The sequence below is a fragment of the Macrotis lagotis genome, chromosome X, assembly GCF_037893015.1.
Source record: "Macrotis lagotis isolate mMagLag1 chromosome X, bilby.v1.9.chrom.fasta, whole genome shotgun sequence".
NCBI lineage: Eukaryota > Metazoa > Chordata > Mammalia > Peramelemorphia > Peramelidae > Macrotis > Macrotis lagotis.
The window spans coordinates 586,572,080-586,644,168 of record NC_133666.1 but is presented as its reverse complement, the minus strand read 5'-3'; the positions used below and the strand labels follow the sequence as shown (position 1 = coordinate 586,644,168).

Here is a 72,089-nt window from a genome sequence, read left to right as displayed (position 1 = left end):
TGGGAGGTCGCTGACCTTGAGATGACTTGATAATACCCCACCCTAGTCCTGTTGAAATCATCTCAATTCAACTTTGTCTCTCATTAGCTGCTTTAGGATCTTTAAGATAGTCGATTTATGGACCCAAGCTTCATTTTCTTATCTGTAAAATAGGAGTAATATGCTTGCAACACCTTGCTCCCAATAGTTGTTAACAAGATTCAAATGAGATACTATTCAAAAGACTTTGTAAACCTTGTTATGGATATTAGCTAGAATGGGGCATTCCCAATGAAAATTGAATGTGAGTGTTAGTTGCAAATGTAGTAGTAACTAGAAAGTAATATAAAAAATAGAAAGAGGGTTTGGTCCAAGCTTAATTTCTAGCGATCAAAAAATAATAATAGGGTTAAACTTTCAAGGTCACATCTTAAATCTATAAAGATAACTGACTCTGGGGACTCAGTGGGAGAATATCGTTTGATTCCAGGAGCAACAAGTGATAAAATTAATAGGGGTCTGTTAACTTTATGTACTCTCTCTGAAGATATCATAGTCTTGAGCTTGGACCATTTCAAATATGTCCTGGCCAGCAAGAAAACTGGAGAACCTTCCTAAGAGTATCCCCTAATCCTGGCTTTCCTTATACCTGTATAAATTGGACAAATCATTTAGCCTTTAAAGGAGAGAGTCAAACTATACAAGGATCAACAAACTATGGTCCATGGGCTAAATCTAGTCCACCATCAGTTTTTGTGTGGCCTGCAAGCTAAGACTGGCTTAAGACATAAATCATTCTTAGCTCACAGGTCATTTAAAAGCAGGCAGAGGATAGATTTAACCAACAGATCATAATTTGTCAATCCTTGGACTTGAAAAACCCCAAAACTCTTGCAATTCAAGATGATGGATTATTGGAGCAATAAGAGACTCTAAGTCACACTTGACCAAAAGACTTCTTTGTAGTAAGTGATTGAGGGAGAGGCAGATAGATACATGAGTAGTAGGAATTTGGGGGAGATATCACTGCCCAGATAAAGTAGCCTTTCAGACTTGTATTTTATTTCTCTCCTAATTAGTGACATCAGAATGAATAAGAACTCAAATTTAAAAGGGTCCTGTATAATTTTTGAGATTTCTTTCCAACAGTGGGAATTCTGATAAGACTAACCACAGAGGAGAAATCTTTTTTAAAGGAAGATACCTATCATTTTTGCAACTCCTATGACCTTAAGGCTTACACATTTCTCTCATTTCTTTTTTTACTGAGAAATGCCTCTTATTGACTGTGTACTCTAAAAAGAACCTAAAAATCTTTAAAAATCCAATCTGTCCTATAAAAAACTGAAATTGTTACCAGCTCAAGCAGACTTCCTTAGTGTGCTAATAAATTTCTTTTCCTTTCAATTTGACTACTCAGTTGACTGCCATTCTTCAATCAATCAGTAAACATTTATTAACCATTGACTATGTACCAGCACTGTGAATGAGAATTACAAAATATGTAGGAGGGGAAAAAAACAGGCAGGCAAAAGAAAAATCTGGCCCTCAAGGAGCTTGTAATTGGATAGTTTTGTACTCCACATGGTAGGTGAAATTTTCCCTGGATTCTCAAGAGATTCAGATTAGGAAACTCCCATGAGACAAGTCATCCAAACTTCTATTACCTCTGAAGGCATTTCTTTCTCTTTTGATGAAGAAAGTACCACTAAATACCAGACACAGAAAGTCTTCTCTCATACCACTATAGTACTGTGAGCTATTTCTCAAACTGCTCAACTAATTTCCTCCTTCTCCTAGGTGGTCTTTAATAACCCTCCAAAAATAATTATCTTTTTCTTTTCTTCCTTCATTGATATCACTCAAATTATGTCATAATTACTCCCCTTAGTTCATGAATTTCCTTATGTATATATATATCTTCTTAATATATCTTAGTTCATCACTCCTTTTGAAGTACCAGACTCTTTATTGAGCCATGGGTCCCATCCCATTATAGTTCCATCAAAGCTAGGTAATGCAGTCAGGTTCATGTCTAGGCAGTTAGTGGCCCAGTGGATAGAGTGCTAGAACTGAAGTCAAGAAGTAATGATCCTATCTCATACATGGTATTAGTTATGTGATCCAGGGCAAGTCACTTAACCTCTTTCTGCCTCTGTTTTCCTCATCAGTGAAATGGAAATAATCATAGTGCCTGTCTGCTAGAGGTGTAAGGAAGATCAAATGAGAAAATATTTGTAAAGGATTAGAAAACCAGAAAGCATTATTTATTGTATAAATACTAGCTAGTAATAGCAATAATACAGTAGTAATAGCTATGTCAAACCATTCACTAAGCTAAATGCTGGGCCAGGGGCAAATAGAAATAAGTCACAATAGGACCATAGGATTTGAAGCCAGAAGGGACCATGGAGATTAACTAGTACAAACCCCTCATTTTTTCAGAAGAAATTCCTGAAACATCTGAATGAATTATTATCCTAGGCTGACCCTTAAGTGATTCTGTGAATAGCATTAATTCCTTGATAGCACTAAAACACTATTCATTATGTTTTTCAACGAACCAAATAGTGCCTTAATGGTCTAGAAGAGTTATAAAGTCCTTTTAAATGTGTCAGTCAAATACCCAGGAACCATTTATATACTGATTATCTGACTGACCAGGAAATATAATTATATTCAACTATATATTCAATATTCAATTATATTCAAGCACTCACTTTGAAGGAGGCAGGGAATCTAATGAAAATAATTGACGTTTAGTGGATTTTCAAAGCCTGTAATGAAGGAAGCTCATTCCCTAGTGAAAGACACTCCTCTCTTCACTAGAAAAATCTATGCAGTCATTAAAAACCCATTAAAACAATACCACAAAACATACAAATCAACAGAGGTCTACAAGAATCATGAAAAGACAGATCTTCCTAAGAATTATAAAGGAAATGTCCTTAAGTGAAAATATGTTTAGAATTTGTGATTTTTTAAAAAAAAAAGAGTCATGATCTAGTGTCACTTGGAAACCCACTTTATTTCTTTGTCTTCCTCAGGAATGAAGACTAACAATAAGAAGCAAGTACCAGTTATGGATCAGACACTATGCTAAATGCTGAAAATAAGAAAGGCAAGGCAGGGGCAGCTAGGTGGCACAGGGGATAACACAAAGAACCTGGAGTCAGGAGGACCTGAGTCTAAATCCAGTCTCAGACACATACAAGTTGTGTAAATCACTTAATCTCAATTGTTTCTAAAAGGAAGGAAAGAAAGAAAGGCAAAATAGTTTCTATGCTCAAGGAGCTCACAGTCTAAGGATTAGGATTAATTGGAGACGACAAATGGCCTTAAGAGAGGTCAGGAAAGGCTACTTCTAGAAGCTGGTATTGTAGATTTGGAGGAAGCTAAGGAAACTAAAAGGCAGAGATGAAGATGAGCTAGTGAAAACAGACCAAAGTTGGGAAATATCCTGTTCAAGGAATTGCAAGGAGGCCAGTGTCACTGGATCTCAGAGTATATGAGACTGAGTAAATTGTAAGAAGGTTGGAAAGGGAGGAAGGGATCAAATTAGAAAGGACTTTTGAATCCAAATGGAAGGTGTTATGGGAAGTTACAGGAGAGAGGTGACATGATCAGATCTGAACTTTAGGAAGATCAATCTGAATGAAAGACAGACTAGAATGGGAAGAAATTTGGGAAACCATTAAGTAGGCTATAAAATAGCCCAGGCATGACTTAAGGACCTACATCAGAATGGTGGAAATGGCCAAGAAGAGAAGTGGACTTTTACAAAAGATGTAGGAAGGTAGAAACAAAAGAATTTGGCAACAGATTGGAAGTGAGGGGATGAGAAATAGTGAGGAGATGAGGATGATAATCTAGGTTTCAAGCCCTGGGTAACTAGGAAGTATCCTTAAACAGTAACAGGGAAATTCAGAAGAGGAGAGGGTTTGTAGTAAATATGATTTCAGTTTTAGACATACTGAGCTTAAGATCCCCCCAGGACTTCTAGTTCAAGATGTCCAAAACTCAGATGGAAATTTGAGAATGGACATCTGGAGAAAGTTTGGGGCTGAATAAGTAGATCTGAGAATCATCTGCAAAGAAATTATTATTGAATCTATGGGAGCTGATGATTTCAAACAAAGTGAAAGAGCATAGAAGGAAAAAAAAAGAAGAGACTCTCATAACAATCTTGTAAAACACCCACAATTAGCAGGTGATGTTTGCACTTCATTCTCAAAGATGTTGATGCCAGGAAAATGATACCATGACACGCAAGTGAATTGGATTTGAGATGGGGGTTACTATAATAGATCATCGGCCTCATTTCTCCTCCAAAGTTATCTGGGTCTAGTAGCCACATATAAATCAAGACAGCTGGAAATGAACCCTGGATTAGAAGTAATCAGGGTTAAGTGACTTCCCTAAGGTCATACAGTGTCTGAGTGTCTGAGGTTGGATTTGAATTCAAGTCCTCCTGACTCCAGAGCTGGTACTCTATCCTGCACTACTTAGCTGCCCTAGGTGAACAATTAGCAGGTATGACTTAAATAAAGATCCAGTCAAAAAGACTGAGATGTATAGATAGGAGAAGAACCCGAAGAAACTAGAGTTATGAAAATCTAATAAAAATTATCAAGGAAAAGAGTATGACTGGCAATGTCAAAATTATAGAGTTAGAAAGTATAGAAAACTGATTGGATTCAGGGAGTGAGGGAGAGAGAACAGTTAAAGATTGGGCCAGGGTGACAAATCCAGAAGAATGGTAGTACCATTCTAAAACAGAAACAGAAAAGTTAGAGAGAGGATCAAATTATATTGGAAAAATGAATGATTCAATTTTATACATATTAAGTTTGAGGTATAAACATCTGAATTGAGATATCTAACACAATTGGAAAAATCACATTGGAGCTCAGAGGAAAGGATAAATAAATAAAGAGGAATGGCTTTACTAGTCTTCTGGATAAAATTGTTAATTTAAGGTTTATGCATGTACAATCTCATCAAGGAAGACAGTATAAAAAGATAAGATCTAAGAAAGAACCTTGAAGATACATACAAATATTTATGTAGTTCAATCATTTTCAGTCAAGATCATCTCTTCATGACCCCATTTGAGGTTTTCTTGGCAAAGATACTGGAGAGATTTGCTATTTCCTTTGCCATCTCATTTTACACATGAGGAAACTGTGGCAAACAGGGTGAAGTAACTTGTCTAAAATGACACAACTAGTAAGTGCCTGAGGTCAGATTTGAACTTGTGAAGACATCTCCATGTTCCAACTCACCATCTCCATGCTTCCTAATTATTGCCCCCATAAAGCTTAGTGGTATAATTAACATACCTGAATGAACAACATCCCTCTATTCCTCAAAAAAAAAGACAAATGAGACAGATGTGGATAATAGTTATAACTAATTTTTATATGACTCTACAAAGTTTACAAAGCACTTCAGTTACATTTCATTTGTTCTTCTCAACAACTTTATGAGATAGGTCCCCCACACAGTAAGTTTCCTACACTAAAAAAATCACAAGTCTAGATTTTTTTTTTTTTACAAGTGGGATATATTGGATGTGGTTACATTATGGAAGCCTTCAATGCCAAACTCAGGAGTTTGGACGTTATCTTGTAGGCTGATTCAAAACATGACAAGCTTTTGATAAGAAAGTAGGATGGAAGTACCCTTTTAGGAAAGGCAGATTCCTGAAGGCAACATGGCATTGTAAAAATAATGACCTTGGAATCAGAAAGACCTGGGTTTAACTCCTGCCCTTAATACTTTCCAAGTCTGCAACCTGAGGCAACTCTCTTAGTTTCTCTGTTCTCAATTTCCTGATCTGAAAAAATGAGAATAAATACTTATCTCACAGGTTTGTTGTAAACTCAAATTAGATTATATCTGTAAAGTGCTTTGCAAAACTTTAAAGCACTATATAAAAGTCAGTAATTACCCCAAACTGAAAGGAATTTCATAAAGATAGACTAGAATAGAACAGAAAAGAATCTAGTTCAATCCTCATTTTATAAATAAAGAAACTGAATCCTGAATAGGTGAATTGGCTTGCTTAACTCATATAGGTAGTGAGAAGTTGAAATTTAGGATGACGTTCTCTGACCTGTAGCCTGATATTGCTTTATTTCTAGAAATAGTGTAGCCATGAGGTATTGATGGTCTTAATTAAGCTAGCTGTTGTAGGAAGGGAAAGGAGAGAAACAATATGAGAGAGGATACCTGGAGAGAACCATTATTACTTTAATACTTAATACTTTAAGTGCAGAACAAGTTGAGATAAGCCTACCCTGCTTCAAGTTACCCTAGCAAAAGGGAGACATGAAGACATTGTTTTTATCCTGATTGAGTCATTAATTGACTCACAGTAAATTAAGCACTGTTATTCCTTTTCAGTAAATTGATACCTGCTCCCTTACTCTCATCAGTTCTCTCCAACCACACAAAAACCATTTAATGCTATTTGTCAGCCCACCTCCATCCTCTAGGCTTCCTCTGTTCAATACCCTCTGCCCACTCACCCTCAACTCTTGGGAATTCCAGAGCACATTAGCCACTTCCTTTCATGTGTAATTAGTCCCATGTGTATACTCATACTAAATTGCCAAAAGACTTTCTTAGACAACATCAGAAAGAAATGGATTATTATTTCCTAAACTAAGTAGTAGTACTTCCTTCATAACACTAATGGACATAGTTACTTTCACTGGTAAAGGGAAAAAAAATTCTTTCCCCATTCCCCTACCTCTATCCAAAGTCAGTTTTGCTGATGAGAAGAAGCAGTGATTGGTTACTTGGCTATCAAACACTCTTCTGAGATCTTTAAACTCCCAATTCAATCTGAGCTGCCCAGTAGAGCAGACATTCATTTGTCATGAGCTGTAGAATCTTGTTTCTCTGCAATTAATGTTGCTTCCCTGAAACTAAGCTCTCAAAAAAACCTCCCTCAGAACACAAAATTTAAATACCCCTAGGAATGAGGAAATTGAGAAATATTACAGAAATTGATCTAGATTGGAACTGATACCTTTCATGAGGCATACTCCAAACAAAGAAGTAGGTGATGACAGGTCTCTTACTTCCTTGTAATGATCTCATATCATTCTTTTTCCTGTTACAATTCAGACCTATATTCCAGGTGTTTTAGTAATTAGGGGAATACTATATGATCTGCTAGTGATCCTCTCTTGAGTAATTACAGCACATCATGTTTTCTAGTCTCTTTAGTTCTGATGAATTTGTTTTGTAGCTCTTACTTATGGATCATATATTACAAATTGACTGGACTTCTTCATTCTATTGTCAAGAGAAATGATTGAAGAGCAGCTGAGGATTCCTCTCCTCCCTATCCCCTCCTGTCACTATTCCCCCATGGCAAAATGTGGATCTATCTACTCACCCAGTCTAACTGTTGCATTTCTTTGCAACAAGGCTCAATTCAGGTATCACTTCCTTGTGAAGTCAGGCACACTAACACACACATACACACACACACACACACACACACACACACACACACACACACACACTCTCTCTCTCTCTCTCTCTCTCTCTCTCTCTCTCACACACACACACACACACACACACACTCTTAAGTAAGTGGTACCTCTCTCTTCAGATTCCCCAAAGTGCTTTATCTGGACACATTCCTTCTACTTTACTCTCTCTTGTACATAACTCACTCATTCACTGTCCTTGTTATTTCTTTCTCTCACACAAGATTGTAAGGAAATTTCTCTCTTCTGAAATCCCTCATTCACTTCCTATGAGGTTTCAAAACTCTCTGAAGTATAGTGATTTCTATGGCTCTGGTGCAGCTATTGATGTAGAGTACTTTCATATCCAAGGGTCACAACTAGAGATTTGAAGGATGGCCATTCTATGAACCAAGGGTGGGGAAGTAAGTTGCTTGGGTTTGGGCCATAAGACCAAACCACTGAATCCCTGTTTCTTGGCAAGAGAAGAGTGTGACCTGTATTAGTAAAGAGAGACAATTAAAGGAATCCAAGAGAAACAAGTTCAATTGAAAAAGAGGGTTTGGGTCAGATTATGAGCCAAGAGAGTAGAATTCTCTATCTGGCTGTTCCAACATTCTTGTAATAGCAAAGTCCACTGGGATAGGTGGGAGATGAAGGAAAAATTTTGTCTTAAAAGTGGTTCCTACTATAACAAGAGGGTAGTAGCTATGGAAGGCAGCTAGGTGGCTCAACGGATAGAGCACCAGGTCTGGAGTCAGGAAGACCTGAGTTCCAATTTGGCTTCAGACAGTTAACTGTGAGTCCCTGGGGCAAGTCACTTCACCTCTGCTTCAGTTTCCTTAACTGTAAAATGGGGACAATAATAGTGCCTACCTTTCAGGATTATTGGAGGATCAAAATTAGATATTTGTAAAGTAGGAGGCATTATAAAAATGCCAATTGTTATATGCCAAGAGCTAAGCCAGGTATCAAGAACATTAAAGACAAAAGTGAAACAACTCCTATCCTAGTGGAGCTTACTACCTAGCCAAAAGGAGAAAACAGAAATAATGAGCACATGAACCCAAGTGTAATAAATAGGTGCCTAACCTTGCAAAAATGTGCACTGAAATGCTAAGGATATGAATAATGGGAAAGAAGAAAGTGGGATTTCCTGGAGTGATAAGGCCAAGCATTACCTAGTTTATACCTTGCCTAGTCTATATTTTTTGCTACTAAACTTTGGCCTAGTCCATATTTTCCCACTGATTCTAGATGAGAAATTGCATAAGAAAAAGATTTCTTCTTTGGCTTTTGCTACCTGTAATACAGTCTCTGAGGCAAGAAACGTTTGAAGAAATATTAATAATAATTTCTAAACTACATTTGGGGTAGTCCCATACCTCCAAACTTTCTATCCTTCTAGGCATGAGCCAAGTCTAAGTTTTACTAAGTCTTTATCCATCAACTCCTTGATGTGTTCCATTGTTTTGGGTACTTTCTAAGTACCCAACCTAAGACAGAAAAGCTTATGGAATTAGAACCTTGCTTATGGAAGACTGCCTGTAATTCAAATGACATAAGATAATGGGAGGTAGTGTGATTAAACTCAAGGTGACAGAATTTGATATAGAAAATATTGAGTCATTTCAATAGCATTCAACTCTTTGTGAACCTGTCTGAGATTTTCTTGGAAGAAGAGTGGTTCACCATTTCCTTCTGCAACTCATCTTTTACAGGAAAGGAACTGAGGCAATCATGTTTAGAAATGGTTCCTACTATAAAAGAAGGGTAATAGCTGTAGAAGGCAGTTTGATGACTTAGTGGAGTTTAAGTTACTTGTCCTTGGTCACACAGTTCTGAAGATGAGTTTTCTTAATTCCATGCTCAGTGCTAGCTGCCCATAGTAATACATGCCCTTCCTCAAATAATCCAGACAGATAATGAAGGTTGAAAATAAATCTTGATTTTTAGTAACATCTGTGCCAGTTTCCAAATGTCACTTTCTGGAGCTTGTCTGTGGGGCACTCTGGGCCAATCTGTTCCCTAAAGTCTCACAGTACTCAAAGAAGTAGTCTTTTTTGCTTATCTAAATAACTGCAGCATTCATTTCAACTATTGGTGCTTGATAAATGTCCATTGGGTTGAATATGCATATTTCTGTAACTAGTGTACTATGTACTGTCAGTACTGACACGAATGGAAAAACCACAAGCAATTTATAGACTACAAAAGATCCCAGCATTGAATAGACTACTATAGAAGTATAGAAGCATAACCATTTGAGGAGAGAGAGCATACCCTCACATATATGTTTGTGCATGTATGTGTATGTTTACATTTGTACTTCAGACTTTGGGGAAAAAAACTTCATTTAAACTATTTCCAGTCTTATCTGACTCTTCAAGATCCCAGTTGTGGTTTTCTTGATTGGAATGCTTTGCCATTTCCTTCTCCAGATCATTTTTACAAATGAGGAAACTGAGGCAAATAGGGTTAAATGACTTGCCCAAAGTCACACATGTAGGAAGAGTCTGAGACCTGATTTGAAGTCCCAAAGATGAGTCTTCCTGACTCCAGGTTTGGTGCTCTATTCACTGAGTCACCTGAGACTACATTTACATTGTAGAACAGAAAAAAGTGACCTATAGGATATTATAGTATCCCAAAGAGTCATCCTTTCAAAGGGTAGGCCAAGCAAAATCTGAAGACTCTAAATCAGTTGAGTTTTCTGGAACAGCCAACCAGGTCACATACCCTGACCCTATATCACCCTCTTCTGGAAAAATTTGGAACATATACAAAGTATACATTAATATGTAACCTGGCTCTTTTGATCAGTTCAACTCAAACAGAGTCCATGAAAATAGTAAGCTGTCAAAAAAGAATCATTATGGTACAGAAGAAAGTAAGAAGACTTAGGATGAAATTATGCTGATTTTTTAACTTCAATTTATTTTATTTTTATATTTATTGATAGCCTTTGGTTTAAAATATGTCCCTTCTCCTGCCCTCCCATTTCTTTATAAAAAATATTTTAAAGGAAAAATATCAACAAAACAAATCAATTCATTAAATTGTTTTGATAGCATATGCAATATCCTGCCAGCAAGCATTTATTATGCACTTGCTGTTTGCCAAATGTTGTACTAAATGTTGAGGATACAAAGAAAGGTAAACTCAATCTATTGGGGGGGGGAGATAAGTAAACAATTATGCACAAACAATGTGTAAGTGTAAATGGGATAAACTAAAGATAATCTTGTAGGGAAAGTAGTAATATTCATATCCAGCATGCCCCAGTTTTACAAAGAAAGTCAATTTTTCACATCTCATTTTCAGGGTTTGGGCATGGTCATTATAATTTACAGTTAGGCAGTTAGGTGGTGCAGTGGATAGAACACTGGCCTTGGAGTAGGAGGATGGGAGTTCAGATTCAGTCTCAGACACATGACTCAAGCTGTGTGACCCTGGGAAAATCAATTAACCCTGATTACCTCACATCCAGGGCCACCTCCAGTCATTCTGATTCATATCTTACCACTGGTCCCAGATGGCTCCGGAGGACTGAGTGAGGCTGAAGTTAGCACAGCATTCCCTCACTCAAATCCAATTCATGTGCTTGTCATGGCATCTCTTTCCTGATGTCATGATCTTCTTTGAGAATGAAGGTCAAACACTTTCATCATAATAATAATAGTAATTCAATCATGTCCTATTTTTTGTGATTTGGGGTTTTCTTAATAGAGATACTGGAGGGAGGCTAGGTGGTGGATAAAGCACCAACCTTGGAGTCAGGAGTACCTGGGTTCAAATCTGGTCTCAGGCACTTAATAATTACCTAGCTGTGTGGCCTTGGGCAAGCCACTTAACCCCATTGCCTTGCAAAAATAAAAAAAAAAATAGAGATACAGGAGTGGTTTACCATTTCCTTCTCCAGTTAATTTTATAAATGAGGAACCTGAGGAAGACAAGGATAAGAGACTTATCCAAAGTCACACAGCTGGTAAATGTTTGAGATTACATTTGAACTCAGGTCTTCCTGCCTCTACTGTCAGTACTCTATCCATTGTACCTGCTATAATTACACAGTGGATTGTTTGGGTTTTTTGTGGGTTGTTTGTTTTGTTTTGCTACTATTTGTCCCACTTGGTTAATCATGTATACCGTTTAGTTGGTTCCACTTCACTCTGCAACAATTTATTTATCTTCCACTCTTGTCTGAATTCTTCATATTTACTGTTGCATATAACTACTGCCTGATAGATGGGCCTCTTCTTTGTTTCTGGTTCTTTAATTTTTTAAACCAACCTCAAACACTTACTAGCTGTATAATCTTGGGCAAATCACTTAACCTCCATTTGCCTCAGCTTCTTTATCTGCAAAATGAGTATAATAATAGCATTTACTTCCCAGGGTTATTGTGAGGATCACATGAGATAATTACTGTAAAGAGTTTAGCATATAGTAGGTACTATATAGCTATTAGCTGTTATTAAATTGGATCCATAATTTCATCTATGTAGGGAGCTCCTTGGGGAGGAACTTCCTCTAACAATGCAAATCAGCCCTTATCTGCAACTCAAATCTTATAGAAGTTTTCTGGGGCACTGAGAGGTTGCAACTTGCCTAGGATGTTTCAAAAACAGAACTTGAACCCAGGTCTTCCTGGTTCCAAGGCTAGCTCTCTATCCACTGGGCAATGATGCTTCTTTATTATTACAAAAAATTCTACAATGACTATTTTGGTGTAGTTGAGGCCTTTCTATCTTTGACCTCCTCTGGAGATATTCTGGCTCTGATTTTATACATATATACATATACATATACGTATACGTATACGTATACATATGTATGTCCATATACATATAAATACATATATAGTTATATTTATGTGATCTTGGGAAAGATACTGTGCCGCTGGATCTCAGTGTCCTTCTATAGAAAATAAAAGGTTGGGCAAGCTGACTTCTGAGGTCCTCCTGAGGTCCATATTCTATAATCTAGAACCTTTAACACTTAGTCACAGGCATCCAAAATAACTCAGAAGAAGAATTCAATTTAATTTACATGATAGATTTTCCAATTTTTATTTGCTCAGAAACCATTCCTGAATTAGCATTGTTTTTACTGTCTAAACCTACTGACTCTTTCATCCCACTTTCATGCAAACCCTATTCCCCAAACAATTCTATAAAAACTGCATCTCTAGGATTAGATGGTACACGAGAGAGGATCTTCCTGTAATGCTCTGCTGCCATCCATTTACTGGGGATTTCCCAGAAATTAACTGGGGTTGACTAATTTGGCTGGGACTTCTGCTATACATAATGAACCAACCATTGGGAATAGGACATGGATGTTCATTACATTGGTGCTGTTTCCCCTCCACTGCTGACATGGTGGATTACATGATACTTCCACAGCAAGCAGTCTTTTCATTTGGATATTTTCACTACTTCATAGAAATCCAATTCAATCTCATTTTCTTCCAATTCATATACTCAATTCAACAAACATTCATAAAGTTCTTGCTAAGGTCTAGGCAATAGTTTCATGACCTAGGAATTAAAAAAAAAAAAATCAAAGTCCTTGCCCTCAAGAATTCTACTGAGGAAGATTCAACCTGTACACCAACAGGCAGTACAGAGAATGACCAAAGTGAATCAAAGTAATTTTAAGGAGAAAGCAGTGACTCAGTGAAAGGAATCAGGAAGGACTTGTGGAGAAGGTGATATATAAGCTATCATGGAAACTAGAAATTCTATGGGGCAGAGGGACAGTACATTCCAAACATGAGGGACCATATATGCAAAGACATGGAGGCAAGAGGTAGAATATCATGTATAGTGATCAGCTATCAAATTAATTTGTCTGGAATAGAGGGTAGATGAAGGAAATTACTTTAAGGAAAACATTGAAAAGGTAAATCAGAACCCCATCTCTAGAATTAATTAAGTGACAGTGGAATCAGGAAGACCTGAATTCAAATTCATTGTCAGACACCTGTAAGTTATGTCACTTAGCCTCTATCTCCTCAGTTTCCCCATCTGTAAATAGAAATAATAATAGCACTTAGCTCCCAGGATTGCTGTGAAGATCAAATGAGATAAAATTTATAAAGTGTTTTTGGAAACCACTGTTGATTTCTGAGTGAAGTAAAATGGTCAAATTCATATTTTAGACATATCAATTTGACAACCAAAGCTAGAAATAATAATTTAATTATTCCTATGACTGGAGAAATAATAGAAGTCTGTATAAGCGACCTGTTAAGAAAAATACATAGTGATTCCATACAGAAGGCAATACAAGGGCATAGATTATAAGAGCGCGGCATAGGAAAGCCCAAGAAAGCCTTGGAATTAGGAAAACCCAGGATTGGAATCTGCCTCTAATACATATTGATGGTGTGGCCTGAACAAGTTATAGGGCTGCAGATTGTAGATTAAGAGCTGGGAGGAGCTTGCCAAATCATCAAATTCAATCCACCCTTCATTGTTTAGATGAGGAAACAGAGAACAGAATGATTTAGTGACTTTCTCAAGGTCCCATAGCTAATAAGTATCTAAGGCAGGATTTAAACCCAGTTATTCCTGATTCCAAGTCCAACTTGGACTCTATTCACTACTCTTCATGGGTGCCTCAGTACTCCTTAAGGCAAATTTCTAAGCTAATGATTTCCTTACAATCATGAAACCACAGGTATGAAGCTCTTCCAAAATAATCCCATACTAGGAGAGCATTGTCTATTTTAATTCATACCTCGTAAAATGTGGTTTATAATAAAATTTTGCTTGTCTCATAAGAGTTGCAAGAAATTTTACTGTCAGTATAATCATAGATATCTATACCACCTCTATACCACCAAGGAGGATAAGTTAAGTGTACAATACATATGTGCGTATATATAAATGAAGTATATATATATATATATTTCATTTATTGAATTATTTATTTTTTATAAGAAGAAATGCAAAAGTGAATTTGTACATGCACGCTTCTCTGCTGCTATAGTTACATTACTAGATGCTTGCCCAAATTGTACCTGGTTCTACAAACGCATTTTGTTTGACATTTCAGCCCAAAGGCTTTGTGCAAAAAAAGAGGTGGGGGGGAAGATGGGTATTGATTGGCAAACAGAAGAGCTGAAGTCCCAAAGTCAGCTGCCTGTCCTTTCTACACAATGAACAATGTGTATGGAATGTTGATTTTGTATAAATTCCAAAGAAGTTTGTTACAAAGCTCATCAGAACAAGCTATTAGACACTCCTTGCACAAACAGTATGTATCATTAGTGAATACATCCTTTGTGAATGCATTGCTAGCCACACAAAGAGGAAAATTCCAAATGAATTTCTTCTTTTTTTTCCACCCTTTTGGTCAGATCACATGGTTTCATTACTCTGAAAGTCAACATCTTGCTGTTGTAAGGAACAAAAATGAATTATGTTCTCAAAAGTATTACAAGTCCTTCACAAAGGGGAAAAATAAGATGGCAAATTCTAGTTCTTATAAAAAGGGGGAATTATTACAAACTTCTTTGATGATTAATGGTAAATCTTCTGGTGCACACCATTAACAAATATTCTAATTAGGGAGGAGGAAAAGTAATTAGGACTGTCAGTATCATACCTTAGAAATTAAAATCTTTTAAGATTAACCTATTCTCCCAATCTTAATGAGGTTTCCTTTGTAATTCCATATATTTTATTTTATATATTTAAAAATATCATTCTTAGAGGGCACCTACAGACTTCACCAGGCTACCAAAGATAGATACACACACACACACACACACACACACACACCTCACACAATGGTTAAGAGCACTTGAACTGGGTTTTTGGTAAACTTTTGGTTTACTGGTCACTTAAAAGGCAGCATAGTTTAGAAGAAAGAGTACTAGGCTAAAAACTTAAGACTTGGTTATGTATTCTAAATTTTCCATTTTGACTATGTCACAAAGACTCTAACCTTAAGATTCCTCAGTTGTAAAATGGGAATAAAAATATTTGACCTATCTACTTCATAGGGATGTTGTGAGGAAAGTGTATTATTTACAATGATCCAAGATAATTTCAAGGGATTTATAATGAGAAATACTATTCCTGTCTAGAGGAAAAAATTGATGTAGTTTAAATGCAGATTAAACATTTAAGTTTATTTTTCTTGAATTTTTTTTGTTTTCTTTTGCAACATGACTGATATGGAAATATATTTTGCATGCTTTACATGTATAATCTATATCAAATCACTTGTCTTCTCAAGGAGGCTTGAGGATGGAAAGAGGGAAAGAGTTTGGAACTCAAAATTTTTAAAATGAAACTTAAAATTTTTTAAATAAAATAGATATTTATGAACAGATTTGTTTTAAAAAGAAAGTCTATTGTAAATAGAAAAATAATTCATAAATATGAGTTAATTGAGATAGAAATTCCAATGAAAACTTGGGCCTGGGGAAAATAAACTAGATATATTCAATAGGTTTATCTCAAAGATTTAGGTAAATTAAGATAATTATTTAAGTTACTTGAAAGGTTATTATGTGGAAGAAAGATTAGACAACAGTATATTGCCTAAGAGCAGAGAAAAGGGGCCAATGGGTGGAAGTCATGGGGGACAAATTATGACTCAATATAAGGAAGAACTCCATAATAATTAATTGTACAAAAGGGGAAGGAACTGCTTTAGGAAGTACTGAGTTCCTCACATAATATTTTTGGAGTTCCCTGACTATTCTGGCTGACTTGTCCTATATAGACTCTGATTTGTCAATATCCTTCTCCATGAACCAAACACAATATAGAGAGAGTATGACCAAAGCAGAAGAGAGAGAAGCTATTACCTCTGGATATTGTTCTGGATATTATATTAATGCAACCTAAGATTCCATAAGTATTTTTGATGACTAAAATGTTACTGAAATGTCACCCCTCACACAGCCTTCTATGATTCTAACCTCTATCCCTTCTCCCCATCAATAACAAATCTCTCCCCTTGAAGTTCTCCTAGGACTTTGATTTACTCATTACAATATGTATCTGACCTCTAGAGGGAACTTGTGAGCAAAGTCAAGGACCTTCTAGTCTCAAGGTCCATCTGGTCCAGGTACTGCCTTTCTAAAGCTGATGCCAGTTCACCAGAAGTTAGGGGGAAATTAATTACCTAAAACTCTCAAGTTAAAATAGCAGCTTTCTCCCCTATATTCTACCACAGCTCTCTAGATGCAGAGTTTAGGGGTACATAAATTGGTTTAGGTACTTGAATTCATATAATCCACAAAGATTTATGAGCTTATGGGGGGGTCTTTCTCTCTCTCTCTCTCTCTCTCTCTCTCTCTCTCTCTCTCTCTCTCTCTCTCTCTCTCTCCCTTCTATCTGTCTATCTATCTATCTATCTATCTATCTATCTATCTATCTATCTCCTCCTAACCAACTTCCTCATCTCTTTAAGGAAAGATTTCTCTTTTCTCTCTCAAACTGAACATACAATAACAAGCTGGATAAAAGTTAATGGTCATAAAATTAAGATTTATATAAGCATTTTAGATAATGCTTATATAGACATGAAAGAGAAACATTTAGAGAAATCAAATTCTTCCCCCATCTGTTGGACACTATGCAGCAGTCAGAGAGAATAAGGGGAAAAGCAGAAAGTCAAGAGTGGACAAAGAAGGAACAGAAACAACTGTTAGCCAGACTTAGATCATTTACCACTCCAGGGTCCACAGGTCACCATCTCCACTCTTCAAACTGAATCTGCTCATCAGTGAAGATCTACCCTCATGCTGAGTTTATCATCTGACTCTTCCATAGCCTCCTATTCCTAGTCATCATCCCATCCCACATCAAACATGGCCATCTGTTAATACTACATGATGATTTCCTGGAATCTGTCCATCATGGTCTCTTCTTCCTCTCCAGGAGACTATTTGAGGTCTGCTTCAAAAACATAAAAACCTTAGGTAGTCTCCCTAACAATGAAAATTCATTTCCCACATCCAGAGTTTTCATAGTGTTTGTGTCCTATCACTAAAAACATTTATTAGAGTAGAGACAAAGGTATATCTAAATGATAAGTAGGATTTTCATGTATGAAGTCATTTCATGAAAAGAAAGTAACATGAGTTAAAACATGGAGGAAAAGCATAGGAGGCATTCAAGGCATACACTTGTCTTTTTAATTTTGAAGTTAACAAACATCAAATAAAATAAGCCTTTCCATACAATGTAGAGAAGAAAAGAGGATTGTATATATGAAACTGTAAATCTCTATCATATACAGCTTTCATTTCAAGTAAATAATAAATGGACTAGATAACTTTCAAAGTTATTCTGCTTATCTATATTTCTTCTTGTCCTTTTTTGGGTTCTCTTTTATGCATATTTTAATTTAATACTTTCTTTTCTTCATTTTTTTCTATCAACCCTATCATGAGTTCCCTTTTCTCTCCTAACTCCTTACTCCAAATTGACAAAAATAAAAACAAAATCCTTGTAACAAATATGTATAATCCTGGAATATTATGATGGATTTGTCCCTTTTGAGATGAATTTAAATCTTTGATAAATTTAAATTTGATACTAGAGAAAAACCTTCCTAATAATTAGAACCAAAACTAGGTGGAATGGGTCTCCTCAAGAGGTTATGAATTTCCTATTGCAGAAGAAGCAAAGTTTGCATAACCATTACTTTGACATGCTTGGGATAGTAATCTTTGGGGATATGTCCCATTCATAGTAGTTACTACTCTTAGGCTTGGAACTCCTTTACCTTCTATCCAGGCAGATAAAGTAGGGTCACTGTTGTCTTTGCTCACATAAAATCAGAGGTCCATAGTAAGTAGAATTGGAGGGAACCTCAGAGATGATCTAGTTCAACCTCTTCATCTTCTAGAGGAAGAAAATGTGTCTTAGAGAGGGAAAGATTCTTGAAAAACTTCCCATAGAACTTACCAGGACTAGCAGGTTGTACTATATTTAGAGTCAGACTCCTGATTTAAAAGTCCCTTCAAGTTTGACATTCTATGATTCAAAGTGATCAGATTAAAGAATACAGATTTCTGCATTCAAGTCTAGATTCTGCACTCACTTGCTTTATAGCCCTGGGAAATTCACCTAAACTTTCCAAAGTACAACAAATCCCCACGTTGGCTGTGTCCAAAATTTTAGCCTTTGAATCCATACCCCATCAAGAGTTGATGGCATATTTTATCATCAGTACTTGGGAATCATGACTATTGATTAATGTATATACTAAGTGGACCTAGGGTAGGTAGTATGTACAAGACTGAAGGGACCTATCTGAGCAGAGAAGGGTGAGTAAACTTTTGAGAAAATAAAGTAGGATGGTGTAAGTTGCTCAAGAATGTTATTTGAATGCCCCCATGGGTTTTCTATGTAGCTCTTAGGAGGCTTAGAGATATCTTGGAAACCTCAACCACTCTCTTCAAAGGAGACTTTGAGACTAGAATTATATCTATCTGCCCCTCTTCATTAAATATTACTAGTAGATGGAAATTTTTTTTCTTAGGTTTAAGGCACTTTCTTAATTACTATCCATTAAAATGGAAAAAGTGCCCCAAACTTAAATACTAAAGCTTGACCTTTTCCCATCAAAAGAGTTACATAAATGACCATTACAAGAAATAAATAGTCAACATTCAAGCAATTAGCAAATATAAATCAGAGAAGTTATAGAGATTAGAATATACTGGACAATATATAGAATAAATGGATTCTCCCACTGGAAATGTAACTGAGAGAGGCTTCAGTATCATCTAAGAGGAAATTCCCTAAAGCCCCTGGAGAGAAATTCAAAACCCCAAACTAAAGATAAGGAACATTTTGAAGAATTAGCTCTCTCCTGCCTTCCAAAATCTGTTCTCTTTTTCTCCAGTTTTCTCTCCAAGGTACATCGTAATCGTAATGGGTCCTCATTCTCTTGATCACTGAGGAAAGTCTTTTGCTTTCCTTCAAGCCTTATTCCAGGTGTGAAGTCAGGGTTGCAGAAATATGGTATAATGGAGAGAATGATAGTCTGAAATACATAAACATACACAGCACATTCCACCAAAATGTACACTAAGGGAATTTTTTTTAATTTTTTGAAAGGGGACTATTTATTTAATATCCAATAATAAAGAACACTATTTTATTCATAAAACAAATTAAAGAGGGGCAGCTAGGTGGCGCAGTTGATAGAGCCCCAGCCCTGGAGTCAGGAGGACCTGAGTTCAAATCTTACCTCAGACACTTCATAATTACCTAGCTGTGTGGTCTTGGGCAAGCCACTTAACCCCATTGCCTTGCAAAAACCTAAAACAAAGCAAAACAAAACAAAAAACAAACATTAAAGAGACCAAAAATTAGCTAAAAATCTTTAAAATTAGTAACTAAACTTTACAAGTACAACTTTTAAAATGAAACACAAAAACCCAAATATTTTTAAATCATTAGGGTATGCCTGGGCATATACTAGGCATACTCTGTACTAGAATCAGAGATTTAAAGCTGAAGGAGACATTAAAAATAACCTGATCCAATCTCATCATTTTACAGGTAAGCAAACTGAAGATAAGAGAGAAGGACTTTCTAAAGGTCATGCAAAAGATTCAGAATAAGAGTCTGACTCTAAATATAGTACAACCTGTTAGTCCCAAATGAATTACTAACTGTGTGAAGTTTTTCAAGAGTCTTTCCCTCTCTGAGACACATTTTCTTCCTCTGGAAGATGAAAAGGTTGAACTAGATCATCCTGAGGTCCCCGCCAATTCTAATTACTATGGACCTCTGATTTTTATGTGAGCAAAGAAAGCTGAAACAGCAATGACCCTACTTTATCTATCTGGATAGAAATAAAGGAGTTCCAAGCCTAAAAGTAGTAACCACCATGAATGGAAATGCTGGTTATCTTACTAGCTTATTGAACAACATGGAACCATCACTGAAACGTGAAAGGTTGGGTGCTTGAACAGCCAGGTTGGATTTTGAAAATTATAATTTTTTCAATATTCTAGTCTTATTTTACAATACTCCCCTTTATACATTCTACATTTTGGCCAACTTGACCTGCTATTCCCCAAGTTTGAAATTCACTCTTTTCATCTACAACCTTCAAAACTAGAACCTGAGTGAATTATCATCTTGTCTTTCTCTGATCTCTTCAGTTGACAATGACCCTACCTGACTCACTTTTACTTGCCCTCAATTTTTACTTTACTCTTTCCTTTTGTCCCCACCAATCTGGTATCATACTTCCTATTCTCCCTTCTCCTCCTAATCCTTGAGAACAGAAGTTAGATCATTTTAAAAGTTTGCTATTCCCAGTGCTTATCCCAGTATCTTACATGAAGTTAATATTTTGAAAATGTGTGTTGAATTAAATTAGCTGATATAAACCTGGGGAAAGAGTATTTACAGATTTGAGTCAGAATAGCTCTATTTTCCCACCATAATCAGATTTGTTTTCACTGCTTGTCAGAAATTCAAATGCTTTTGAAGGACTTAAGCATAATTATGAAGCAGGTGAAATTTCACTTCAGCAGCCACACATTTCTCAAAAATATGCTGTAACCACATTTGGTGATGTCTCATCCATCTTGATTGCATAGTATCCTGCTCCATTCTCTTCTCCTTATCAAAACTTGCTCCTTGGAAAAAATCTTTCCCCAAGGTCATCTGCCTTAACAAAAAACTCAAATTTTAATTTAAATCATTATAACAATAGAATTTCAAGTATCAAAGAGATGGAATAAAACACATGGAGGTAGCATTTCTTTGACATAATGACACATTTCTATACCACCTTAGAGTTTTTATCATTTTTTACTTTTTAGTTATAATAACCCTGGAAGGTAGAGATTAAGCGACTTGCTCTGGATCATACATTTAACTACAGCAGGTGCTGAGAATAACTTAACTAGTTGTATTCAACAAGAAGGCCTAGGCAGTGTCAATTCGACCTCACCCCAGCACCATGAGTGCCACCCAATACTAGAAAATGCTCAAAGGAATAACCACTCTCCATGGTTGTCAGAAAACTGACTTCCTCTATTTTGTATGCACTACTTATTTTGTAGGGAAATGTGCTTATCTGGGCTCATCCACAGTCTGAATTAATTCATACAGCTAAATTATTTTTTACCTACCTCCTTCCTCAAAGAAAATCTATTTTTGCTGAATTTCCATTCAGTCATTAGCCTAACTTAATGGAATCAATAATATAACCTTAACTTAGTGTTTAGAGAACTCATACTCAGAGAAACCAATGAAATAAAATCAAATATATTAAAATGGCTAAACTCCTCCAGAATGGAAATATAGATCATGGACTTTGTCTTCCAAACCTAAGCAGCCCAAAATTTATCTTACCATTAACCAGGGGTTGTGCAAGAGCCAGTTTAAACTGATTCTTAAAAACATGGTTGTTAAATTTCTAGTGTGAGCATTTTTTCAGTCACTTCAGTAATTTCCAACCTTTTGTGATTCCATTTGGGATTTTCTTGGCAAATATTCTGAAGTGATTTGCCATTTCTTTCTCCAGTGTATCCATTTTGTCTGACAATCAGAGGTTAAGTGACTTGCCTAGGGTCACACAACTCCTGTGGATCAGGCAGAGTTGGCATTATTGCCCCTATTTTACAGATGAGTAAACCAAGACTTAGAAAGCTTTAATGCCTTGGAAAATACAAATAGAGAAATAAGAATTTTATACAAAGCTTCTTCCTTCCATAGAGTATGAAATGCCTTTAATTGGTGTGTGGGGAGCATTTAATTTTTGGTGAAGAACAAGTGACACAGTCCTTATTTTTGGCAGTAAAATTCAGATTCAAGGTGTCCAAATGAATCTTACCTAATCAAAAGATCATCTCCCTCCTCATTCCGCCCCTTTCATCCACTGAACAATGTGGTTTCTTGTGGCCAAGAAGGCTAACACATGTTTTAAGCCAAACAAAATGATTCAGAACTCTGAGATACTAGCCCATTGTCTTCTCTGGTTGATGAAAAGAAAATGCCTGTTGGTGATGGTAGTGATGTGATAGTCACCCTCCCTTTGTCCCCTATTTCCCATCAACCAGTCAGACTGAACTAAAAGAACATCTAGTCTCCATTCTGTGACAATCAGCCTCACACCAACTGACCTGAAGGACTGTGGATGAACCTGAAATAAAGTTCATTCCTCAAAGGTCTCAGTGTTTGCAACATTCTACCTGTAGCCAACTGTGGTCAGTTTTATGCAGTCAATAAGCATTTGTTAAATACCTGCTATGTCCCAGTTAAGTGCTGTGGTTAGAGCACTGACCTTGAAGTCAGGAGGATCTGAGTTCAAATCTAGCCTCAGTCTAGCTGTGTGTCCTCAGGAAAATCACTTAACTCTGATTGCCTCTTATCCAGGACAATCTCCAGTTGTCCTGATTCATATATGGTTACTGAATCCAGATAGCTCAAGAGAAAAAAAGTGAGATTAGTGTTTTAACATAGCACCCCTTCACACAAATCCATTTCACTTACATGCAATGACATTACCTTGCTGATGTCATGGCCATCTTTGAGAAGGAAAAACAAACAACATTATCATTATTGTTATGTCCCAGTATTGTCCTAAGATCAGGGGATACAAAGAAAGGCAAGCTTACACTCTAAAGGGGACAAGATAAACTGTAGATGATCACCAGAGAGAAGGCACTAGCATTGAGGGTAATCAGGAAAGTCTTCCTGAAGAAGATGCAATTTTAGCTGCTATTTGAAGGATACCAGGGAAACCAGGAAGTAAAGATGAGGAGGAAGAGCATTTCAGACCCAGGGGATAGTCAGTGAAAATGCCCAGAGATGGAAGATGGACTGTGTTGTCTGAGGAACATTGAAGAAGTTAATGTCGTTAAATTACTGAGTTCAAGGTATGGGAGACATTGAATGACCTTAGGTATGAATCACTGAACTGAGGTGGAAAACAATCTAGAGACTAAGTAGATTGTAAACTTAATCAGTGTAAATTGTCTTTGAGACAGAACATGCAAAAAAACAACATAACCAAACATGTGTGGTTTTGGAGTTTGTTAAGTGAAGTAGGTACAACTTCTAAAAATAAGGAGATGAGGGTCCCACTGAACTCCGTCCTTAGCATACTACCCCAGAGCATCCTGTTCAATTTTGGGCACCACTCTTTAGAAGAAAAGTTGATTAGTGTCCAGGAAAGGGCAAGCAAAATAGTGAAGGGTCTTGAGCTTCTTTCATATGAAGAACAGTTGAAAGAAGTGAAGACGTTTACCTTGGAGAAGAGAGTTCTGGGGAAAGGAAGCTGGGGGATACAATAGCATTTTTTAGTATATATATATATATATATATATATATATATATATATATATATATATATATATATATGGCTTTCATGTGGAAGGATTTCATGATAGTCTTGTTCTTTGGGACTTTGAGAGAAAACCTAGTGTTGAAAATGCAAAGAAGCAAATTTGAGCTTGATGTCAGAAAAAATGCTAATAGATAGAAGAGGCCACTGTGGAAAAGACTGATTTGTAAGTTCTAGGTTCCTTGTCACTGGTGCTCTTCAAGTAAAGGTTGAATAACTACTGCTTGGGTATGTTGTGGAGAGGATTGGGGGTCACATAACTAAAATTTTGTGATTCTGGATGCTCAATTTAAATCTGGAAACCTGGGTTCACATTTGGGCTTTACCACTTATGCACTTTGAATCTTTGGCAACTCACCTCATCTTTCCAAGCCTGTTTCCTTGCCTGTACCATAAGAATAATTATACTTGCATGTCAAGACTCTATAAACAGAATTCTAGATTTAGAATAGAAGGGACCTTTGAAGTCAGCTAATCCAACCCTCTTACTTTACAGATAAAGAACCTGAGACGCAGAGAGGTTAAGAGACTTGCAGATGTTATTTAGTGTGTTTTCAAAGGCAGTTGCTCCCCAAGATTGTTACCTAATCACTTTCTAGTCAGAGACCAGTTTCAAGCAGGAATCATACCAAAAAAAATTTAGTTGATATTTTATTTTATTTTTCCTATTCCATATTATGGAAGTTTTTCAAGATTCATTCACTTGAATATTTATGGACTGCTCTCCCTTCCCACCTCTTTTCCCCTGGCAATGAACAGTCTGGTAAAAGTTGCACATGTACATTTGTGTTTAACACGTTTACATATTATTCAGTTTGTTGTGAGGAATTAGGACTAAGGAAAAGAAAAAGCCATGGATAGGAAGAAAAAAACATAAGAGAAGTTTTTAAAAAGTGAACATTCAGATTTTGTGATTTGGGGGGGGGGTTCCCCTCTGGATGTGGATGGAATTTTCCTTGGAGGGTCTCCTAGGGTTGTCCTAGCTCTCTGAACTGCTGATAGGAGTTGCATCCATCTAGACTGATCATCTCACAATATTGTTGTTAATGTGGACAATGTTTTCTTGTTTCTGCTCCCTTTGCTCAGCATCCTAGAATTTTTCCACACTTCTCTCAAGTCCTATCTTTCAGGAATCATGCAAAATTAAGTGGTATATTTTGTACATATTCTTTTTCCTTATTTTCTCAGACCACTTCTTCAAGACACCAAGGCTTTGATGCTGCACGGGATGCCAAGAGGTTGTACAAGGCCTGCAAAGGGATGGGTAAGAAAGTCACTTTATACCTATTCATTTCAGTTTTGAAGGAAAACCCCATGCTCTATTTCCTTCTTAGCTCAGAAAGCTAAAATTTCCTGACTTGGAGTTCATTAGGTCTTTTCTTTATAGCTGAGGTTGGTCTCTTCCCTCAAGTTCACAGTTCATCCTCCCTCTTTCAACCACTGAACACTGGATGAAAAACAGGTCACATGTATTTCAGGGTCCCTCCTTGCAATGACCCTGACTTTAAAGGAAACCAGGGAGGCCAGTAGTGAAGTTCCATTTCATTTTGGGGTACAATAAAGTAATAAAATCTTTCCTTGGACCAGATTTTCGTTTATGTGTAGACAGAGCTGTTCCTAAGAGGCCGAGAGGCTCCAGAGTCATTCCCATATGGTGCAAAAGCCTAGAACAAATCTCATGGTGAAGGTTCCCATGAGAAGGAGGAGGGGAATGGAGTCAGTACCACATTAATGTTTATCATAGAATATGGGTTCAGATCTCTGCTCAGATACTTGAAGCTATGTGAGTGGTCTTGGACAAATCTCTTCTCTGTTTTGTTTCCTTCTCTGATATTTATTATAAAATAAATGTTCTCTAAGATCCCTTCCTACTGTAATGTTAGAGGAAGATGCCAGCTGTGCAAACCTGGTAAATTAACTGTTCTCTGCCTCAGTTTCCTTAATTATAAAATTGGGCTAATAACAGCACCTACTTTCCAAAGTTGTTGTGAAAAGCAAATGAGAGAATATTTGTAATGTCCTTATCACAGTGCCAGGTCCATAGTAGGCTTATAATAAATGCTTGTTTCCTTTCTTCAAAATCCTATGACACTAAGTTAAAATGTGTGACAAGGAGAAAACTTGAAAGGAAAATAAGGCTAGAAAAGAGCAACATTCATGCTAATTATTTGCATGTACCCACCACCTGGTAGAGTAAACTCAGGCCAAGGCTCCAGAAGTCTGCATTCATATTGAAATTTCAGCACTTAACCACTCACCCTAGACATTCTAGTATTCTGAAGCTAAATCAGGTATAACTGAATACATATAATATAGAATTATTATATTCTGTATAATATATTAATATATGATTATATTATATTTTAATATGTGACTCAGTCAAAATACATTATATAATGTGCTACATGTCAATATGTTACATTATACATGTATAATATGCATTACACAGGTGATACCATATTACCTCTCATATAACATGTATGATAATATACTACACACATATAATATGGATTGTATAGAACATCATCTGATGATAATGATGATATTCGTCCTTTGTTCTTGTGGTGATGCCATGACAAGCACGAGAATTAGATTTCAGTGAGGGGGGCGCTTTTCTAAGTCACCAGCCTTACTTTCTCCTCTGGAACCATCTGGATCCAGTGACCAGATATGAATCAAGATGACTGGTGATGGCCCTGGATATGAGGCAATTGAGGTTAAGTGACTTGCCCAAGGTCACACAGCTAGTAAGTGTGCAGTGTCTGAGGATTCAAATTTCCAGCTTCAAGACCAGTGCACTATCCACTGTGCCACCTAACTCCCCATCATCATTATATAGTAATTTGAATATGAATATGGGTCACATTTATGTTTTGTGTATAATATGCATTTACAAGTGTGACATCATATATTACCACTATTATAGTATGTTGTGATATTATATTACATGCATGTATTGTATATAACATGCATTGTATATAAGACCATCTGAACAGTTTTAATATACACTTCTATAAAGGGTATGCTCAGATTACTTACCTCATTGAGTTATTATGTGGAGCTTAAGGAAGGGGTCTATAACTCTGTTGTGTCAGGGACTCTTCTGGTAGTCTTGGGATGCCTATGGATCCCTTCTCAGAATATTATTTTTAAATGTATAAAATAAAATTCAGTGGATTACAAAGAATATCAATTATATTAAAATACAATTATCAAAGTGTTTTTAAAAATAAGGTCAATTTAAGAATCCCTGGCTTAAAGCACACACACACACACACACACACACACACACACACACACACAAACATATATGTTTATAAATAAATAGCCATTGTCAGCTAGCTTTAGGATCACTCTTCCTCATGTTTTTTTTTTTACTTTTAAGTAGATGTACTAAAAACCAACAAATATAAGTTGTATGTATATAAATATAGTTTGTACATAATTATATATAGTTTTCTTCAACAAATAAAAACAAATAAGCAGTATTTTTACATTGTTGTTTGTTTTTATATGTATATATATATACACATATACATATAGTTCATTTGTTTGTATGCCTTAGTGTAGCTAATCCCTTCTCCCTTGAAGGGATTAATTATGATACCTTTAACAATGGAGTATTCTTTCCTAATCCCCTCTACCCTCAGAATTGCCTTGATGTCATACAAATACTTCTCGGAGTCTATTGGGGAGAGATATTTTTGACCCAATGCTGTGGCTAGATCCCAAAGGAAATATAGGAAAATGGAAACCTCAAATATCTATGATCGTATCTCCATCAGAGCCTGGCACAAAAATCATTCATTTCAGGACATAGAGTTCATAAATATGACAGCAGTTCCCAACAAATCAGGATTTGTCATCTACCATGGCTGAAGCATTCCCACGCCTACACTAACCTCTTCCACCATTGTTCCATGCAACATTCAGGAGTCTAGACATCATGTAATAGTTTTCCTCTGCAGAGCCCTGGGGGCAGCTGTGAGCAGCCTGCCAGGGCTAATGGGAGAGACCACCTGTTCAGTTAGGCCACCTTCTAAATGAAATCTCAGAGCCACAAACATCCTGTCCCTTGCAGGCCTAGGCTTCCAGACAAACCACTTCCTTCCTTGGGCTGTTCACTGAGTGGGAGCTTTGGTCAAGCCCAGGATGTGAAATCCATCTTCTAACAGCTGTGGTGGCTCCTAGGCACACCCAACCCACTTCTACCTGTCACTATCAGTTATCTTTAGGATCTTCCTTCTGTGTGCTTTTTTTTTCATTTTTAAGTAGTTGTATTTAAGCCAGAATTCCCTCCAGACTGTTGAGAATGAGCTCTTGGAGCTGTGAACTCCCTGTATTCAGGCTTTATCGAGGAGACAAAGTCATGTCACCAGACTGATCAAGTCACAATTTTAAAACAGAAAAAATGTGTCCATATACCTCCCAGTATCCCATTCCATCATCCTTGTCCCCTTAGCCACTGAGCATGTTCTACTCTCAAGCTCCAGTATTGTCCTAAGACATACTCCCAACATTTGACCTTCATACTCTGGATCTTTCCCCAGGTTCTTTGTCCTGTGCCCCATCCCTCAATCTTATTAATTTCTAAGTTATGGCAAATAATAATTATTGTTATTATTAACATAACATTAGAATAATAAGAATTAACCTTTGTAAACTACTTTAAAATTTGCATTTTACAATATGATCTAATTTGTCTTCACAATACTCCTGAGAGACTGTTGTTCAGTCATTTCTAATTCTTCAAGACCCTATTTAGCATTTCTTGGCATAGATACAGAAGGGTTTATCATTTCCTTTTCCAGTTCATTTTTTAGGTCAGGAAACTGAATCAAGTTGGGTTAAGTGACTTGCCCAAGGTCACACACCTAGTAAGTATCTGAGACCAGATTTGAATTCAGGAAAATGAGTCTTCCTAACTCCAGGTATGGCACTCTATTACCACCTAGCTGCATCACTTGAGACATAGGTACCCCATTTTATACTTGAATACTCTTTCAGATTCACAGATATAAAAATGTCTGAGGCTGGATTTTGAATCAAATCTTTCTGACTACAGCTCCATTTCTCTAACCCATAAACTAGAGGTATCAGATATGCAGCCCACAAACCTTCAGAATGAGACTTGAACAAGACTAAAATGCAATTGGAAAATATTTAACAAAATAAGTAAAAATACAATAAAATCATAACTATCATTATATTTTAAAATTGTCACCATGAGACCCACAAGATCCTTATGTACAGTTAGCTGGCCCTTATTTGTGTTTGAGTTTAATACCACTATACTTGATCACTTAACTACCTCTAGGTGGCAAACTAATATAAAACATAAACAGACTCTGGTTTTTGTCCTTTGAATCCTCAGAGCCACACAAACAGTAGGTGTTTAATATATACTTTTTCCACTGAGTGACTAATGTACTCATAGTGTCAGCACATTAAAACACGCTATGGTGAAAATCCATAGAACTTGGAAGCAACTTGGATTCAGATCCTGAATTTATTATATGATAATAGATATATAATTATTATATATTATATAACCTTCTGTGGGCAAGTCATTTACCCTCATGTAAAATACAGATATCAGACTAGGTGATCTCCAAGTCCCTTCTAGCATATGACTTAAACTTTAGATGATGTAACAATAACAAATGTGATGAACCTCCCAGGGTTGATTTTTTTAAATGAATTTTAAGAGAGTATTAAAATTTTTTAAATACTATTATTTTAAATTAATAAGCATTTCTTTTCTTTCCCTTTCCCTTTCCTCTTCAAATCAAAAAGAAAAAAAAGCCCTTGTAACAAATATAGTCAAGCAAAGAATATCCCCCTCATTGACCATGTCCAAAAAACATATCTCATTCTCCACCCTGAGTCCATTCCCCCTCTTTTGGAAATTAAATACCATGTTTCATCTTCAGTCTTCTGAAATTGAGGCTTGACATTGCATTAATCAGAGTTCTAAGTTAACAGAGGCTCTCTATACAGTAAGACTAACCAGGTCACAAGTCTGATATCTAACCATTCATTGTGGTCCCTGTTACAAACTCTTAGGTTTAAAAAAAAAAGATTCTCTGTTTCTCAAATCCAGTATCCCCAAACCAACCTTCAGTTTAGGAAACACACATACTAACAAAACTTAGTATCCATTATTAAGGACAAACCAAAAAGCAAGAAGGAAAATACAGGAGGTGTGCTATGGATAGCTCTGGATTTGGTCAGGATTCCCAGCTCTTCCTCTCATTTGTTGTGGGCAAACTACTTAGCTTTTTTTCCCCATTTATAAAATAAATGAGACTTGTACTAGGAATTCTCTAGGATCTTAAGAACCAAATGAAATCAAAGGTACAAAAAAACTTTGTAAAGTATAATGCAAATACAAGATGTTATAAGTAGGAGAAGTAACAGTACATGCTGGCCATGGGACAACAGAAAAAACTCGATTAAGGTCACAGAGCCCAAGAAGACCATTGAAGAATTGAAATCACAGACTAATCACACATCTGCCCAAGCAGTGAGCTGCCACATTGGAACCTCACCACATCGATGAAATGATAGGCTGCATTTATCTGTGTGTATACAAAATTATTATTATTATTATTATAACAATAACAACAATAATGTGACTAGCATTTACTATGTGCTAGGCATTGTGCTAAGACTTTACAATGATCTCATTTGTTCCTCATGGTAATTCTGAAAGATTATTTTGCTGTTATTATTTCCATTTTACAGAACTAGAAATGGAGGTAAACAAAGATTGAGTGACTTACCCAGGATCACACAGGCAGGAGTTGAACTCAGGTCTTCTTGAATCCAGGTCCAATGTTCTATCTATACCAATTAGTGTTTCTCAAGTATCAGAGAGAGAGAGAGAGAGAGAGAGAGAGAGAGAGAGAGAGAGACAGAGAGAGAGAGAGAGAGACAGAGACAGAGAGAGACAGAGAGAGACAGAGAGAGAGAGAGAGAGAGAGAGAGACAGACAGAGAGAGAGAGAGAGAGACAGAGAGACAGAGACAGAGAGAGACAGAGACAGAGAGAGACAGAGAAAGTTCAGAGAGAGAAAGGGAGAGAGAGGAGAGAGACAGAGACAGACAGAGAGAGACAGATGTATCTACATTTTGGATCCATATAGCTATATGTATGTTCATGTACAAAATTAGTCTTATTAAAAAAGCTCAAATGTTTCCCATAGATCATTTCTCTCATCTTTTCAATAACCCCATTTTACAGAAGAGGAAGCTAAAGGCCCCAGTGGTGGTTTGGAAATAGAAACAGGATGTACCATTTTGTCATCCATCCAGTGCTGAGGCTTGGACTGTAAGTTGAGCTGAATAGAAGGTAATTGTTTGTGGCTAACCACAATTTTTAGTACTTGAAACAAAGACCAAACAACCACAGCTGATTTCAGTGGTCTTAAGGACACATTGATCCCTTTTGCTTCCTTCAAACTCAATGACCTCCATCCTATTGAAGAGTTGGCCAATTTCCTCCCTATCCCTTCTCAATTTTTTCCCCAAGTGAACTTCTCAGAGCTACACCATGAGTAAAAACCTCTGGCAGTTCAAGGGGTAAGTCATCACTTAAGTTTTGAGCCATACTATGTCATTATTCCTCAATGTCCAATCAAGATTTGGGGTTTTTATTTTTTCTTTTTTTTTTAAGTTTCTAAGAACCACTGTCTGGTGACTGGTCACAGAACTTCAAACCATTGTAAATGTTTATAGAAACCTGTTCCAAAGCAAGGACTACTTATGTATGACACGCACATCATGAAATGTAAAATGAGGTCACTGTTTAATAAATCTTCCTCTTGCCTGGGAAGTAGAGATAACTTCTTTGAGAAAATCAGAAGCATCATATCATAGAAGTCACCTGTTTCCAGATTCCCTGCAGGCAGTTTCTTTTTTTATTTAAAAAAACTATTTATTTAAGGCAATGGGGTTAAAGGTCACACAGCCAGGCAATCATTAAGTGTCTGAGGTCAAATTTGAACACAGATCCTGCTGACTCCAGGACCAATGCTCTATCCACTGTACCACCTAGCTGCCCCTCGCAGGTAGGTTCTAAGTCATTTCCAAACAGGTTTGTTATTTTAAAAAAATTGTTATTGATATTCAAAAAGGAAATTCTGGAAACTATGGTGTTATTTTTCTAAATGTATATTCATGGGCCAAATTCTTTCCTCATCTAACTGGCTATTTTTGGAGCATCATTTTTATAGGTTACTCATGTAAGGGACTGACTGTAGGATCAGAATTTACTATTAGGATAGTGCTGTCATGAAACAGGCACTGGCTTGGTCATCAGAGGATCTGTGCTAGAGTCCTAGCTCTGCTTGAACAGGTCCCTTACAATCTCTGAGCCTGGGTCCCCTAATCTCTAAAATAATGGCTTGTCCTCTAAGAGCCATTTCAGTTTTAAGGCCCATAATTCATTGATTGTACCTAGAAATCCCATCACCGAACCTCAGAGGTCTACAGAAATATCTATAAAGAAGCATCTAGTCAGAAAGGGGACAACATTCACAGCTAAACTCCAGACTGTATTTCTTGAATATTCCCTATAGGTTCACATCATAGAGTTTCTGAAATAGCTACCCCCACTGGTTATGCTCCCACCTTTTCCAACTGTCTTCCAACTTCCCCCTCCCAGACATGAAAAACAAAACCTCTTCTCTTAATTGCAAAGGGTTAGAATGGAACAAACAAATATATGTGAGTATGTATGTATTTATTACATATATAGGAATATTCGTATATCCGTATATAGGTGTCTCCAAAACCCAGACCATCTTGACATTTGAACCTTCTTGTGTTGAATTCTCCTTCCCCTCATAATTTCCCAGCAAAGTTTTGTTTCTTACTCCATTGTGTCTATTGAATTAAAGAAGGATTTTCATTCTTCACCTAGACTAAGAAGGCTCTCTAGAGATTCTGGATTCTCTCGGAAGACTGACAAGGACTGGTCATCAAGGGACAACTTCCCAGAAGCACTTTTAGAGGGCAGGAAAATACTCATAGAGAAGGGACTGAACCTCAGCTATGAAGGCCGTTCCATTTATTACAGATATTTTCATAGCTCCATTCATAGCTCCAAACCTCATACAGTATGAAGATTAGTGAGTCTTATATTTCCTCTTTAAATGAGTATTTTCTGACAGAGGATTCAGATGCTAAGTAGATGTATGGAAGAGTAGTTCTGGATAGTAAGTTCATAAAGTCAATCTGTCAGTCAATGGACATTTATTGACTTTACTCTATATCAGATACTCTTTTTTTTTGAGTTGAAGAAACAAAGAAGGCAAAAACATCATCCCTGTCTTCAAGGGGCTCACATTCTAATGGAGGAGATAAAATACAAATAATTATGTTCATACAAGATACATACAGGAGGTCTCCTGAAAAAAAAGTAGGATTTGAGCAGTGTTTTGAAGAAATTTAAGAAATAAAGGAAGAAAAGATGAGAAGAAAAAGTATTCTAGACATGTGAATAAGTCATTGATAAGACCAGAGTTGGGAGAATGTCACATAGGAGGCCAGTTTAGCTAGGAGACATAGTCGATAAAGCACTAGACCTAGAGTCAGGACGACTCATCTTTCTGAGTTCAAATCTTGCCTCAGATTCTTTTGCTGTGTCACCCTGGGCAAATAACTTCACCCTGTTTGCCTCAATTTCCTCATCTGTAAAATGAGATGGAGAAAGAAATGGCAAACTACACTGATATTTTTGCCAAGAAAATGGAGGTAACAAAGAGTTGGACACGATTAAACAACAACAACAAAGTACCAGAGGAAAGTGACAAGATTTTGAAAAGCATTAAAAGTCAAACAAATAATTTTATATGTGATTCTGGAGGTTATAGGGAGCCAGTGGAATTTACGAATAGGGGATAATATGATCAGATCATTTCTTTAAGAAGATTTCTTTGACCAAAAGAAGTAAGGTATGAGAAAACTAGTTGTGGTAGTTTAGAGAAAGTAGGTTATGAAAGGTTTGAGCCAACAGAAGATTTTGTATTTGATCCTTGACTGAAGAAAATAAATAGATTATTGTAATCAGCCAGATGAAAGATGATGAGGTCCTGAACTGGGGTGATGGCTGTGGGAGTGGAAAGAAGGAGACATATATGAATGATGAAATAAAGGTAGAAATGACAAAATGTGGCTACAGATATGTGGGCTGAGTGGGAATGAGGAGTCAAGGTTGACATCAAGGTTGCAAGCCTGAGTAATTGGAAAGATAATACCTTTCTACAAAGACAGAAACTGAAGTATACAAGTGACTTGCCTAAGTCATTTGATTATTTATATTAGAAACTAGAAGTCAGGGTCTTGGTTCCTTATTCAGAATTCTTGGCACATCAAAAGGATGATGCATATTTTCATTAAATGGATCTTCTTCTTTCCTTACCTCCTCTTCCCTGGGCAGGGGACTAAGTTGAGTTCCTTGCTAACTCATTAGAGCTTCCTTCTGATACATCCCAGACTTTTATTGACCTCAGTCTTTCCATCAGAACACATCTCTCCAGTGTCTGATTCCTTCAGAGCCTTGCTTTCTTTAGCCAGTTAAGTTCTACCTAATAACTAGTATTCCACAATGATGGTAGCTAATGAGTTAAATGCAGAATTGATTCAAACTTTTGTCCTACAGAGTTACTATGATCCTCAGGAAGCTTTGCCAGCAAATTTTTGTGAAGAAAAGTAGAGAGAAAGGCAAAAGGCCCAAAGATCAGTCATACCAGAGCCCTCTTCCAACAGAAAATACCCACAGGCCACAGAGGGTTGGGCCATGGCTATAGTTATGACCCTTAATTGAACATGATTTGGACTGGAGACTCCAAATAATGTTCTCATATTTTATAAAGCCTTAAATTCATCTGAAAATAAGTTTGTATTATATCCCATATAATACAAGGAATATTTAATTATTCAATATTTAAGACCTGGTTCTGCCATTGTGTGACCTTGAGAAAATTAATTAATCTCTCTTGATCTCAATATATTCATCTAGTAAGTGAAAGCATTGACTTTGATGACTGTCCTCCTTTTAGCTCTGAAAACAATATGGTACTAATGGTATAAATTTCAGTGTCCATAGCAGAGGCAATAAGGGATACATTTTGGGGAGGGAGACATTTCAGCATCTTTCAAACCATGCTACATCGACATCTATCTATTCTATGTAAATGTAGGACTGGTTCTGGCCTTGGCCTTATACTGGTACTAGTCTTTAACTAGGTGGGGCCTATAGCTTGAGCACAGCATCTTAGAATTGAGAAAAGTAACTTAGAGTTAAGAAACCTGGTTTCAAAACTTGGCTCTGACACCTCCTAGTTATGACCCCTAAGCAAATCATTTCACCTCAGTCTAATTATCTATAAAATAATGACAATAATACTTGTGCTTAAAAGCGAGCTATTAGAGATGGAAGTAGTCTGTGGGTCCAACTCCCTCACATTACACAGTAAAGATGCACAATAAATTTTTGTTGAAGGATAGAGATGGAAATGCAATTTTTTGAGTCAATGCAAATCAACTACAGGAAAGCCAAGTTTTGAGTTCAATCTGGGTTCTACTATACATTTGAATGAGAAAGAAGCAGCTTGTGCTGATTTTCTCCTCTTGGTCAAAATAAAACCCCTTTCTTATCCATTTAGGCTTCTTTTTTTGTATCTTAGGAACTGATGAAACTGCCATCATTGAAGTCTTGTCCAGCAGAACAATAGACCAGAGACAACAAATAAAGAACAAATACAAGACCACATATGGCAAGGTAATCTCAAGATGTATAGCACAATTTGTATGGTATTCACTTAGACACACACACACACACACACTCCTATTAGACTCATTTCCCACAAAGCATAGATCATTTTATCTAAATTTTTTATCTTCCTTAAAACTGAACATAGTGACTGGCTTAATGAACACTTGTTCTTTGACATTCTTTCATTCTTAAGCTTTTTCACTCTTACATATTCAGAATATTGAAAAATAATGAAATTGTTTTAACAGACTATTGATTTCTTAAAACTGTTCAATTATTTTAGTAACTTGCTGTGGCTACTGTTGTTTTGGACTTGACTGTTTTTAAACTCTTTTAGAGTTTTTAAAATATTGACTTCATTTTTACAAAACCTGGAATAGAGGAGTTTTTTTCCCCTTTAAAAGCTGGCAAGTTCCAGCTGCCAATTTGCAGATGGATCAACAATTTGCAAGTGAACCAGTTTCTGTACATGGAACTAAATATAATGGATCTTCTCATCCCTCTCTGACTTCAGATCTAATATTCTTTCCATTATACTGCCTCACATTTAGGATTTGAGATAGAATTTTAAGGTAGGAATTCAATAGACAAAAATAGAGAGAGCTATATAAATATGATCTATTATGGTGTGAAATGGTATGTTATCATAATAAAATGATACCTTCAAGAGCAATGGAAGTGTGTAAGTCTCTTTGCCCCTACAATAAAGAGTCCCAGACTGCTGTGACTTTGTCAATTCTCATGTCTGCTCTGTTATTTTTCTTCTTTCTCCTTTACTTTTCTCCAGAGATGTTACTTCTCATGATGTTCAAGGACCTCAGTGATTTGACCCCAACCTGTAACTTCTTTATTTTTGCATTTCCTTTATTCCAGGCAAACTAAATAATGCCATTACCAAAACAATCCTTGTGCTTTCCTGTCTTTGTGTCTTTACTTTTACGTGTCCCTCTACCTAGAATATCATTCCCTCCTCAACCCCTAACTTCAGGTATATGTATACACATGCAACAAGGTCCCAATCAAACCCTACCTACTTCACATAGCTTTTTTTTTAAATGCTGCCCCCCCAACTCCTTACCTCCTCCTCCTGACAGAGGCTAAGATAATGCCTTATTTCTTTGAACTCATGGAGTATTTTGTCTTTTATCTTTCATATCACTTACTTGGTCTTTTTTTTTTAACTTTGTATTAAAGTCTTATAAAGATTAAATGTGGTAGAGTAAAAAGTCTTGGACTTGGAGTCTTTTTAATTAACTGGAGGACTTTGGGAAATTTCACTTAGACTGTTCCCAGACGACATCTCTGGATTGTGTGCTATGGTGGAAAAAGCACTGCCTCTGGGATCAAAGGTCTTGCATTCAAATCCTGCCTTCTGATGCTTACCACTTGTGTGACCTTAGGCAAGTCCTTTAAACTTTCAGAGTCTCAGTCTACAAAAGGAGGGTATTCGACAATAGGGTTCATGCTGGTTTTATATCTATGATCTTACAAAGATCAATAGCTTTCATGTCTGTAATATCCTCCTTTAGGGTTTGGTTCATGTATTCATGAGAGATTGCCTGTAGACCTTGAGATCACCTTTACCTTCTTGTCAATGTTTAAAGGAGAACATTTAAAGGAAAATGGATGAACGTGTCCCTCATACAATGATCTTGTATGTATTTGTAGGACCTTGAAGAGGTACTGAAGAGTGAGCTCAGTGGGAATTTTGAGAAGACAGCTTTAGCCCTTCTGGATCTCCCAAATGAATACAGTGCCCGAGAACTACATAAAGCCATGAAAGGCCTTGGGACCGATGAATCTGTGCTGATTGAGATTCTCTGCACCAGAACCAATAAGGTAAGAACCACAGTCACGTGACTTTTCTCAAAGACTCTACTAAGGGAAAAGATGAAAATATTCTCTCCTAGAGATATAGAACTTGCCTTAGGAGAGGGGACTCCCACAATGAAAGGGACTCTGGACAAAGTCTGGAAAGAAGCGAATCTTTCCAATGGATTGGCCCCATGTTATTATACCCCACTTTACATGATAAATAACAAAATCATGATACAGAGAATTTAAGAGTTAGAAGGTTCTTCAGAGAAGAATAAGTAAACAAATAAATGTTTAACAACGGGGGGGGGGGTGAAAATTCATAAGACACAAATTTTAGTTTAATCTTCATGATTAACGTTTTCTTAAGTCTAGAATATAATAATAAAATTACAAAGCAAGCCTTAATTTATTTGCCAATTTCTGTGGTGCAAATGCTAACACTGAAAATTTAACAATTGGCTGTCATCAGTCATCCATTGCACCTTTGCTGCAGTCACCTAGTCCAACCTGTGTATGAAAAAAATCCCTACCATAACATATTACAAGTGGCCATCAAGGCTCTGCTTAAAGATCTCCAAGGAAGAGAGAACCCCCTAACTCTCTAGGAAGATCATTCCCACTTTGGAAGAGTAGTAATACTAGGAAGGTTTTACCAACATCAGACTAAATTGACTCCTTTGAAACTTCTATCTACCCTGATTCTGTAGATTCCTGTTCAGTGAGGGTTGGATCTAGTGACCTCTGAGTTTGTAAACAACCTGAGATTCTGCAGAGCACAGCAAAAAAGTCAGAAACTCCTCTTTATGGAAAACTTTTGGTGGGCCCTCATCACTTCACTATTTTGGGTTGTAAATCTCTATGTTCAAATCCTTCAAGTTTACTTGAAGTAATGGTGACATCTAGACTAGATGACCATTGTTGTAGAGGATATGGGAGATTTATTTATGGAATAAGAAACTGGACAAAATGAGCTCTGGTTATTGCTTCCAACTCTAAGATTCTGTTTTTGTATATAATATTCTGATTTGAAAACCTAAATGCTTCATTTGGTAGTTTCCTTTTATTAATGAGGCATTGGTGTAGTAGAAATGACACTGGACTTGGAGTCAGAAGACAAGACTGGATCCTAGAAACATAGATTTAGAGATGGAAGAGAGGTCATTTAGTCCAACTCCCTCATTTTACAGTTGAGGAAACTGAAGTCCAGAGAGAAGTGACTTGCCTAAGGTCATAGATGTAATTCAGACATGAATTTGAGTCTTGACACTATAATTTATCAAGAGTATGATCATTGGCTTAACCTCTTTAAACCTCAGTTTCTTCATCTATAATATGAGACTAATAATATTTATACCCTCTCTAGTTGATTCAATTGTTATGAGGAAAGTAAAACTATATTATTACTACACAAATCTTTTCTTCTGCTTCTAAATTAAGGATTGGAAAAATCCAGAGCTTTTTTTCCTTACAAAATGTATGTATGCATCTCTCATGGCCATTTTATTATATTATTAATAATGATAATAACAATAATAATAATAAGGATAATTCTGATCTATATGGTACTTCAAGGTTTAGAAAGCATCTTCCTCACAACCCTGTAAGATAGATAACACAAGGATTATCACTATTATTTTGTAATAGTAAATGGCCTGATAAAGCAGAAGTCCCTATTATAGAGGATTTATGTGAGAGCAGACACTCCCTCTAGTGACTGACAGCCTGCACTTTTTTGGAGATTGTTCCATCAAATGATTAAGTCTCTTGAATCTTTGGGTTAAGGCCACTATTGTCCCACCTTAAAATCAATAAGAATACAAGGATACATTTTAGTATCTCTTGTCTTAACTTTTCCCTTAATTTCAATATGTACTTATAAGATATGGTATGCTATCTGACAATACCAGCTTTGTGGAACAAATGAGAAAAAATAGAAAAATATCTGGGTGTTATACTGGTATCCCCAAGAGGGAATACCAAAACAAGTAAACAAGCTCTTTAACTTCCCAGGGTTCCCAGATAATACAAAATGAGTTACAAAAAAGGTGTCAACTTTCACTGGTAAAGAGAATGTTCTCATTAGAAGTTTCCTATGCCAGTAAAATCACAAGCCTGGTGAAAAATGGAAGGAAGGGAGGAGTTAAACAAAATGAGTAGGTGAAGAGAGGCTTGATATGTGGTAGCCTCTAAGGGGCATGTCCACACAGATGAAATCACAGGTCTATCTGAATATCATGAATGAGTTGGGTTGTAGCAGGAAGAGCCCTGTTCTTGGAATCAAACTATCCTGATCTCTTTACTTACTGATATATTAAAGCTGTGTGACTGTGGTCAGATCAAAGGATCTTGATTTGCAGTTCTAGGGTGGTTTAGGCTTAGAAATCAGCTGGCCTAATCCCCTCATTTTATAAAGGGGAAACTGAAGCTGGTCGTGATTAAATGACATGCAACTTCATGCATGTAGTTAGGAAGAGAGCCCACCTTTGAACTCCAGTCCTCTGTTTCCTGCTGCTTTGCCCTTTCAACTATAACAACCTCAATTTCTTTAGGTGCAAAATATTAGTGAAAATCCTTGTGTTATCTAGCTCCCAGGATTGTGAGGAAGATTTCTTCTAAACCTTGAAGTACCATATAGATGAGAGTAATATTATTGTTATTAATATTAATATAATAAAATAGACATGAGAGATACATAGCTTTGGAAGTCCTTCCCCAAGATATGTGATCATAAATAAGGTTTCACCAACATCCATATTCCGCAGTTGCAAACTCTTTTCCAACTTAAAAAGAAAATTTTTCAGCTCTGATTTTTAGTTTCATTTGTTTTCCTTTGAAGGCAACTGGAATTAAGTGGCTTACCCAAGGGTCATACAGCTAGGAAGACTCTGAGGTTGGATTTGAAGTTCAGATCCTCCTAACTCCAGGGCCAGTGCTCTATCAACTGCATCAACAAGGTGTTCCTGTTTCATCTTTCAAGATTTTGTTGATGCCTTATTCTTCACACCACGATTATTTCTTAATAACCAGTACTTCTTTTCTTCTGCAAAATGTTTAGTGTGCTCAGATGTGACCCAAAGGTCAGATGTAACACAGACATCCATTCAAAAGTCTGCACTGATTTTCTTGTGCCTTTTTCAGGTTTGCAAGAATCACAGGCATCTAGGAATCAGGAGGAATAGAAACCAAAGAGTTGGGCCATTATTAATGTATGACCAATAATTAATAGTCATTAGTATTTAGAATGGGGACGAGACCTATGATTCCAGTAATATGGGAAACTCTTCTGGATGGGAAAATGGTCTCTTTAAATACAAGTTGGCACCATATCTGCAATTTATAAGCTTAGAGAATTTCCTAGAGCAGAGTCAAATACTCCAAACCACATTAAAATGTAATTGAGAAATGGTTAACACAATAAATAAAAATGAGACAAAACAATGTTAATTTGAGATTTTTTAAAATCATCAGTGCTGCCTGCAGAGACCTGATTCTATTTGAATTTGAAGATCCTGGCCTAGAGCACTTAGGCTATTTATTCATCTTCATATAGCCAGTCTGGGTTAGAGGCTGATTTGAACCCAATCCTCCTGGCTCCCAGGTTGATTCTCTATCCACCAGAAGTCTTATTTAGTCATAGTTTAGGTCTGGCCCAGTTTATTTCAAATTCTAGGTCATTTCCTTATTTTTAGCCCAATTGATCTGATGAAGAGCAAAGTGATTGGGGCAGAGTCATTCTTGAAATTCTGCAAACCTGGGAAGTCAGGAAGAAAAGGACAATGAGGAAGAAGAAACTAAAAAGTGAAGAGGAAAAGGAAGATGAGAGGAAACATCATGAATATAATAGAAAATCATTAGCAAATATAATTTGTAAGCAAGTAAATCTCTCACTCCTTCCCCTCACCAAGACAAAACAACCAGTTCCAACTGGTCATGCTTTCACCCTTGCCTTCTTCCTGCAATGTTGCGCTCGGGGTTATTTTAACCAGATTTTACCTGCATAAAAATGTTGAGGGTGAAGTAGAAATCTACCTTTTAAGCTATTTGCAAAGTGATTTGCCCAAAAATCTGAATTCCAGATAGGCATCACAGCACAGTAAAAAATAAAAAGACAGTTCTGGATTTGGAGTCAGAGCACCTGATTTGGAATACCAAAAAGAAGAATAGTTAATTTTTATATAATACTTTAAGGTTTATAAAGTGCTTTACAAATGAAATTTCAATTAATGGTCACTTATGATCTATTTGTCTTTGGGGAAGTCACTTAACTCTTCTAGGCCTCAATTTTCTCATCTGACAAATGAAGGGGGTGGATAGGTCCATTTAAATTACAAAAGTATGAACTTCTAATTGTTAAATAGTAATATCAGCATCAAGTAGCCTAGTGAAGGAAGGCATGTCTCTTTTCTCTCTGTATCTGTCTCTCTTTAGAGTCCATTGCACACTAACCTGATGTTGGTATATTTATTTTTATTCCCTCTCTCTAGGAAATCAAAGCCATAAAAGAGGCATACCAAAGGCGTGAGTGTCATTTTCTATAAATCCTACCTAGTCTGGAGAAGAAATGGTCTTTTTCACAGTCTACCGGGGAGAGTAAATCTGGTCCCTCTTTTTCCTTTTCTAATAGTATTCAACAGTAACCTTGAAGATGATGTCAGAGGCGACACAAGTGGAAGCTTTAAAAAGATTCTTGTGTCCTTGTTGCAGGTAAGAGAACAGAGATTTTACTCTCTTATTTTATATTGGGGTTTCTATAGGAGGCTCAGTGGATAGAGTGCTAGGTGAACTCAGAAAGACCTGAGTTCAAATCCTAATTCAAACTCTTAATGGCTGTGTGACCCTGAGCAAGTCACTTACCATCTGTTTGCCTTAATCCCCTGGAGAGAACAATAGCAAATCACTTCAGTATCTTTGCCAACAAAACCCCCTAGACAGTGTTGATGTTCTATGGTCTACAAGGTCACAAAGAGTCAGACACAACTTAAAAAACAACTACCTCTAGTCATCAAGGTTCTTTGGTGAAAATTGCAAGAAAAGAAGTATTTGAGGGATAAGGAACTTTAAAAAAAAAAGGTTCAGCTAGTTAATTCCTTGGTTACAACATTTTCTTCTCTCAAATGATTTTTGGGAATCTTAAACGCAAAGGGATCTTTTGTGATTCTTCAGTTCTAGGATTTCAAATACTGAAGGCGACAATATACATAACAAATTAATAGGTAAGTCTTAAGCCTAAGACCCAGAGTTAAGTGATTTGTCCATGATTATAAGATTAGTAAATGTCAGCTGTTGAAATGATGGGCTAATCACATATTGAGAGGGAGGGATAACAAATGGATAACCACACTACCCTTTGCTGTCCACCTAATGTGAAGAGACTATACAGATGGCTCCCTGAATGGGAGATGGACTCCCTTTGGTAAACTTATGGAATGACATGGGGGAGAATTGGACAGGATGAATAGGCATGAATGAGTTATACTGAATCTTTGGAGGGAATAGTCTATTTAGGGAAATAATAGGTGGGCCCAGAACTTGCCACCTTTAATTTCAGACAAAAACCTTCCACATGGTGGCCTCCTTGAAACATTTCAGAGCAACATTTTGGAGAATGAGTTAAGGTTAAATAGCCAAGCAGGACAGAGGGCAGTAATAGAGATGAGGAAGCCATGAGCAACTCAGGGGAAGTGCCAGGAGGTGGCAAAATTGAGGGGATTAGAAAAGTGCATGGCATTGAACTTCCTTTACCAGGATTTAACCAAGGAAGGAACCAGATTCATCTATTGACTGTCAAATAAAAACTGAATCAAAAATTCTCTGACAACAACAGTCAGCTGTTCAAGGTCCCAACACAGGACTGTGGGAACACACAGTCCTCTTTACTGGACATCCAACCAAATAGACAGTCCATTGATTCACATCACATCTGATACATCATGTCCTTGCAGGCTTTATGTATTCCCTTTGTTTTATGATGGAACCCCATCCCCCCCCCCAAAATGGCCCATCTCTCTGTGGTGGGACTAGCAGAAGAGAACAAGAAAGAAAAGACACAAGCTGATGCAAAGAGAAGTCAGGTCAGTCCTTCAGAGAGCCTTCCTTCCTCTCTGTGCTCTCTGACTAGAGACATTTTAAATAGAGGTTTACATTGGCAAGAGGATGGACAAATTGGTCTCCTCAAGACCCTAAGTAATGCAATGTTAAGAAACTATCCCTGAGTTCTATGAGAGAAGAGAGACAGAGACAGAGACAGACAGACAGAGAGACAGAGAGACAGAGAGACAGAGAGACAGAGACAGACAGAAAAAGACAGAGACAGAGAGAAAAAGACAGAGAAACCAACAATTTTACTTAATACTTTCTATTATCATAGTGCCCAATAGATGGCAGCAAAGAGCAATAGTTGTGGCAATCCCTACAGAGATTATAAACTTCAATTAGATGGGATTTAGGATCAGACCTTCCCACCAGATCAGAGAAAATTCCCCAGTTCTCTTACTTTTTCTTTGATTTCCCAGAGTCACTCAGCAACTGTAATTGATAGAGTTTCTCTTTCTATAGGCTGACCGAGATGAAGGCGAGACTATTGATAAAGATCTAGCCGGTCAGGATGCAAAAGATTTCTATGATGTAAGTGTGAAAATGTGCCAATAATTCTCTGAATTATTTTTTCCTTTTTTTGATTTACCACTTAATATTATTCTCATTGTATTGGAGAAGTGTTTCTAATTACTTAGGAAGTAATTATATTATCTGAGAAATGAAAATGTGCTCATCTTTAAATTAAAATATGCTCATTTATGAATAGACTTTTCATTTTAAATATAGTAAATGATAATTATTCTCCATTTATATCATGCCTTTATTCACCTCTATTAGAAGTTTAAAGTTCATAAGTGAAGCATCTCAAGTCTATGAATATAATTTCTTTTAAGTGATATTTGGTATTAAAAAAACAGCACTTTCAGTCTTTTTCAAGAGGATTTTTAACAAAATGCTGATCTTTGACCTTTTAAGGCAGGGGAAGGTCGTTGGGGCACAGATGAATCAGCTTTCAATGAGATACTGGCAAAGAGAAACTACAAGCAATTGAGGGCCACTTTCCAAGCCTATCAAATTGTAAGTGACTTGGTACTACCACAATTACTTTAGCACTTATAATTGAGAATTAAGACAAAACCAGAAATCTAGAAATTGGGCGATTTTTCTTCCTTAACACTTTACAATACTATCCTTGGGGTCTTGGGGGCATAGGTCAACATAACTGTGGAGGAATAGAAGTATTACTGAGTCTGTTGTAGTTTGAGTCCTAGCTTTTATTAGATTTGTGACCCTTGCTGAGTAAATCTCATCACTGAGGTACAGATTTCACATCTAAAAAAAATGAGGCTAAGGGTGCTCTTCTTACCTACACTACAGGATTATTATGAGGAAGCATTGTCAAGCATATGGAAAAATAAGCTATCACTATTATGATGATCTCAATTTCAAATGTGAATAGATGATGATTATCTCCCCAATACCCCAGAGAAGTATCCCTGAAAGGTTGTAATTTAATGAAATTGTTATAGATATAACATCTAGCATCTTCCTAGTTTAAGGTACCTCATGGTTTCAGAGAACTGGTTTTGTTGGTAAAAAGACTTGGGTTTAAATCCTGACCCTTACTGACTGTGCAATCACAAGCAAATCCCTAGCTTCTCGGTGTCCCCAGGGAACTCTCAAAGACTACAAATTACACACCTGGGTTACCCCTATCTCTATAACTGCAGGAGAATGTGCTCACATTGAAAGCAGTCTCTACTTAAGTTTAGAACTGGACAAAATCTTAGAGGTGATCTAGTCCATCAGACTCATTTCACAAATGGGGAAACTGAGACTTTAGTGAGTGGTCCAGTATTACAAGTCAAGCTAGGTTTAGAATCAGAAAATTTAGAGCTGGAAGTGATTTAAAGGATTTAGTTTAACCACTTCATTTTCCAAATGACAAAACTGAGGTCTAAAAGTGAGCCTGGCAGATTCTCCAGGCAGAGTTAGAATTAATTAGGGTTAGTCTGGTCTCCAGACTTCTGTAACTCTGATTTTTCTTACCACCATTGCTATCACCACCATCACCCTTGCTACTTTTGCCAACTGGGATTTGCAAGTATTATATCATAGGAGACTAGAATCACAAACTTGGAGCTAGAAAGGACTTTGGAAATCATTTAATCCAAGCCCCTCATTTCAATGATGAAGAGCTATAGCCCACAAGGGGAAATGGCTTGACCAAGGTCACACAAGGAGCAAGCCACAGAGCTGGCATATGAACCCAAGCTAGACTCTGACTCAGTCCAGTGCTCTTTCTGTCCCACAATGGATTTTTTTCACATTGAACTTTTAATTTTATTTAAAGTTCCTTCATTTCTATTATCTCCTTTAATCCTTTTAATTACTCTGTGAGGTAGAGGGGAAAGGTATTATTGTCCTCATTTGATAAATTAGGAATTTTTTTTAAAATTAGGACCATCTGTAACTTATCAGGACCACACAGCAAGTGCCTGAAAGTGGATGAAAACTTCAAGATTCTCCAGCCTGAGTTCTCTCTTTAGCTTTTATTAGTCCTTTCATAATACCAGTCAATCTGGGGAGGGGAAGGAAGGAAGGAAGAAGAAAGGAAGGAAGGAAGGAAGGAAGGAAGGAAGGAAGGAAGGAAGGAAGGAAGGAAGGAAGGAAAAGAGGGAGGGAAGGAAGAAGAAAAGGGAAATTTAGACAGTTTTGGAAAGGGACAAGAAAAAAACAATTTTTTATTATTTATTAATTCATTTGTTCTACCCTGTTTAAATGCCAAGGGTTTTTAGATAAGCTTTTTTATTCCTTATGTGGTTTATTTATTTGATTATTTGCTTTGTTCATGATTATTAAATTTATAACAAAAATTTTTTTAGAAAATCATACTTTGGACCCTACAATTAAAACAATACAGCAATGTATGTTGATTTCCTTTATGAATCAACTTCAAATTAGCCCATATTCTTAGATGCAAAAAAACCCTTCAATTGGTTCTATTTTCATCTTTATCATTTTTAAAAAATTATCAGTACCTAGGGGCAGCTAGGTGGCTCAGTGGATAAAGTACCAGCCCTGGAGTCAGGAGTACCTGGGTTCAAATCCAACCTCAGGCACTTAATAATTACCTAGCTGTGCGGCCTTAGGCAAGCCTCTTAACCCCACTTGCCTTGCAAAAACCTAAAAAAAATTATCAATACCTCTTCCCCTTGCTCTGTAAATCTTGCAATGATCTTGGCATCTTGCTTTTGTCACTTACTGTACATATCCTGCAGTATAAATCATACCAATGTAGGGCAGAATAATAGAAAGAGTGATGGATTTGTATTCCCAAGATCTAGGTACAAGATGCCATCAGTAGCTTTGTGGCAAAGGACAAGTCATTTAGTACCTCAGTTTCCTCATCTATAAAAAATGAAGGTGGCATTAATATTTGATACTTTCTTGATTTTTCTGCAGTATTGGACACTGTTGACCACTCTTTTCTCCTGTAAGCTCTCTATGGGTATTTCTGGCACCATTCCACTCCTGTTTTCTATTTTGACCCTTCCTTCTGCCTATTTTCCTGGGTTACCCCTATCTCTATAACTGCATGTACTGCCCAAGGCTCTGTTCTGAGACCTTTTCTCTGCTCTCTTTGCTTTTTCCTAGCTATCTCATTAGCTCCCATGGGTTCAGCAATCATTTCTCTAGAAATTATTCCTAGAATATTTCCAGCATACTAATAATTATTTCATCAGATCTCCTGACCCACATCACTGCCTAGTGATCATTTTAAAGTGATGACCCATGCTCTTAAACTTACCATATTCAATAGAAAACTCATTTTGGTCCCCTCCCCCAAGCCCACCTCTTCTTTTGAATTTCCCTATTTCTGTCAAGGGCACTACCATCCTTCCAAATTCACAATCACAGTATCATCCTTGACTCCCTCATATATTCATTCTGCCAAATTTTATCAATTCTACCTACACAACCTCTCTTTACCTCCTCCCTACTTACAGTCACCACCTCAGTTCAGCCTCTCATCACCTCCAACCTACTCTATTATAAAGGCTTCCTAATTAGTTTCCCTTCCAAGATATCCTCCACCTCCTGCAGAAGCAATATTTCTAGGACACAGGCCTTTAGGAAAGTCACTCTCCCAATTCTGTAATTTTCTAGGGCCCCTAGAATCATATGCAGTTCTTCTTTTTGGCCTTCATGAACTTTAACAAACTGGTTTCAGTCTATCTTTTCAAACTTCTTACATATTACTCACCAGTCAGACTGACCTCCTTGCTTTATCTCACATATGATATATTATCTCCAATCACAACCAATAAAACATTTATCAAAGGTCAGTTATGTGCCAGACACCATGCTGAATATTGTGGATATAAAGATAAAAGAAGACAACTGCTGCCCTCAAGGTGCTTACATTATAAAAGGGGAAATACATCTATCTATCTATCATCTATCTATCTATTTATCTATCTATCTATCTATCTGCCTATATCTATATCCTTATCTCTATATCTGTCTATCATCTATCTATATTATCTACCTATCTATATATATATGTATATATATACATATATATATATATATATATATATATATATATATATATAAAACATAAACAAAAAAAGATCCAAAGAAACCTTAGAGGGAAAGACTTTAGCAGCTCTGGGGAATAGAAAGGTTTCATGCAAAAGATAGCCCTTGAGCTGAGTCTTGAAGAAAGTTAAAGACTTGGAGAGGTAAAGATGGAGAAGGCCAGGATCCCAAGACAAAAGCATGGACATGGAAGATGGAGCATCTCTCTTCTGTGTCTTTGCACAGGCTGGTACCATACCTAGGATGCTCTCTCCTCACTCCCTCTTCTTAGACCCCTTTAAAAACTTCCTTCAAAACTCATTTCAAGGGGCAGCTACATGGCACAGTGAATAGATTCAGGAAGACCTGAGTTCAAATGTGACCTCAGACACTTAATAATTACCAAGTTGTGTGACCTTGGGCAAGTCACTTAATCTCATTACCTTGCAAAAACCTAAAAAAAAAAAATCACTTCAAGTGCTATCCTTGGTCTCTCCAGCTGCCAGTACCTCCTTCCTAAAATTGTTGTTGTTGTTGTTCAGTGGTATCTGATCCTTCATGACCCATATGGGGTTTTCTTGACAAAGATCCTGCGGGTGGTTTTCCATTTCCTTCTCCAGATCATTTTTTTTTATGAGAAAACTGAGGTTCATAGGGTTAAGTGACTTGCCTAACTGGTAAGTGTCTGAGGACAGATTTGAACTTAGGTTTTCTTAATTCCAAGTTCAGTATTCTTTTGTATGTATTTGAATTTACCTGTTTGGGTGCATGTTGTTTCCATTGATAAAATTAAAAGCTTCAGAGGAAGAGTTTTGTTTTATCTTTGTATCCCTAGTATCCCACAATGCTTGATATTAGTGCTTAATAAATGATTATTAATGATGGACAATAGACAGATGGACAGATGGACAGAAGGATAGATAGATGGATAGATAGATAGACAGACAGACAGACAGATAGAATAGCATAGATGATACAGAGATGGATAGATGGATAGAGAGATGGATAAAGAGATGGAAATAAAGATGGATACTTAGATGGATGAACTCATGCACAAAATGATTAGGAGGAAAGTCTTTTATAAAATTCAGAAACATTAATTTGTATTCTCATTGCCTCTAAATCACATATTCTGGGGTGCATAAGTCAACCTGGAGATGCAGAATGGTGTCATGGAGAGCAGCCTGCCTTGGAGTCAGGAAAAAATTATAGGTCTGGGTCAAAAAAGAAAAATGAGCTTCATGGTTAAAATATTCCCCCCAACTGGGGTCAGTAATTTAATTTAAGGGATTTTTACACAGTGGTTTTTCTGCATGGGTGGGAAACCCCAAGTAACTAGGTATAAAAAAGAAAACAAAAGCCTACTAGCAATCTTTGTTTTGGCAAAAAGTGTCCATTATTCAAAAAGGGGAAGAGAGACAAAATATGAAATGTTATCAAACTAAGTGCTGAGACACAGGCACAGCCAATTGGAGCACTTGGACAAGGAATATTGCACCCCCAAAGCCTTCCAAAGCTAGAGAAGGGCTGAGAGAGCCCTTGACAAGAATCTTTAGTGGATTCAGGGGTTCTGGGGAGATAGTATCTCCCATATCATCTTCTAATCAAGTCTCCAATACTATAACTGGAGTCAATTTGGGAGAGGGGAGAAGGGGAATAAGCTTTTATATGGCATCTACTTCCCACCAGAGAAGTGCTAAGTGATTTTTACAAATAGTATCTCATTTGATTCTCACAACAACCCTGGGAGATAGATGCTCTTATTATCCCCATTTTTACAGTTAAGAAAAATGAGGCAAACAGAGGTTTAAGTGACTTACCCAGGGTCACCCAGCTGGTAACAAACTTCAACTTCCTCTCAGTCCAGCATTCTACCCATTATGCCATTATTCTTACTAGCTGATGAACAACTTAATTTTGTGGTCTTTACACATACTATTTTTAGGGGTTCTGAATTTGACGTTTCTTTGACATAGAGAACTCCCAGTGTGAAAACTCCCTCCACAAATATGTAGCACTATCTATAATTTATAGGCCTAGAGACTCACCTGGGACAAAGGGAAAAGGTGTTTTGCTCATGGTCACAGAACTAATATGTATCAGAAAGGCAACTTGAACCTAGTTCTTGGGATTATATAGTGCAGGATGATAGATTTAAAGTTAGAAGGTAGCTTAGAGAGAACTGATTGATGACTCAGTGGAAAGAGGACCTAGATTCAGGAATATCCTGGAGTCAGGAATTTGGAATTCAAATCCAACTTCAGACATATACACATATACTAGCTATGTGAGCCTGGACAAGTCATTTGAAGTCTGCCTCGGTTTCCTCAACTGTAAAATGGGAGTAATAATAGGATTCCCCTTAACTTAGGACCTGGCCAAGAGTAGGCACTATATACATGCTTATATCCTTAAAAGTCATAAAGTCCCATTGATCTCATTTTACAGATGAGGAAGTTAAGAACTAACAAGATAAGTGATTTGCCCAAGGTTATACAACTAGTTACTCTCCAAGACTGAATTAGAGCTTAGGTCTTCCTGATTGGAAGCCAAACTTCCATGACTCTGCACCATATCCCTCTCCCTTCATCAAGTCATTGTTTCCTGTAGGGTATTTTATATTTATGTATGAATGTTACAAACATACTACATAAAGCCCACTGGTGTTTATCCTAAGACCCCAGTTATTTATAGAGTCTAATACAGTTATTCATCAAGTTCAGTGTTATATACTTTCTTCCCAAGGAATGGCTTTCAATATTTCTGATTTCCAAATATGTTCCACCAAACGCAGAACAAAATTTGCCTTTCCCTTTATTTGCCTGCCCTGTGCTTGGCCCAGGCAGTATTTGTGTTAAGCTAATCACAATTTACACTAAACTTCAGAGTCTATAAATATTTGAATAGAATCCTAATGTGTAATGTAGTGCTGCAGGAAGATACCCTGGCCAATGAAGACTGTAGAATGGTTTGGACGTTCACCAGACTCAAGAAAGGGAGGCAGCCTTGGCTCAGTGGATGAAAGGCTGCCCCTGACATTAGAAAGATCTGGTTTCAGATCTTGCCTTGGAGGCATGCTGGCTGTGTGACCTTGAGCAAGTAATGTGACCTCTCTGTGCTCCTAGAATTCTTTAAGACCCTACATTGTGGGTCTGCCCCAGTGAAAGACATGTCTATATTGAAATTCCACCCACAGAAGAAATACCAAATCTGGATAGGGGAAAAAAATGAGAAAGGGGTCATGTTAGCTATGATCTCTTTTCTCAGTGATCTGTTCTAACCCTGCCCTATCCTTACCCTATTCCTGAGGAAGAAAAGGTTTTTGGTAGACCTTAAAGTACTCAAATTTACTTCAGTTTGCTGGCTACTAGCCCACATATATAGAGCTTTTAAAAGTCTTCAGAATGTTTAGTCTACACTATCTCATGTTACCCTCACCCAGCCTAGGAGATGGGTCCTTGGAGTATTGTTCTGCTCACTTTGCAGTTGAGGAGACTGAGGCAAGATTAAGTGCAAAAGTGTGTTAGTAAATTTTTTAACCATTGTCAGAAAAATGTATGCAAGACACATTTTTATGTTTAATCCATATTCTTTATACTTAATCAGCAAATAATCATGTCAGATACTTAAAAATAATAATCCTTCTCCTACTGAGTCTCCTTTTTCTTATATCACAGCCATCTGGCTACATCCATCAACATTCTTTCTCCTTATACTTCTAGAGTTGAACCCTCTCTTGTAACAAAGAAAAGCAGTTCAGCAAAAACAATCAATATATGACTGAGTCTGACAAGGCATGCAACATTCTGCCATAATAGCCCTCCTCCTCTCTGATGATAAATATTTCATTCTCTTTTCTCCAGAGCCATTTTTTTTGCTATTTGCTCAATCATCAATTACTTTTAGGGATATTTTATTTACATTGTTGTAGTCATTTTGTATGCTATTCTTTTGGTTCTGCTGATTTTACTCTGCATCGGTTCATGCAACCTTCTGAAGTTTCTCTGAATTCCTCAATCTCTATCATTTCTTACTGCACTCTAATATTCAATCACTTTCACATATGTGATTTCTTTTATCATTTATCCAGTCCCTTGATCCCAAAAAAAGGTACTGCTAAAAATGATTTCGTACATATTGCAACCTTTTTTTTGTCTTTAAATTCCTTTGGCTACGTACTCATGAGTGGGATAGCTGAGACATAATGCATGACCAACTTAGTCACTTGGTTTAAATAATTCCAAATTATCATCCAGAGCATTTGAAGCAATTTACAGCCCTGCCAACGATGAATTAGTGAATCTATATTTACATAGTTCCTCCAAAATGGATTGTTTCCATTTTGTGTCATCTTTATCAATTTGTAAAGTGCAATCTTTCAAAGGATTCGTGGTTCATCCCCTCTTTTACCATCCTGGTCAGCCTCCAGACATGTTTTAATATAACATCATATTTTCAGAAATGTCATACATTGTGGTGTACATGATGGTGCACATGTGCTCTGATCATAACAGAATATAGTAGAATTGCCACTTCCCTTGATTCAGATATTATATTTCTATTTAAGAGTCCTAAATTCACACATTTTAAAGCTAAATCTTCCTAGTAATAGCCCCTCTTGACTTAAAACTTAGATGCTTCACAGACACCTATTATATATTTCTGTTATTTCTCCATTTGTGTTCTTCAATTGTTGAACCAAATTTTGTCTCAGATTTTGCTATTTATCTTGATATAAATCCAATCTTTGTGCCTTATAGATGAAGAAACTGAGGCACAGGAAACTAAATTGACTTTGTAAGGGCAAAATCCATTAGGACTCATATTTTGAACTAAATTCTCAGCAACAAGAGACTTGGCAAGGAACAACACGGACAGGGTCAAACTAAACTGCTGAGTCTCAATCTGCCAGGGCTCAGTGACTGCTATTAGCCAGGAGGTTAGCACCCTCTTTGCAAAAACAAAACTTCTAATAACAACAGCATTTTGATTTTATCTTTAGTTAATCGGCAAGGATATCGAAGAGGCCATTGAAGAAGAAACATCTGGAGACTTGAAGAAGGCCTATTTAACTCTAGGTAACATCAAGTTGGAAGAGTCCCCCCACCACTAACATAATTGTTATTTAACAGCACATGTCTGAAACCTACTAATTTAATTGAATCATAATGGATTTATTAGTGAGACCAAAGGTAATGATAAATGGAATCCAAGCAATAAGCTACAAATAGATCAAGGGATACTGCACTCTATTTTGTTTCCCTTAGCATTTTGAAAGAAAAAGAGCTCTCTTTGAAAAAAAATCTACTGTGAGAAGGGGGAGGGGAGCCCTGATTTATAAACTTGCCAGGAAAACACCAGGGTACTCACTCTCCACTCTTTGCCGATAGGCAGGAAATAGCAGAGATGGGACAAGAGGAGCTTGCCTTGGCAGAAGCCCTTTTTTGCAAGACCTACTAGAGTGAAGGCATTGTCCATTGTCCACCATCCAACAGTAGAGAGTCCAGGGCACCATACCAAAGGGAACTAAAAGGAATATTCCCAGAAGAAGGAGGATAATATGAAAAAAATTAAAAAACAACCCTGGAAGTTAAAAAATGTTCTCAAATTGCCAAACATTTCTTTTTTCCCCAAAAATAATAGCAGTAATTGATTGTTTCATCCACACCAGTTTTGCATTCAGATTAGTGGAACCTCTGCCATGATCTGTGTTGGCATGAATGTCCCTAGTGTTACTCATGACTCATTCTGAATAAACACATAAGCTCTTGCACAAAGACTGTGCTTTGGGCTTAAAGAAGGATTCTTCAAATAGGATCTGGGGTTCTTCATGACCTAACAAACCCTTCCTCCCTCACCAGAAACCTTCACTTATTCCTAAACATTTGACATCATTGTTTCAGATTTCTATACTAGAAGAGAAAAATGAAGACTTGGGCTCCCAAATGGCAGCAAAATTGATGATTAATAACTAACACTTGTTTAATACTTTAAGATTTACAAAGTACTTTATATGAAGCTGCTTGATAGCACAGGACTGGATCTGGAGTCAGAAAGATCTGAATTCAAATCTAACCTCAGACACTTATTATTAGCTTTGTGACCCTAGGCTAGTCACTTTACCCCCTTTGCCTTAGTTTCCTCATCTGTATAATAAACTGGAGAAAGAAAAGGAAAACCACTCCAGGGAAAACTCCAATTGGTATCATGAAGAGGCAGATATAGCTGAATAATAACTATCCAAGGGAAAACTTGAAATAACTTCAAGCTCACTTCAAGTTCATGCTTCCTCCAAGTATTAAAAAAAAATTTCCCCCAGAAGAAACAATAAAAATCTGTGTAGCTATAGGTCTTTATTCATTCTTAGTAGATATCTGATTGAAGGAGTTACAGTGGTGAAGTATTCTAGCTTACTACTGTGAGGTATAACAATGGCTCCCAGACATTGGCAATCTTGTTGACTGATGCCCTTCCTCCTTTCTAATCCCTCCAACTTCTGAAAGCTGAGGAGCCATTGAAGAGATTTGCACCCTAGCCAACTGACTCTTCCTTTTACTTTCTGCAAAATCAAATTATTTACAGAGCCTGGAAAGTCTTTCTTATCAAGACTACTGAGTCCCTACTGTCATTGACCATAATGAGAACCTATTTGAAGAAAATTCTCTTTAAAAAAAGAGCACATGGGGCGGCTAGGTGGCGCAGTGGATAAAGCACCAGCCCTTGGAGTCAGGAGTACCTGTGTTCAAATCTGGTCTCAGACACTTAATAATTACCTAGCTGTGTGGCCTTGGGCAAGCCACTTAACCCCGTTTGCCTTGCAAAAGCCTTAAAAAAAAGAGCACATTTCTTCAAATAGCTGGAGGAAGAAGAAATGCAAGAAGAAATAACTAAGTAAATATGGAGTATAGATTTCCACTGTGTGAAAATTAGTGGGGGCCATTGACTTAAATTGTTTGATCCTCTTAGAACCTCAGATATAGCAGCCCCCAAATCAGTCACCCTCAATTCTGGCTTCTTATTTCCCCCCAGAATCAATATTTTTTTTCAAGAAAGGATCAAGAACTCATCTTTAATTGGTGGAAAAAGGTGGAATTGGACTATGTATTTTACTTTTACCATGGAAACTTCTGCAGCCCATAGTCTACCCCACAGTCTAACAACAAAGAATTCAGGGGAGGAAATAGTTTTCTATCCTCATTCTGCCCCTTTTAAAGTCATAGGAAAACCTAACTGGCCATCTTTCTCTCAGATTGCTAAGTGTGGATAATCTATGAAGCTAGTCTTAGAAGCAAGATTCTCCTTTTGTAGAGGTGACACAGTTTGGTGATACTCTGTCCTGGTCAGACTACATTGTGAGCATTTAATTAGATATTCAGTCATTTTGGAATGCCACTTTAGGACTACTAATAAGATGAAGAAGAGTACAGGGAGAAGAAAAAGTAGAATGATAAAAACAACTTGATAATCATATTTCTAGAAGATTAGGTGAAGGTACTGAAGGTGTTAAACTGGAGAAAGGAAAACACAGGGTTAATATAATGATTTGTCATTGCTGTTCAATCATTTTTGAGTTGTGTCATACTTTTCAGGTTCCCATTTGGGATTTTCTTGGTAAAGATACTGGAATAGTTTGTCATTTCCTTCTCCAGTTCAGTTTACAGATGAAGAAACTGAGGCAAACAGGACTAAGTGACTTTCCCAGTGTCCCATAACTAGTTAGTGTCAGAGGCTAGCTTTGAACTCATAAACATGAGTCTTTCCTGATTTTCTTCCCCCTTTTTGAAGAACTAGCAAGTGGAAGACCCAGAGATCAAAATTGGGGCCAATGGATAAAAGTAGCAGAGGGATAGATTCAATCTTGAAAAAAAGGAAAAAAAAAACTTCTCAACAGTTAAAACTATCCAAAATTTTAATGAGTTGCCCCTAGTGAGAGGGATTTCCTCCCCCTGGAGGCCTTGTAATAAAATTTGGATAGCCACTAAAGAAGGGTACCTTATTCTGGTAGTTCTGAGACTGGGCCTATGATTTTCCTTACAACTCTGAGATTCTGGGATTCAGTTGGAAAAGTTCAACAAGGACAACTTTAAGATGAACAAACAGAAAAAAAGATAAATTTGCCTGAATACCAAAGAATGAGAATAGAGAATCATGTGGTGAACTTAGCAAAGTAATGCTGTGTCATTCTAAAGAAAGCACTTGTTAGAAGATGGTAGAAAGAATGATATTTACTAAGCATTGGACAAATTTGTTCACAAAAGTCCATTTCTGAGCACCACAAATTAAAAGAAACTTGGAGAAGATTCAGAGAAAAACCATAAAGATGATCTAAGAATTAGAAAATAAGACCTAAAAGGAAAAAATAAGGAATATTGTTCAGCTTATGAAGCAAAGACTGCAGACAATTTATTTGTATCCAAGAATATGAACTTTTATTGTTTTGAGAAGGTTCTTATGTACTCATCATGATTTCCATCTGGAACACAACTGCAGCCTAAGAGATATAACTTACGTGTACTGCCATACTCCAAAGAGCTGTGATTTCATCAGAGAGGATAGTCCCTCTAATGAAACAGATCACAACCCCTCTATGTCTTTGTTTCGGTTTATTTGGGGTTTTTTTTCCAATTTTTTGTTTTGTTTTTTAGATTTTTCTAAGGCAATGGGTTTAAGTGACTTGCCCAAGGTTACACAGCTAGGCAATTATTAAGTGTCTGAGGCCAAATTTGAACTCAGGTCCTCTGGACTTCAAAGCTAGTGCTCTATCCACTGTGCCACCTAGATGCCCCCCCATGTCTTAATAAGCTATCTTCAAAAATTCATTCTAAGAGAATTCATAAAACCCTTACCATGTGATAGGCATTGAGCAAAAATCTCTGCCCTAGAGAAAAAGAAATAACCATATCCAAATACATGGGAGAGTTAGTGGTGCAATGGATACAGCACTTAGTTTGGAATACCGAAGACTTATCTTCCTGCCTTTAAATCTGGCCTCAGACACTTAATAGCTAAGGGACTCTGGACCAGTCATTTAACTCTATTTGCTTCAGTTTCCTCTTCTGTAAAATGAGTCAGAGAAGGAATGAATTCTTGCCAAGAAAATTCCAAAATGAGGTCAACTGAAATGACTGAACAACATTAGCATCACATAAACATAAGATAATTTCAGGGGGAAATGTTGGCAGTTAGGATAGGGGTTCTATGAGGAGGAGATTAGGGCAATCTTCATGGAGCGGAACCTCCAAGGAAGATAGGGAAGAATAAAAGATGTAATTCAGGCAAGACGGAACAAATTGTACAAAGGCAAGGAAGTGGGTAATGGAACGTTTTGTCCAGAAAATAGGAAATGGATCAGTTTGGACAGAATCAAGAGTACAAGACAGGGAGTTATATGCCATCAGACCTCAAAGGCAAACCAGTACCAGATTATGCAGGGCTTTAAATGTCAAGAAGATTATCTTTTGTCCTATACAGATTGCCTATGGAAGATAGAGAGACTAAACAGGAGAACAGTGATGAGGGGTCAGAACTTGAGGGAAGTGGGGTAGGGGCAGTGGCCACATGATTAGAGAAAGAAGATGGACATAAGGAATGCTGTGGAAATAGAACTGACAATACTTATCATCTGATCAGATATAGGAGCAAGGGTGCTTGCTTGGTGGTGTCTGACTATGTGACCCCATTTGGGGTTTTCTTGGCAAAGATACTGGAGTGCTTTGTCATTTCCTTCTCCAACTCATTTTACAGATGATGAAACTGAGGCAAACAAGATGAAGTGTCTTGCCCAGAGTCACACAACTAATAAATATCTGAGGGCAGATTTGAACTCATAAAGATGAGTCTTCCTGGCATTCAATCCACTGTGCTACTTAGTTGTTAAGAGGAGGAGCGAGGAAGAGTGAATAGTCAATGATGACTGAGATAGTGGGTCTTGATGACAGGTGCTCTTAACAGAAATAAGGAAGCTCATAAGAGAGGGACATTTGGAGGTAAGAAATATGTGATGTTTTTAGATATGTTGAGTTTAAGATGCTGACAAGACACAAGTGATTTTTCTATGACTGAAAAAAAATTCATCGATTGGTAATCTGTTCTCTGTTTATGGACTTCCCTGGCCTTACCTAGTGTAGTCTTCAGACAACAGGGGTGCAGTTCATTGAGGAGCCTTTTTCAAATTGGTAGGATCTGCCAAAGTATGTGCTTAGCTACCATTGCCTCTGGGAGCTTAGGGCTATCTACATTCCAGGAAGAGGTAGCCTTCTCTGATATGAAGACTTTGGTGGAGAACTCAGACTATGAAGAATTGTTTTCTGACCATGAAGTCTTTTCCACTCTGATCTAAAAGACCAAGGCTGGTTTTATGAAATCTCCTTCCCCTTCAGGTCACTCAAAAAAAAAAAAAAAACCAAAGGTCACCATTGATTGAATGGGAGGCCCTTGTTCAAAGGACCTTCTTCAGATCCCACTTCTGACAAGTTAGAATTAACCCCTCCTCCCCGCAATCACCACCACCACCCAAGCAGTGATTCAAAAGCAGTTGTTGCCTGGCAACTTCCTTTGACAACCCAACTCTTTTCCAGTTGCTTCAACTTTTTGAGTAAGCTTGTGGATCTAAAAATGGCTCATTTTTCATTTCCCTTGGTCTTGCCCAGTGAAATGTGCCCAAGATTGTCAAGGCTACTTTGCTGAATGCCTGTACAAATCCATGAAGGGAGCTGGGACTGATGAAGGGACTTTAATCCGAATCATTGTAACCAGGGCTGAGGTAAGTAAGAAAGCAGACCTTCTTTTAAGGAGGCAGTCTATGACTTTTAACATAAGCATCATCAAAACAAGTTTTATGTTATTTTTTAATTTGTTTGTTTCTATGGGAAAGGTAGTGTGTGAGGGGTTATAACAGAAAAAGTAAATGAGATAGAAGTCCTTGCCTGAGGTAGTGCAGTGAATAGAGTGCCGAACTTGGAATCTGGACATCCAGAATTCAAATCGTACCATAGCCCCTTGCTATCTATGTGACCCTGGTAAAGTCACTTAACTTCAATCTGCCTCAGTTTCTTCATCTGCAAAATGGGGTAATGAAGCTTCTCAGAATTGTTGTGAGGATAAAATAAATTAATATTTGTAAAGTATTCTGCAAACTTTAAAGAGCTATATAAAAACTAGTTATTATTTTGTTATTATTATTATTATTATCTATCATTTTCACACATATTTCCTATGGTAATCATTTCTATACCTTATTTTATATTTGGTACAAAAATAGGAAATGGACCTGTTATTTCAATTGTATGGAATTTTCTATACAAGAAATTCTCTCTCCTAAGACCAGTTGGAATTTTCTCTGAAATTTAGAAAAACTTGAAATGATTTGTTGAGGACCAGCCAATATGTGTAAGAGGGAAAATTTGAAGAGAACATCTCTTTGACCCCACTTCTTTCTTTTCTTTCTTCTTCCTCTTCTTCTTCTTCTTCTTCCTCTTCTTCTTCTTCTTCTCCCCTCCTCCTCCCCCTCCCCCTCCCCTTTATGAAAAAGACAAAAACCTAAAACATTGCTTCTATTTTTGTGACACACAATTAAAAGGAATTCAAGTTCAAGCAAGTACAGGTATCTGTTGCTCCTGAGGGTGGTGACAAAAGTACAGGTGTCCTTGTTTCCACCACAGGCAAGGTCAGACAGGAACCCAGGAGGGGTGTCATAGCAGAGGGGCAGCACTATGTCACCTACCTCCCAGCCTTAGTCTCTTTCCGCTGCTCAGAGCCTGCAGCCTTTCCCGTGGTAATCTGCAGACATACTGGTGGGCAAAAGAATGAAGATATGGAAAAGACAATTAGCCTTAGGAGCTTAGGACTAGGAGTCAAATTTCATAGCCCATGCTCTAAGACCATGTTTTTCAAATAGTACTTGTCAGGTCTGCAAAGTAGTAGATGTAGGTGGAATGCAAAGAAAACCTTTGTATCACTAGATAAGCCCATGGCTGCCAGCCCATCTCTATCTTGAAACTAACCTAATTGGAATATTTACCTTAGGGGAGAGTAGGTTCCCATCTTACAGGATCTTCAAACAATGACTACATGATCCTTTGTTGGAAACAGATGTGGATTGGTCCAAATAGTTCCAACTCTAAAATTCTGTCATTCTGTGATAATTTACTGTCTCTGTAATTTATACACAGTCTATGTGTTTAGTAAATATGGAGAAGCACTGAAGCTTAGTAAATATCATTCACATCACTGAAAATTGGCTTATTAATACAAAATAATGAACCTAACAATATGTATAAATACTTGTCATTTCTGCCTTGGCAGAGCACATCTAAAATAACAACCATCCATTTATATCAGTTTGTTTTTACCACATATAGTTTTATTTTAGTTCCATTTATGCATATGCCAATTGTCAAAGGATCTAGAATTTCCCCCATTTTCAGAAACTGCAGTTGTGAATTCTAAAAATGCAGAGCAGAGCCACACCAGTTATGTTCAAGTCCTATGGAATTTACACAGACCCAGAAGTAAGTGAATAAGGCCCCAGTTGAACTCAGGTCTTTCAGATTCTAAGCCTTGTGCTCTACCTACTACTCCAAGGTGTCTCTATTATCCATTATGCATAATTAGATAAAATAGGAAAGTTTGAAAAGAGTAGAAAGCAAAATTTGAAAACAAGACTAATAATGAAAAATATCTTTAAACCTCCTCTGAGCACCAGATCCCAAATACAGAAGAAACACAACAGTGATAAGCACCAACTTGTGTTTCTTTCTCTTAATCTTGAGTATGATACAGTACCCATTTCTTAAATCATTTCAGCAAAATTACAGACAAGTGAATTTTGAAACAAAATTTTATTTTTTAAAAAGTGAAAATGGAATCAATCCTCTATAAGTAAGTGGGAAAATCAACTTTAGAATGGCACATCTTATAGGGTATTGCCTCAAATGCTGGGTAATATTATTAGAAGCAAATTAAGTTAGATTTGAGGAGACAAGATTTTTTTTTAGTTTTTGCAAGGCAATGGGGTTTAGTGACTTGCTGCACAGCTAGGTAATTATTAAGTGTCTGAGGCCAGATTTGAACTCAGATACTCCTGACTCCAGGGCCGGTGCTCTATCCACTGTGCCACCTAGCTGCCCCTAAGATTCTCTTCTTAATTAGCTCTATATTATTTGGTTTCTTTTGTAGTAGATAGTGGAAAATATGAAGACCTGATATGCTAGGATCCATGGGGTCTCAAAGAGTTGGACAGAACTGAACAACTACAACAACAAAAAGATTATTTTAAGAGACTGCAAGACTTTGTTCAAAACAAAATTTCCTTAAAAATGTGAAGAGTCTTACAGGAAGTATACACTGTGGAGTCACTTTGAGATAGCTTCTTTGGGCCTTTCCCATCCTGGAACAATAGCATTAACCTTGCTAAGGCAGGTGGATTAGTTATTTGCCATTTGGGAAAGTTTCTTAAGGTCTATAGAAAGAAGTTATTTTTTAAATTTTTTTTTATTTAAGGCAATTGGATTAAGTTACTTGTCAAAGGTCGCATAACTAAGGCTATTATTATGTACCTGAGGTTGTATTTGAACTCAGGTCCTCCTGATTCTAGACCCCATGCTCTGTCCACTGTGCCACCTAGCTGCCCCAATAGAAGTTCTATTAAAGGCAGCATTTCATTTTTAACTGTAATAGGATAAATCTTGTAGGGGATGTAAAAGGGGGTTAAAAAAAGGAATACTTAGGATTTACATAAATTGTCTCTCAAAAAGCTGTCAAAAGAGGGGAGTAATTTTGATCCACAGGCTTTTGACAAATAATATAAAACATCTGGTACCAGATTTAAATAGAAATTAGCAACAAGAAAGTTATGTCTTCTTTATTTCTATTCTTGGAATGATTCTTCCCTCTCCTCCTCTTTTATCATTTTCCCCTCTCTTTCCCTGTCTCTTTTCTCTCTTTTTTCTTTTTTTCCTGTTTTCTTTTTTCGCTCTCTCCATTCTTTTTCTTCCCCTCCTTCTTTCCTTTTCTTCTTTTCTTTCTTCTTGCATCTCTTTCTTTCCTCCTTTCAGGGACTTGACTTCCCAGAAACAAAGAGCCATTCATTAAACTCCTTTCCTAAGTATAGTTGATGTTCAGTGGGATAATGTTTGTCCATTTTTGAAGAAGACCACAACATCAGGGAGATGATTCCATGACAAGTACATGAACTGTATCTGAGGGAGGGGGCTGTGCTAAGTCAACAGCCTCACACTTTCTCCTCCAGAGCCATCTAGATCCAGTGACCAGATATGAATCAGGATGACTGGAAATGGTCCTGGATGAGAGGCAATCAGGGTTAGGTGATTTGCCCAAGATCACATTGCTCATCAGTCAAGTGTGTGGGGCTGGATTCAAACTTCTGTCCTTCTGACTCCAAGGCTAGTGCTCTAACCACTGTGCCACCTAGCTGCCTTTCATTCAATGGAATGCATCTTATGAGTAATAATGGAAGGTTACAACTTAATCCAATGGGATTGGGAGAGCAGAGCTCACTGGAAGGACAATATTGACTAATATTGGGACATCATTCTAACTCTCTAGGCTTCAAATAATAAATAAAATAAAATGATGGGGATCTTTAACATTCCTCCCAGTTGTAATCAAATAGAAAGAGAAACCCATGAACATTGTCAATCAAGAAAATGGAGTGATGAAATATGTTCAGAACATTTTCCTGAGGATCATAGGAAATACAGTGGTAGGAGTATACCATTTGCCAGTGGTTCTCAAAGTGTGATCCAAGGACTTCTCTGGATCCTCAAAACCATTTCAGGAGGTCTGTGAGTTCAAAACTATTTTTACAACAGCACTGACTTTTTAATTTTTAATTCAATAAATATGAACAAATCCAATCCATTTAACTAAAAATTTTTGTGGGATCCTCAATAGTTTTTAGGAATATAAAGGAGTCCTGAGATTAGAAGGTTTGAGAAACACTGCAGTAGCGCACTAGAACATCTAGAAATATTGAATAATGAAAGCACAATAAATGCAATATCTGCATGGGAAACCTCAACCCCCAGGATTTCATTCTGCCACAGCACAGCATAGCACAGCACAGCAGATAATCAATTCTTGACATATCTTACTACTACTCTAATCTTTTTAAATTTAATTTGAGAGAGTAACATGAAGTTATATCATTCCAAGCCCAATTCTAAGCAGTAAGAAGGAATCAATCTGTCTCTGTTGGTAAAGTCAAAATCAAGGGAATCTTAAGAGGCAATCATCATGTCATCGAGGAATTTGTTACAGATAACAAGAGAAATTCTGGTCAGAATCAAACTGATGTCCTAAACTTGAAGATAATTTATTTTGAAGAGTTTACAAAAGTGACATCACTCACAGCCATGAATTGAGACCCTAGAAAGGAAATGGGTTCAAGAAAAAGGGGTTCTCAAGAATAAATCACTATAATTAATTATATATATAATTAATAAAATCTATAAAAAATTAATTCTGATGTGAAGAAAGAAGGTGGGTAAGATATCCAAAGAAGCTGGTGTGCTTGAACAAGTCATTGACCAAGTTTAGTTTTTAAGTAACATGTAAAGGCAGAATTTTGTAGTGGATTTAGGTTGTCTTCAAAGTTAGGAAAATCTGGATTCATCTCTCATCTCTTAATTCGCCCTGGTTCTGTGACTCTGAGCCAGTCTTTCAGCGTCTCAGGTTGCTAAAGCAATTCTCTAAGATTCTAAATGACCAAGCAGATGCCAATCTGCCAATCTTCATCGGTAGACTTTACTCACTTGGAATTCTCTATACCAATGACATAGTTTCAGTCAAAAATTGAAAAAAGAGAAAAAAGAAAAAAAAGTCAGAGCAAGTAAATGAAGATGAGTATGAAATGTGGCAAAGTTCTGAGAGGTGTTAGGAAGGATGTGGTCTGGTTGAGGTTGGTTCACAATAAATTCTAACAATAATAGAAAGGACTTCTTTAAGTAATATTGGGATAAAGAGGAAAAAGTCAAGTAATACCTAGGAATGCCAAAGGAAAAGGATAATGAAAAACAAACATTCAACTATTTTTTTCCTACCAAAATTTTCAATTTTTCCTACCAAGATTGAGCTCTCAATCAAAGTGTTAATATGAGAAGTGAATTTGTCCTCAGTTGATTTGATAGCAGTTTCATGCTGCTGGCCCTGGGAACCAAAGCATCTCTCTGTCTCTTTCTCAACTCTTTGTGTCCTCTATCTTTCTCTCTGTCTCTGATTCCCTGTCCTTATCTCTGACTGGCTATCTCTGCTCTCTGTCCTCTCTCCCTCTCCCCTCTCTCCCTCCCCTCCTTCCAAACCTGTGCAGGAAGGGAAGAAGACAAGTTACTCGAGCCCCCCAGTTTCTGAGTCTCAAGGCAGGAGATCACGTTTAAACTGAAAGAGATCCTGACTAAAGGCTGCTTCTGGATCAAAGGGGAGCTGATTCCTTCCAGCCCTGCCAAGACAGCCAAGCACTTGTCTTCTCTCCTAACAGGTCGATCTCCAAGCAATAAAAGAAAAGTTCCAAGAGAAGTACCAAAAATCTCTCTCCGACATGGTTCGCTCGGACACGTCCGGGGACTTCAGGAAGCTGCTCTTGGCTCTCCTACACTGAGCCTAGTCTGAAGCAGCAAGAACACAGGGAACAGCCACCTTTATCACTTTCCGCAACCTGAGACAGGCAGGGGAGGCCGAGGAGCAGCCGAGTCTCTTCCCCGAGCCCAGTTTTGCCGCAGCCGGGCCAGCGGGCTTAGGGGGAGGGGGTCCTCCTAAACCGGCTCCTGTAATTAATCCTCGACGAAACGCCCCAACATAAATAGTCTCTGCTTTTCCTTCTCGCTCTCTCTCTCTCCCCTTTTTTTCCTCCTTAACATGTCACAAAATGTTTACAGAGTTCCACAGCAGAGTGCAAAACCAGAAGCTAATGAGAAGCGATGTGTTTATAATAAAAATGTATATACATTCACAAAGTCGTTTGTGTTTTAGAGGGGTGGGATTCGGATCGGATTGAATGTTTATTGTCTACGTGGATTTGACAGTAAGCAGATTCATTTCTTTTCTTTCTGCTTATACTCCTCTCTCGGTGGAGGAAGGAGAAGGGATCTGGATCTGTAATTTGTCTCTCATCGGCTCATTCACAAGAGAAACTTATCAAAACTCTCTCAACTAATGCAAATCAGTAACTTCCTTCTAACTTAAGAGATTCACCTTGGACACTATGGAGTGACAGGCCCTTGGGCTCATAACTAATACGTGTCAAAGCTAAGACTTGAACTCACATGCTCTCAATCTAAGGCAAGCCCTCTATCTACTTTCACTCCGCTAGACTTTACACAAACTTATCGGAACTAATTCAATCAGCTGCATATACAGCCTACACAGACATGAGCTCTGCAACCTTAGCCAAGTTTATCTTCTCTGTGATACAAAGGGTATGAGTCAAATGATCCCCAAGGTCCTAACAATATGTATGTATGTATGTATGTATACTTTGTGTATAAAGTTAATGCACATATATACATGTATATAGATCCATATATAACCACACGTGTATATAAACATATGTATATATGATGTGTGTGTATAAATGTATAAGCATATATGTATTTCAACCAGACTGGAATTTAGGGGGTATAAGCAGTTTTCTAGTGAGGACTTCCCTCCACTAATGCAGAATGCATTTTCTTTTGAATCTCAGAGTTATCTGGGAAGATAAGTGATCCAATAACCTCCTCAGGGTCCACAAAGTCAGTATAAGGCAAAAGCTCTACTTTAACCTGATGTCCCTTGCATGGAGGTCAATTTTCTATTGGTTATATCATGTTACTTCTCATCTATCAGGAGATTTTTTAGATGAGGAAACTCCCTCTCCTGATGCAGATCCCCACATTCTCAGCAACATGAGTCTACAAGATTTACCTAGAGCATTAAGAAGTTAAGCAACTCGTCCAGGTCACAAAGAAAGTTTCTGTTAGTCACAAACCTCAAATCTAAGTCTTCCTGGCTCCAGAGGTCTTTTCTAACTTCTCTAACTACTATTATAATAATAGCTAATATTATATAATATTTTTTTGCTTTACAAAGTGCTTTATCTATGTTAGCTCATTTGATTCTCACAACAGCCCTGTGAGGTAGGAATTGTTACTATTCCCATTTCAATAGATGATGAAATTATCTGAAGGAAATGCCCAAGTTCATACAGCACATAAGTATCTGAGGTAGAATTTGAATTCAGGCTTTCTGATACCAAGTCCAGTACTCTATCCACTGTGTCACCTAGTTGCACTGACTCTCTTCATCTATATAAATATACACACATTGTTTTTAAACTTAATAATTCATAAAAAAACTCATAGAGTTGTGAGAGCATTAACATTCACCATTTATAAATGAAGTCCAGAGAAGTGACTTGCCTACAGTCAACAACCAACAAATGTAAGGACAGATTTTCCTGGTTCCAAGCTCAATGAATTTCTTCTAACATTGTATAACTCTGCAATGTCAAATTGCTCCAAAACTCTCTCTCAAAGAGGACTGTAGTTTGCTTAAGTTAAATATTATGCTTTTCTGTCACTGATATTTACAAAGAGCTCTTGTCTCATGTTGAAGGTAAGATGTAAGACTCATAAAATTCAAATATGCTTGGGAAATGCAAACATAAGGTCATCTAACAAGGGTCAATAATAACCTATAACACCTACTAATGTTCCTTCCTAATTGGTCTTTCTGATTGTTCTTCCTTATCTGATTAATCTTTTCCACAGCTGCCAAAATATTCTGGCTAAAGCATAGCTCTGTAGAGTTTATTTCATTCTTTGTCCCTTGTATTTCCAGTGCTTGTCTGACACAGAAAGTACTTAATATATGCTTGATGACTGACTGATGGTCACTCCCCTTGCCTAAAATTTTCCGTGCCTCCCTATTACCCTCAAAGTATAAACATATATATATTATATATATTATAGATATATATTATATATAATATATATATACCCACACACACACATATATTCCTCAGTCTAAGGGCTCTCCAATGACCTAACTCAAATCTAACTTTGCAGTATTAATTCACATTATTCCCTTTTCCACATTCTATGTTCCATCCAACCTAGATTTTTCTTAAAATATTTTTAATGTTTTTTGCAAGGCAATGTGATTAAGTGATTTGCCCAGGGACAACACAGCTAAGTAAGTGTTAAATGTCTGAGTTCAGATTTGAACTCAGGTTCTCCTGACTACAGAGTCAGTGCTCTATTCACTGCCCCCTCACAGTTATTTGACTCAAACCCATATGATGGTGGGATTATCAATATAAAGAAAGGAAGAAAAGAAAAGAAAGAAGGAAAGAAAGAAAGAAAGAAAGAAAGAAAGAAAGAAAGAAAGAAAGAAAGAAAGAAAGAAAGAAAGAGAAAGAAAGAAAGAAAGAAAGAAGAAGGAGGGAGGGAGGGAGGGAGGGAAGGAAAGGAAGGAAGGAAGGAAAGGAAGGAAGGATAGGGAAGGAAGGAAGGAGAGGAAGGAAAAGAAGGAAGGAAAGAAGGAAGGAATGAAGGAAGGAAGGAAGAAAAAGGAAGGAGAGAAGGAAGGAAGGAAGAAAAGAAAAAGAAAGAAGGGAGGGAGGGAAGGAAGGAAGGACAGAAAAACATTCAAGATTCAATGAAACTAAGCATTAAAAAGTCTGACATTAATTTGCAGTATTCTTTGCCTAAAGTTCCCACTTCTGGAGGGGGTAGTTATCTTCCCTTATCTCTTTTTGGTGCCAAGCTTGGTCACATTATTTTATAATCATAGTTTGTCTATCTATTCACAGAAGATTTTTTGAAAGTGTTTTGGAAAATTCAGGTTATAAAAAGAGACAACAGAGAAAAAGGACAATATATCATATACCCTATAAATAAGTCTTCCTAATAGCAAAGACTGTTGCTGATCAAGTGAGAAGAATGATGGGGCCAAAAGCAAAGAAACATTGGGAAAAGAAATGCTAGTTGTCTTCAGACAAACCTCCCTCTCCTGTCAGAGCTGAATGTCAAAGCCCCAGGAACATGGCAACCCCGGAGGAAATTCAACCTTTCATGGCCCAAAGAGAATTTAATAAATTCAGTGTCTAGCCCAGGAGTACAGAGTTTGAGTTAAAGATCTCATGGCCTCTTTAGAGTCTAATATAAAACACTCCTACATACAGCAGAGCAAACTATGTCCCAAACCAGTTTATAGCCAATAAAAATTTCTCAAGTGAACCCCCCAGCCCAACCCTCCTGCTTTGAACCAGATAAGGCACATTAACAAGGGCGCCTGAAAACCAGGAAATGGTATTCATCCCCCAGAGCCAACAAGGAAGATGTTTCCAGATCTGCATGGTTCCCCAGGTTCAAGATGGGATCTCCAGTTGGAGCCCCTCCTGTCGCTCGCCTTTCCTTGGAGGATCAGAGCTGGGGGGGGGGGGGGGGGGAAGAAGAACACACTTGCCATCATCAGGTCAGAGGACTAGAAAGAGGCCGGACTCAAGAGATGTCAACATCTCAAAAATTGAGACTCCTCGATAGCAAGCAGTGAGAAGAAAGTTTAAAGGAGGGGTGGATATGGGGAGGGAAAAAAACGTGTCAATCCAAACATGGCAAAGCTGACTCTGCCCCAATGTACCATTGACTCCGTTTCTGGGCCAGTCCCAGGGACCAGAGCAGAGGACTGACCTCTTCCTGACTGGACACCTGGCAGACTTGCTCTGGTTCTCAGGTCCCTGCCAGTCTACACGTGGGTGGTATTGTGGCATCATTTGTCTTTTGAAGCTGATTCTCCTAGTTGGTGATAGTGATCTGTGCCAAAAGGTGTGACTGAACCAGTTTCTATCATTCCCTCTTTGTTCTTAGGGTATCTGGCTTTCAAGGATCTCAAAGGGCTTTCAGCAAATCCTGAGATCACCTGGGTAGGAAGAAAAAGAGGAAAGTCTGATAAAGCTTAATGTGTGTCTGGGGAAATTGAGGCAATGAGCATATTGCGGTTTCGCTATCTCATCAGAGGAACATTTAAAACTAGAAAAGAAGTCCCTGAGCAAAGAGCTCTTCCTGCTCTCTCTGGTTTGAATCAGATCTATACTGGAAAGAAGCTAACTTTATTTTTTTCCAGTATAAGCATTAAGAAAGAAGTGTTTGTTTACGCACAGGTGCAATCCCAGAAGGGTGCCTAATCTGTTGGCTGGCAGAGTGACAAGATCATTGTGTCATGTCTTCTCTCAAAACCTGACTCAAAGGCTTTTTATTGATGTACTCAGCCAAACTGGACCTTACAGAGATAGTCCCATGACTCCTTATCTCTGTCCCTTAGAAAGGGAAAGGGAAGGGAAGCAATTTGGAAGGTGGCACAGTGGATAGAGTGCTGAGCCTGGAGGCAGAAAGAGCTGTTTTCAAATCTGGCCTAACTCTTACTAGATGTAAGGCAAGTCACTTAACCTTGCTTGCCTCAGTTTCCTCATCTGTAAAATGAGCTGGAGAAGGAAATGACTAAATCACTCCAGTGTCCTCTGCCAAGAAAACCCCCCAAAATGGATCATGAAGAGCTGGAAACAACTGAAAAAAGAACATATCTGCCAGCATTTTTTTTTTTACAAATATCTCATTTAATCCTCACAATAACCTGGGAGGTAGGTGCTATTATTATCCTTATTTTACAGTTACATAAACTGAGGCAAAGTGAGTTTAAGTGACTTGTCCAAGGTCACACAGCTAGCAAGTGTCTGAGGTTGAATTTGAACTCAAGTCTTCCTGTCTCCAGGAACTCCAGAACTAAACTACCAGCTGCCTCTTAGAAATCCTCCCTCCCTTCAAAGTTTAGCTCAAACTTCACCCCCAACAAGAGTTTTTAATTATGCCCCTTCATGAATGCCTCCCCATCAAATTATTTCATATTTTCTATGTATATATGGATATACAAATATTTATTAACTGTATATAATCTATAATATCTATATACATTTGTCCATATACATACATATTGTGTGTTTATATATAAATATATGTATATAAGTGAATATATATAAATATATGTATGATGAATTAAATCACATATGAATTAAGTCCATTCATTATTCCTACAAGTGTGTATGCTATTTCCTATAGGTGCTTTCCTGTATGCTTATTCTATAGGCTTGCCTATATGCCAATTGAAAGTAAGCTCCCTGACGTTCAGGTCCCTTTCACTGTTGTCTTTAAATTTCCAGTGTATATAGCATACAGTAGGAGCTTAATAAATGTTTGCTGGTTGATTATTAGTATTGCCTTCTGCAGAAAGAGTAGTGCAGCACAGACTTATTGTTCTCAAAGGTCATTTAGTTCAACCCCCTCAGTATAGACTAGAAGAAAGAATACTGGTAGGAGGCTTGGTTTCAAATCTAATAATGATATTATTATCACATATTTCTTTAAGGTTTGCAAGGCATTTTATGAATATTTTCTCCTTTTGACTTCAAAACAACTTTGAGAGGTAGGTATTACTATTATCCTCATTTTCAGGTTAGGAAACTGAAACAGAGGTTTAATGAATTTTGCTCAAGGTCACACAACTAGTGTCTGAATTTGGATTTGAACTCATCTTCCTGACTCCAGACCCAACACTTTATCCACTGAGCCATCTGGAAGACTCCTAACCAAGCAAAGATTAAATGATCTCTCTAGGGTTACACAGCTAGTAAATGTTTGAGGCTGGATTTGAACTCAGATCTTCTTACTCCAGGTCTAGTTCCCAACCCATTTTGTCATCTACTTGCCTCTAGTGCAGATAAGGGAAAAAAATCACTTAAGTAATTACTCTCTGGGCCTCATTTTTCCTATCTGAAAGTTCTATTTATAATATCAACTTGCCAGGATATAAGAAAAATACTTGTGATGTGAGAAAGTCCTCTATTGATGTGTACTTTAATTCAATTCTCTCCTTAGCTATACTTTATACTTATGAAACTATTAAGCAAAAAAAAACTAACACTTATATAGCTCTTACTATATGCTAATACTGTATGAAGCACTATACAATTATTTCATTTGACCCTTGCAACCACCCTGGGAGGCAGAAAGTTATATTATTATTATTATTATTATTATTATTATTATTATTATTATTATTATTATTACCTGCTTTACAAATGTGGAAATTGAAACAATCAGAGGATAAGTGCCCAAGATCACACCTAGCTAGTAGGTGTCCGAGCCTGGATTTGATCTCAGGAGGTCCTGACTCTAGGTCCAGCCTCTCTCTCTACTGTGTCTCCTAGCTGCCCTTCTCAAAAGATGAGAAGAGCAACAATCATCAATTTAGTCCTGAGTCAAAAATAAGTATTGGCTTTTTACTCTATTCTTAAATAGAGATAAAACGTGTTTTTTCCCCAAAGGTGAATAATAATCTATATAATAATAATAATATAATATAAAGCCATAGATCAATGCAGGGCTTCAGTCTGAACTGATGGAGGGGAGTCCTCCAGACTGACAAAGCCAAGGATTCTTCACATTTGGGTTTGGCACCCAGGCTCTAGGCAGAAATATCCCTGGACCCCTAGGGGCCACAGCACAGCAATGCTCTCCAAGAGGTTTCCTTGGCAAGAATACTGGAGGGGTTTGCCATTCCTTCTGTAGTGGACCAAGGCAGACAGAGACTCAGTGATTTGTCCAGGGTTGCACAACTTGTAAAAGTCCAAAGTTGGACTTCCTCACTCTAGGACCAAAGCTCCACCTACTGAACCACCCAGCTGCCCCCAACTAACTGGCCCATTTTATTGTGCTGTTGTCCAGTCACAGCAAGTGTTAAATAATGCCTGTTCCCTTTCCCTTACAAAGGTTTGGAGAAGAAGATGAGGGAGTAGGCAACGAGGTGAGTCAGGGTTCCTGGAGCAAAAACCCATGAGCAAACTGTGCCTTGAGCTCTTCTCAGAAAGAATTCTGTGACTTAGAGCCTGGCAGTTGCTTTGAGTGCCCTCATTTAGCTCCAAGAAACCAGGCTGGATGGAACAGGTCAGGTCAGGTGTCCTAGGCTTGTGCTCTCCTAATTCTTTTATAATTAGACCACTCAGAA

The 72,089-nt window shown here is 37.3% G+C and overlaps 1 protein-coding gene across 1 annotated transcript; it reads left to right on the top strand.

Annotated features, from left to right (window-relative positions):
- The first annotated feature begins 24,567 nt into the window (after positions 1–24,567).
- LOC141499384 (annexin A13-like) lies at positions 24,568–64,733 on the top strand. The gene is made up of 11 exons (XM_074202127.1): positions 24,568–24,579; positions 25,005–25,080; positions 35,488–35,603; positions 37,266–37,436; positions 41,900–41,933; positions 42,040–42,119; positions 43,971–44,039; positions 44,427–44,528; positions 53,038–53,113; positions 58,685–58,797; positions 64,531–64,733. Exons 1-11 carry the CDS (start codon positions 24,568–24,570, stop codon positions 64,648–64,650), a joined length of 969 nt encoding a protein of 322 aa, XP_074058228.1. The 3' UTR covers positions 64,651–64,733.
- The last annotated feature ends 7,356 nt before the right edge of the window (positions 64,734–72,089 follow it).

What these genes read in the sequence shown, in the direction of transcription:
- LOC141499384 (XM_074202127.1), top strand. An exon ending in ATGCAAAAGATTTCTATGAT is followed by an intron (nt 44,040 to 44,426) that starts GTAAGTGTGAAA and finishes TGACCTTTTAAG; the next exon opens with GCAGGGGAAGGTCGTTGGGG. An exon ending in CTTTCCAAGCCTATCAAATT is followed by an intron (nt 44,529 to 53,037) that starts GTAAGTGACTTG and finishes TTTTATCTTTAG; the next exon opens with TTAATCGGCAAGGATATCGA.